This window comes from Gasterosteus aculeatus, chromosome 12, assembly GCF_964276395.1.
Source record: "Gasterosteus aculeatus chromosome 12, fGasAcu3.hap1.1, whole genome shotgun sequence".
NCBI classification, from domain to species: Eukaryota; Metazoa; Chordata; class Actinopteri; order Perciformes; family Gasterosteidae; genus Gasterosteus; species Gasterosteus aculeatus.
The window spans coordinates 9,681,013-9,750,211 of record NC_135700.1 but is presented as its reverse complement, the minus strand read 5'-3'; the positions used below and the strand labels follow the sequence as shown (position 1 = coordinate 9,750,211).

General features: G+C 42.3%; 6 protein-coding genes and 1 long non-coding RNA gene across 12 annotated transcripts; 4 read left to right on the top strand and 3 right to left on the bottom strand.

Moving 5' to 3' along the window:
• Positions 1 to 4,093: 4,093 nt before the first annotated feature.
• On the bottom strand, positions 4,094 to 10,146 carry nae1 (nedd8 activating enzyme E1 subunit 1). Its single transcript, XM_040164918.2, has 20 exons — positions 9,979 to 10,146; positions 8,705 to 8,808; positions 8,567 to 8,627; positions 8,449 to 8,479; positions 8,283 to 8,354; positions 7,956 to 8,035; positions 7,622 to 7,731; positions 7,042 to 7,151; positions 6,879 to 6,941; positions 6,736 to 6,799; positions 6,557 to 6,648; positions 6,382 to 6,441; positions 6,158 to 6,291; positions 5,923 to 5,998; positions 5,685 to 5,724; positions 5,478 to 5,564; positions 5,288 to 5,380; positions 5,082 to 5,196; positions 4,951 to 5,000; positions 4,094 to 4,841 (listed from the first exon to the last, which is right to left on the bottom strand). Exons 1-20 carry the CDS (start codon positions 10,026 to 10,028, stop codon positions 4,732 to 4,734), a joined length of 1,602 nt encoding a protein of 533 aa, XP_040020852.1. The 5' UTR covers positions 10,029 to 10,146; the 3' UTR covers positions 4,094 to 4,731.
• Positions 10,147 to 10,802: 656 nt separating this feature from the next.
• ca7 (carbonic anhydrase VII) lies at positions 10,803 to 16,679 on the top strand. Its single transcript, XM_040164931.2, has 7 exons — positions 10,803 to 11,005; positions 11,484 to 11,681; positions 13,176 to 13,294; positions 13,518 to 13,613; positions 13,824 to 13,886; positions 13,979 to 14,134; positions 15,478 to 16,679. Exons 1-7 carry the CDS (start codon positions 10,966 to 10,968, stop codon positions 15,595 to 15,597), a joined length of 792 nt encoding a protein of 263 aa, XP_040020865.1. The 5' UTR covers positions 10,803 to 10,965; the 3' UTR covers positions 15,598 to 16,679.
• A 10,990-nt stretch (positions 16,680 to 27,669) lies between these two features.
• cdh16 (cadherin 16, KSP-cadherin) lies at positions 27,670 to 48,475 on the bottom strand. 3 transcript variants are annotated; one of them, XM_078085118.1, is made up of 18 exons: positions 48,363 to 48,475; positions 47,806 to 47,847; positions 47,588 to 47,686; positions 46,666 to 46,800; positions 46,284 to 46,413; positions 45,508 to 45,666; positions 44,378 to 44,574; positions 40,515 to 40,640; positions 39,525 to 39,675; positions 38,637 to 38,849; positions 38,140 to 38,216; positions 36,136 to 36,327; positions 32,803 to 33,044; positions 32,589 to 32,719; positions 32,166 to 32,405; positions 29,212 to 29,328; positions 28,021 to 28,137; positions 27,670 to 27,907 (listed from the first exon to the last, which is right to left on the bottom strand). In XM_078085118.1, exons 2-18 carry the CDS (start codon positions 47,839 to 47,841, stop codon positions 27,807 to 27,809), a joined length of 2,463 nt encoding a protein of 820 aa, XP_077941244.1. In that variant the 5' UTR covers positions 47,842 to 47,847; positions 48,363 to 48,475; the 3' UTR covers positions 27,670 to 27,806. The 3 variants fall into 3 exon arrangements, with proteins under 3 accessions (XP_077941244.1, XP_077941243.1, XP_040060737.1); XM_078085117.1 differs by having other exon boundaries at positions 47,806 to 47,874; positions 48,363 to 48,448; XM_040204803.2 differs by having other exon boundaries at positions 47,806 to 47,870; positions 48,363 to 48,398.
• A 176-nt stretch (positions 48,476 to 48,651) lies between these two features.
• On the bottom strand, positions 48,652 to 52,738 carry rrad (Ras-related associated with diabetes). The gene is made up of 5 exons (XM_040204817.2): positions 51,639 to 52,738; positions 50,995 to 51,378; positions 50,369 to 50,442; positions 50,043 to 50,247; positions 48,652 to 49,644 (listed from the first exon to the last, which is right to left on the bottom strand). Exons 2-5 carry the CDS (start codon positions 51,365 to 51,367, stop codon positions 49,367 to 49,369), a joined length of 930 nt encoding a protein of 309 aa, XP_040060751.1. The 5' UTR covers positions 51,368 to 51,378; positions 51,639 to 52,738; the 3' UTR covers positions 48,652 to 49,366.
• Positions 52,684 to 55,376, top strand: LOC120835683 (ATP synthase F(0) complex subunit C3, mitochondrial). The gene is made up of 5 exons (XM_040204831.2): positions 52,684 to 52,731; positions 53,017 to 53,107; positions 53,851 to 53,922; positions 54,470 to 54,669; positions 54,987 to 55,376. Exons 2-5 carry the CDS (start codon positions 53,069 to 53,071, stop codon positions 55,099 to 55,101), a joined length of 426 nt encoding a protein of 141 aa, XP_040060765.1. The 5' UTR covers positions 52,684 to 52,731; positions 53,017 to 53,068; the 3' UTR covers positions 55,102 to 55,376.
• A 2,304-nt stretch (positions 55,377 to 57,680) lies between these two features.
• nsun3 (NOP2/Sun RNA methyltransferase 3) lies at positions 57,681 to 61,844 on the top strand. Of its 4 annotated transcripts, none has more exons than XM_040167099.2 (6): positions 57,681 to 57,998; positions 58,495 to 58,592; positions 58,679 to 59,199; positions 59,577 to 59,731; positions 60,257 to 60,375; positions 60,998 to 61,844. In XM_040167099.2, the coding sequence occupies exons 1-6, from the start codon at positions 57,876 to 57,878 to the stop codon at positions 61,332 to 61,334; spliced, it is 1,353 nt and encodes a 450-aa protein (XP_040023033.2). In that variant the 5' UTR covers positions 57,681 to 57,875; the 3' UTR covers positions 61,335 to 61,844. The 4 variants fall into 4 exon arrangements, with proteins under 4 accessions (XP_040023033.2, XP_077941232.1, XP_040023046.2 ...); XM_078085106.1 differs by having other exon boundaries at positions 57,732 to 57,998; positions 58,684 to 59,199; XM_040167112.2 differs by having other exon boundaries at positions 57,741 to 57,998; positions 59,577 to 59,741.
• Positions 61,845 to 62,667: 823 nt separating this feature from the next.
• LOC144385305 (uncharacterized) lies at positions 62,668 to 64,000 on the top strand. The gene is made up of 2 exons (XR_013451530.1): positions 62,668 to 63,487; positions 63,687 to 64,000. It is a non-coding gene; the product is annotated as an uncharacterized LOC144385305 (long non-coding RNA).
• The last annotated feature ends 5,199 nt before the right edge of the window (positions 64,001 to 69,199 follow it).

Sequence of the window (69,199 nt, the reverse complement as noted above, 5' to 3'; positions counted from 1 at the left end):
AAACAATATCCATCCCACACGGCCACAGACAAGCTTCAATAAACTGCCCACATTGCTGACACTCTGCAGTTCTCTGTCTTCGTGCTCTCCGTGTTGTGGCTTCGCCAAAAACAGGTGGTCCTTGTTAATTCCTGACTTGAAAAATGAGTCGAGACAAAGCGTAGCAGGCGTCTCTCCCGATGGTGTTTGCGTGGTTCGTGCTGTAGTTTTACTTAAAGAAGCAGAAACCTCCTTAACACACCCGATCGAACCTCACACACGTCTCTAGAAGAACGCCAGTAGTTTGTTGAGGTGATGAACGGGGATCCAACAAAAGTATCATACACATGGAGACACAGAGGAATATTGTATTTTTCTCCAGAATGGAATTCCAGGTGCCTCGTACCCGACTGAACTCAGCGATGAGATTGTCACACGACAGAGATAAGAACGGCACCTGCGGGACGCACTCTAGAGCCCGTCTGCGTACCACAGCGCGAGCAAACATGCTAATGCTTACAATGCCGCCAACATAGGAAGATATGAACAGGGCTGAATGTTTAAAATGTACAAAATGGTGTGTTACTAACTAACACCAGGAAATTGTGCAGACTGCAGATTCAAATATTCTGCCTACTATATATCAGGGTGGCCGTCTGTATCTGGTTCTCCCATGTGTGTGTGCGCCTGTGTGCGTGTGTGTCTGCCTCTAAGTGTGCGTCGGAGGAGTGTAACGTGACACCCGGGTCTCGCAGGAGGGACTGAATCTCTGACCCCATCTGGAGACGCTGACTTCCAGACTGTCTGAAGGCCGGCCTGCTAATGGAACACGAATCCAGATGAATGGGGGGCAAATGTGTACAGACAATAAGCCAATTAACCCCCTGCTGCACATCCGCCTGTGTTGACCCAAATAGAATGAAAAAAAAACAAAATGAGAGAAAATAGCTAATCTATGACAGCGACAGATATTCCAGTGTACGGTTTAGGGAGCAGTGTGCTTAAGGGTTGATGTAATTACACCTTCCTCACAGCTGACATTCTGACATATAATTCCAGGAAACGGGTGATACTAAAAACTCGAATCCCACAATGCTTTGGTTGGACAAATGCTGACAGGAGCATTACGATTACTTTGTGTTCTGCCTCGGTCCTGTTCTGACTCATTCATAATGGGCTACTTCGATACCTTTTGCACCAAAAACATTGCAGTGGCTCGCGTGTCAGATGTCTATCTTACGTGCACAGCTGGATGCACAAAGCTCAAACACACACAACAGGTTTGGGTCAGTTATGTGGAAGGGTTGTTGTGGTTGTTGTTTGTTAACAGTATACAAAAGGTTTAGCATACATTGACACATATATATTATGTAAAAAAACAATTCTGTTTCCACACTGTTTACCATACGTTTTTCAGGGTCTAATAAAAGCAAAGTACATATTTGTATGAATTCATTATAAAGGTCACTGATTTACAACCGTCTGTGTTGTTGTTGTTGATAACAAGCTACAGCTCCAATGTAAGCTAGGAGCTTGTTTTACCACACTGGGAAAGAAGCAGACTCTCTTCCTGCTTGCTTGCTTTTATGTGCATGTGTACTGGATACATTCTGTATTTAGTATTATTGTAACAAAAATAGAGATGGATTGATCTTCAAATATCTTTCAGTTTTGGCAGAGGTCATAATATCACCACTCCTCCTCAATCAGAGGATTGGATACCGACTGTATCCTGTGTTACATGAACGATGCATCTGGAGAGCATGTACCCATTAAGGTCTGGCAGCGTGGTGCAGCTCCACCCTCACAGACTCTGGCTGGCTTTTAAGTGCTGGACAAGTCTACATGCCAGTGAACACATGTACAGTTGTAATTTATTATTTACAAATACTACCTAAAGTCTTACTCACTCAGGAAAATCATTTGCATTCATCAGGTTCTATTGTAGATGTTTTCCACTCCTTGCAAATTTATTTGTGTCTTTCCTTTGTTTTGAAAAAGCTCTGTGTGTAGGGTGCATATACATTCCTCAGTCACAGCTCCATCTGTTTGTAGGAAGAATGGAGAGGCCCTCGGCAGACCCCTGAGAGGTCTAAAGTATGCCGGCCTCCTGCAGTCTCCAAGCAAACACACTTGAATAGTCCACTCGGCTTCGGCGGGCCGCTTTTTAATTCAGCCTGGGCCTCATGAGAAGGTGAACTGCTTGGACCCCGTCCAGGTAAACGGCTCAAACTAACAGCTACGAGGCCTCAGGAGACAGAACCCTCCTCCCCCCTTTCACTTCCTTCAGCCCGCTCTTTGTTTGTGAAAGCAGCCTTTGATCCGGGGACAGGGTGTCACCAGGGGACATAACAGCACTTGTCCTTGTGAGAAATATGACCACCAGTCTGCCGCCTTTACAATATCCTTAATTTCCCCACGATGACTCATGCAGCTCCCTCCCCGCCTCTCTCTCCCAGTACCGCTTGAAGCTCTCGCGGTGAGGAGAGCCGTCGGCCACGGGGCCCTTCTGCCGGCTTCTGATTTACTGATTGATTTTAGCATTAACGACCAGTCCTCCTCCCCACTAACCCCAAACACACACGGACGCGCACGCTGCGAGTGGGGGCGCACACATGATCTATTCTCAGACCTCTCCTGTGGCTTCTAGATAAAGCAGTTACAAGCTGAGCCACAAGCTGATGTCTTGATAATGAATGGATGCAACAGAGGAACTAGAGAGAATGGCGTTTCTATTTGAGACTTTTTCCATCAAACAGAAAAGGATACCGGGAGTAGCTCTTCAAATCAAATGTAGAGTTAGTTGTAAGCTGTTTCTTACAAAGATTGTCACTATGAATTAGCACCAACCCTGCGAGTTCATTGTGGATTGCGTTGCTTGTTCAGGAGAAACGCGCCCGTACTGACGGTTCTGTGTCTGAGGCAAACTATGAGGCGAAGAAACTATGAAGAGAGACGTGTTCCACAAGCCTTGTTATCTCTTGTCAGAAGCCATCCTAACAAGTGGAGGTAACAATGGACAATAACTGGAGCCGTCCTGGTGTTATTAAAGTGGTTCGCGCTCAAAGTCAGATGTTGACACAGCTGTATGCAAAACTGTCTGGACCCAGTAATCAGAATTTGACCTTGTGCCCCTTCGGCAGAGTCTTGAAGTCACGTAACAAGGAAGAACCACAGAGGGAGTAGATGTTGAACAGCTTAAAAGTTAATTAAATGCTGTTGAGGAGTTTGTAGGGGCTTAGGTCATGTGATCAGCAAAACACAAGACAAAACAGATTCAACTTTAGAGACGTCGATGTTTTGTAACAAAAGGGATAAAATGACCAAGAATACACATTAATCAAACAATGTAATATGTTGTATTAGGAGGAAACCTTATTCCCTTTGTGTTTTCTTTAAGAGTGGAATGAATACAGAACTAAGAACGAGAAGACGACCTTGCAGGGTTCAACCGAGCTTAGTTTAGCATTATTATACTGTGGATGATGTTATTCCCACTATTTTACAGAGCGTGAACCTTTTTTTCGATCTAACAAAAAGGTAAACAGTCTGGTTTGGCCTAATGAACCTGGCACTGCAACTCCACGACCATTTGAAGAGAGAGCGAGTGGACGGACACGTGATCATCTATTGAGGCAGTGCACGAAATCCTCATTCAAGAAACGGCCACAAGCTCCCTCCTCTCCTCGAATTCCATTCTGCCACAGCCCAGCGCTACAAAACAAAATGATCTAGCAGGACTTTATGTTGCCTCTTATATCATTTTCATTACAATGACAGGCGCCTTTTGCACTAAACAAATATTGCTCGGTAACGTTTTTTGTTAACATCTCACGGCCGATAAGGTCAACTGCAGTCTGTCTAAAAGGTCAGGAATTGGTCACTTAAGGTATGTGAAATAAACTTGGGATCACATGTTCAACAGTTAAAGATGGAGGGCGCCCTCTGGTGAAAGGAGGTTGCATGTGCAGCCTGCATGGGGGCAGGTCTCATGATGGGCTTGTCCTCTATTGAGGCTAAATGACGGTAATCTGTGAATAAGACACTCAAAGTCTTTACCCCACTATCTGAATAGGAGGTGCACATAGAAAAGTTGTCTAATGAGCAAGCAACACACTGTACCACATGCATGTTTATTAAGGGTCAACTTCACTTTTGTATTAAAAATAATCAATTTCAGGTTAAATATCCAATGTTTTACAGCAATGCTTGAGTTTAACACTACATACAGCATATTCATTTTAGCCAAAAAAACGCTCTAGTAAGTAAACAAAGTGCTGCTACATGTGATATATCATCCATTTCACAAAAACACTACATGACGGTTTTGAGCCTGTAAGTCCGCCACTACAAACGCAGGAGGAGAAAATGTTCCGTGGTTACTATCTTGATTGGTCTCTTCAAGAATTTAGGATTCAGAAGAAGATCGAGTCGTCGCAGACTTGTGACCTCCGTCATTGAGCATGAAAAGCGTTTTTAGGTTTTCGTGCACACATTGTCGGTTATCCCATCTGAAACATGATGAAAAAGCGTTCTTTTAGTACTGATATATCAACCCAACCCGGTCTTTTGTACGTGGCCCAGGAGAGACAAGGTAGTCCTTTTCCTCTCAAAGTTACATTCCATGAATGTATAATATTTTATCTTCTTTTTTTTTTCTACCGCAAATCTTTTGCAAGTCTTCCTGGGCGCAGTCCTTCTGATCCTGCGCCTTCTTCTCTGGCGATTTCGCTAAGCAAACTGGTGAAGTATTCACAACTGTAAGGTGGCAGAGGTCTGTGACATTGCGTTGTAAATGAAAGTGTTGTTGAAGGGCACAAACTGGTGGCTGATGATCTTGATGGCCTCTTGAGCCGCAGAACCTACAGAAACACCATTAAACAACAACACAGAGAAACATGTTTAGTTCATCGGCACTGTGAAGCTGAGACGTGCTTTGGTTCTTCAATTTCTGCAGAGAGGAAACATTACCTCCCAAAAATGCTGCAACGGTGTGTGGCTCCGCTGCACCGTATCGACAGCTACCGAAGGGTAATAAAAGTAGTTATTTGCCATAGTCTTAATCCCTCTGACCAGTAAATCAAACCGTGGCCGTGACTCACAACTCATGGATGTAATCGTCTTTGATGTTGACGTTGAGGCTGTACTCCTGCAGGAGGCTGTTCACACAGAGCTTCAGTTTGCTGATGTCGTCCTCCACCTGGTAGTTATACACTCCTGAAAAAGAGAGTAATGGCAATGTGGTAAAAGATGGGGGAGACTCTTTGTTTCTGTATAGCGGCATTGGGAGGAATGCTCTTGGCGGTACCCGGGTAGCGAGAGTGCAGCTGGTAGAAGCGATCAACGGCGCGAAGCATGAGGTAGAAGACCATCTCGCTGTCTGGGTTGTCCATGCTTGAAGCTGAGGGCACACAGCTGTTGTTAATGGGCAAATCATTTAGGAAATGACTTTTGAATTTGAATCGGGGAAGTAAATTTAAAAAAAATCGCCAACTTACTGATTTCATCTTTATTTACTGAATCCACACTATATTCTTCAGCCAGAGATCTGCAGCACACCACTCTTAGAAAGGAGGAGTTCTTACCTAGACACCAACAGTGTAATTAAAAGCTGCTGTATTTTAAGTAGGATTGTTTTCCCCAAAGTATTTATGTACTGTGTGCATGTTTATATACCAATGGATTATAGAATCTATAACACTTACAGAACAGTTTGATGTCCTTGTCAGAGATGCTTTCTGGAGGCTAGTGGAGAATGAAAGTAACTCCATTTTAGTCAAAAACTATTTTAGGGCCCAGTGTATTCTTTTTTTCTGTTCCACTATTTGTTGGATAGCTGTACATCTATTAACCGCCTAAGCAGCCAAGTGCACAATAGCAACAACAGTAATATGGTGACATTAGTTATTGAAATTTTGAGGTTAACTAAGGTTAACCACCTACCTTTCCAATGGACTGTAATAGACATTCTACATGCTTAGAAACAGCCAATGCATCCTGCATGGCCTTTTCCCTGTAACTGAAATCAAAACACACAAAACAACAACAGATTTATTATCTAATCATGACCCGTTAGAAAGAAAGACATAGAACCACATCAGAGTATTTGTCTGGGAAACTTTTCTGTTGCACAAAAGAATCCACCTCGTCGGTTGGCACGCGTGTGTCTCACACTTACACATTCTGAAGGTTGATGAACTTCTGAGAGTCTGCGATCATGTCTGGGATGGTTCCCCGTACAGGTAGACTTCCATTACCTTCCCTGAAAGCAAACTCCTTGACAGCTCGCAGCATCACCCAGAAGGACGGGGTCTGGTAAACAAACAACACAATAAAACAAATGTCTCAAAAACATCGCCAATATAAAAACAGGAGTATTATTTTTAAATGGCAAGTAAAAACCTGTGATGTGATGTTGTTACACGCCTCACTATTGAAGAGGTCTTCGACAGCACTAGGAATCTGAGGAAAACCAGCAAAGTTACCAGAGGAGTTTCCCATAACTGGACTGTTAAACTGTAGAAAACTGTTTGGGTTTGGAAAAGGTGACATGCGTTGAATATTTGAGATCAGGCACCTTGGTGGGATTCAAAGCAGTATTGACATTCTTGATGGCTTCTTCAAAGTTCTCTTCGTCTTCTGGGACACCGTGGTCGTTCTTCAGGATCCCTGAAGGAACAGACGTCCCATATAAATCCACGTCACACAGTTAAGTCACTGAACTTAAAGGCAAATGCAATCCAGCGTTTCAGATACCTTCCCGAATAAACTGTCTGAAGGCCTCCTTCTCCTTGTAATTTTTCGGTGGCTGACTGTTGTGCTACAAAGACAAAATACATTTTTTTTATTAGGCATACATATCAGTTATTGAGTATGTTTCAGGAATCCTGGCGCTGTACCTCACTGAGCCATTGCTCCAGGTGCTTGGCAACGATGATGACCCATGGCGTGTGACTGTGATCCTGCAGAGTAAATAAAGCATGAAATAATATCAAGTTGTGGGATGTGCAGTTTAAACTGACTAATGTCAATAAACAAATGACCTGAATGTAAAGCCCTCACCTTTCTGTCCATGCTGTCAAGATTGTAGGACTCAATGTGGTTGTTCAATTCGGAAAAGGGCTGGAGTAACCTCAGGTCCTCCAAAGCGTTGTCCGGATGGGATTCGATCACTGAAGAGAAAAGCATGGTCACAACACCACAGCTTGTTTGCGCTCAGGCAAGCTGCTGCAAGTAAGAGCGTAGCCTGGACCTCATATTTACTTGTTATTCATCACAGTAATGCATTTGCAATAGCTTGAGTTCTTTCCCAACTGCACACTGAAGCAATATCCCTGTACGAATTATACCAGTTAAACATTCAGATTAAAAGGTTGTCATTGAATGAGTCACAGTGTCATGATTTTATTTATGATGTATTTAGAGACAATGCACACTAATCAACAGGTGTAGTGTAACTATGTCAAAAATGTGAAAAAGCCATGGGTTTAAAGTGTAATGTAAGTCGCTTTCGATAAAAGCGTCTGCTGAATGACCTGTAATGTAATGTAAGTGAGCCAGAAAGTCTCATTTGCATCTGCTGTCCCCGGCCAGATGTTTTAATAATACGAGATGGATTCTAAGTGAATTGTGTTGGACTCACCTGTATGCTCCTCCACCGCCAGTCTCATGTAGCCAATCAGGCCGTAGCATTTACAGACCAGGAAAGGTACAGAGGCACTCCACAGAACCGATGCGAGCCTCAAACATGTGCTGTTGGATATGAGAGAAAATATGACAAATACATTCAACAAAAAAATAAAGCAATATTGAATTAAGCAAATTCAGCAGTATGTGGCAGGAAAACATGGCGCACTATGAAGACGATCCGCCCACATGTAGAATGCTCATAGCTCAATCTATGACAGACGTTTCTTTGAAATTATACTAAAACAATTTAGCATACTATATGTATGAAAATGAACCATATCTCATACCTTTCTGGCAAATGGACCCCAATAACTATGGTAAACCGGTTGAAAAACTCTGGGTTGTTGTCCAGAAGCTTGTTTGGACTCTGCATATGGAACAGAAAACACAGAGGGATCTCTGTCACTATCAGAGAAGTGACACGGACCGGAGGACATGCAGCTTCAGTTGATTGATTACTCTAAATAGCCTGCAGGAGGGACTGAGAGTGAGAATGGATGTAGGTCTCTCTGTGTCCAGCCAGAGATGTATCCTCCCTTTGCCCAATGTCTGCTGGGATCAACTCCAACTTACATTCATACTGAAACAATATTACTTAAAACTTAGATACCAACCTCCTCGACAAAGTTCCCAGAGACATCGCTGTTAAGTTCTTGCAGCAGCTCAGAGGCAGCCTGTGCTCTGTTCTGCAAAATAAAACCTGAGGTAAAACAAAACATGGAGGGATGCGGGTGGCAGGAATGGAAATTGTGCACATTTTTATAAAACAGCATAACATACCTTCCCAATGCTGTTGTTGCTAAGGAAAAAACTGAAGACAAGATCAAGTGAGTGAAGATAGAAAACAGCAAGAATATCTAAGCTTAGATAAAAAGAAATTTAAAAAATACAGTCTTACTTGTTTCCAACATCTTCCCCAGAAACTGTGTGTCCATCAACTATGGTGAATGCTCCAATACCTGACGAGGAGATCAAATGATGTAATCACAAAGATGCTTTCAGCAGCACCATTGGCGAGGAGCCAGATCCGTTTTACCTGGAAGTACCAGATTCTTCAGTATTTCTGTTCCAGTTGCTGTGGCGTTGATGAGACACACGTGTGCGTTCTCCAGTGCTTCTTGGCCATGGTCGCCCCACAGTCTGAAATATTCCACGCACATTTGTTGCCACCTAACGTTAGTGATACAGTTCATCCTGAACCGCTGTAAAACAAAACAGCAAAACCACCAAGCGAGAAAACTGCGGTCAAGCCAGACGGCGCGTTATTTCGCGGTACGTGTGCACACGATTGATTACGGTAGTGGGGTGTAAAAAATGACTTCAAAATAAGAGTAGTTCCACTGAACGTGTCAAACTCACTTAAGTCTCATATATCCATGTGGTAATACATTAAAAAATAGTGAAAAAGATACAGTATATGTGATATACAGTCTATAAATGATAACGTTAAACTCAATATAATTATTACTGCATGCAAACTTGAAAAGGAAAAATCAATTGTGTTATTACTTATTCAAATATATTTATAAATAATTAATTTACATAGATCAGAGAATATCATTCTTATGTAGCATTTCAAACTTAAGGCCCTTCAAAATATCTTTTATGAGCCAACTTCTGTTCAATTTCAGATTAGATGTTAAAGGAAATAATCAATAGTTACATAATAATTTCACTTCAGGCTGATATTACACCACATCAAGGTGTGACTGAATGTCATAGGGTTAGAAGATATTTTGTATAATATATAGGATTGTATATACAATATATTGCATCTATTTCACTGTCTATTTCATTAATTTTTAATGCATTATAACAATTGTATATGATTTACAGACAGAATGAGTTTGACACGTTCTATCACGTTCAGTCGAAGTGATCTTTTGAAGTCGGTCACTACCGTAATCTCCAGTATACACGAGTACCGCGAAACAGCGTTTATCCAAGTGGAGGCGCGCTGGACCGCAGTGCGAGAACGACTAAATCCACCTTGTATCGCGCTGCTACAGCATCAGACCACCGCACACCATTACAACCACAGTGAATAAAGGGTTACGTGAGGTCAGTGACGGTTGTCATTAGACAGGCCGTCACTTCTGAAGGAAGGGCAAACACCGAACATAAAAACAACACATCCTATTAGCATTGTAGCTAACGCTTTAGCTCACCGATGTGGTATTTATAATAACGCGAATAGTGAGCTATTGCTGGCTAACGTTAGCATTGATGCCTCTGCTGGGAACTCTCAAATGAAACCTGCAGGGTATTTAACTAAAGGAACACGACACCTACGGCAAAGTTTAAAATTACCTGAGTTGCCTGTCGTATTTCTGTTCTTTGGAGGCTTTGGTGGCTGCCATGGTATCTTTTCAATGAAGGAAGTCTGAGGACGCATTTAAACTTCCTCCTAAAAAGGCAGATTCGACACAAACATACCCGTGCTTAAATCCGACAACGCAGTTTCGACACAAATTTTCACCCATATTTGGAGAATTTTCCTGGCACAAAAGATACAATTATAACATTTATTTCCGTAATAAAATGATTTTGAAGTTTTTGATTTTAATAGTGAAAGATTTTCTAAAGACTGAGGCAATTTCATGGAATGGCTCATTTTACCTTCAGGACAATGATAAATATATTTCAATTTGAGAAAAGCAACGTATTTGAAAGGTTAGAACCAGAGACATTTAGAACATTTTTGATAGAAGGTGGTTTAAAGATGTAATACTTAACCGAATAAAAATATTTGCCGAATATCTTTCTTAATTAACTTTATTTTTGGAATAAAAACAACAGATAATACATGTTGGAGAAGTACAGAGGACGCAATCACACATTTAAAACAGCAACAATAAAAACACGACAGAAAAAATAATTCAATGTATTAAAGCAGATGGAAATTCTGTGTGACCATTCAATACATATTTGTACTAGTATTTATTTCTAATCCATCCAGTCTAATGGTTTATGATAATTAGTAGATTTATCTCATTATTAAATTCTGAAATAGTTCATTTGTAGTATAATACACTATATATTGTATACACTATTTATGTCATCATCCATGAACTCAATGGCGCTAAACTCTAAAACCTCAGACAGGTGTGCGATGTACGCGCGTGTGCGCGTGTGTGTGGGCGTGAAGGGGCGTGTCATAAAGGGGGTAATTGCCATTCCCCTTCGGCTCTTAAATGCCCCTCATCAATAGCCGCATGTACTGATATCCGCGTCCGTCTTCCACCTGCGCACCGGAGCGCCGACAAAGTTTGGTCAGAGGTGAATCCGCTAAGAGGGATGATGACGGGGAACCACTGGGGATATGGAAAAGAGGACGGTAAGATCGCTCAGCACGCAGGGTTCTTTACCGCGTTTCCCGCAGATCCACAGTGGAGGCAATTAACCGCTCATCCGACAATACCACGCATGATTGCTGCTGTTTGTTTTTTCTTTGGGTGGAAGGATATGCGAGATTAATGCGAGATTAGCCGCTTGCTTACAGGGACGCCTGCTGTCACTTTACACCGACTCTCACTGGGCTGTTGAATGCGAGACATTGCATCGCATCAGTGTCACGGACAATTCAAGACGAGTTGCTCCACTTACAGTGGAGCCTTGTTTGGGATGGAAGAGACCGTTACGAGTCAAGGGATCCCCGATTCATGGCTAATTAAGTGGTCTGGATTTTTTTAGTTAATGGTTTACGGTAGCTTTAAATTAGCTGTGTTGAATTAGAAACACAAATGTTCTATTATTATATGATAATATATCTATTATCTTTTGATTTCTCATGTTTTTCTTTCTTTTATAATAAGGTCCTTCTGTCTGGCACAAAAACTACCCGGTTGCCCAGGGGGACCGGCAGTCTCCCATTGACATTGTCCCTCACCAGGCTTCACATGACCCAAGTCTGGATCCGGTTGTCCTGAACTACGATCAGTGTACCTCCACCAAAATCAGCAACAGCGGAACCTCTGTTGTTGTGGAGTTTGACGACTCGGATGACCGCTCAGGTGAGAATAATCTGCTCTTTACATGCATTTAATTAATTTACAGTTTACACTCTCTATTTTTTCTTGTGGTTGAAGAAAGTGGGAAATCTTCCTTCCTAACTAACTAATCAGTTAAATCTGCACAATCCAAAGGTCCCTCTGGTCTCGATGTGGTGAAAAACTTGAACCACACTAAAAACAGAAATGATTATATTGATGTAGCAGGATTTAAGACTAAATTAGAAAATCCTCGACCGTAATCATTAACAGAGATGACAGTTAAGGGTTAAGCTGTTGTCAGCCACATACAATGGGAATTGTATGTGCAGGTTTGCTTTAAAAAAAACAAAAAAACATAAGCTTGAAAGTTGGGATTACCTTGATTTGCAAACCTTGTGCATAACTGACCATAATCGAAGGTTGCAAATAAACCCCTGATTATGCTGCAGGGAAATGCAGCCAGCAGTTAACTGTATGAGCATCTGTCTGCTGGACAAGAGATAATAACCTCAGGTGATCTCAATGGTTATTATGACCCCATTTGCTTTTATCCCTGGGTGGATCCGTGTTAACCACCCCGTCATTAACATGAATAATAAACTCCGAAATGTTGGTCTGTTTGGCTCAGACAGTTTCCTCAGAGCAGGCGAGTCGCATCACCAAAGGGGATTAATGAAGGTGCAGACCTAATGCACTTCCTCAGCACTTCTCCGCTGTTCTAAATTAACCGCACAAATCCCCTAAATCTGCTGATGTCTGTTCGCCTCATTTTGCTTGTTTTCATATATTTACACATGGCGCTCTGTTATTCTCTTGGTAGGAAAATGAGAATGGAATAAAATATCTGAAGATATTAATATAGAATTATGCAATGAGCTCAAATATCTGTCATTGTTCGATGCAGTTGATTATAATTGATGGATTTCTCTCAGCTATTGTTATTAATCACACCGTTCTTATTTATTTGAATATGGACCAAATCAGCATTTTGCTCCTTGTTTCATTCATGCCTCACTAATCTGACCCGGACCGGTGTGGCCTATTTGTCAGAAAGATGTCAGCAGCATCACGATGAATAACCGTCAGATTAGACTGGTGCTCGTACCCGGCAGCGTGAGCCATAGGCTCTCATAACATTCTGTGCTATTCTGATGATGGGCTGAACGTCACCGCGACATAAATTCAATGTAACCGCTTATCCTTGCCAATTCTTGGAATTCAAAGCTAAAACCAAGCTAACTGGGTTTTAACATTGCTTTAGTTGGCATTGGATAGTGTCTGCAGCTAAAGCTTGTGCAATAGAGCTCTTCTGATAGGCCGTAAAGCATCCCGTCTCTCTGCCGGTGCTCACGTCTCCGCTTGGAGTTTGAATGGAGTATGCTGGGCTGCAGTGGTGCAAAGCTCACAGGACGATCTGCATAGCGTTCTGCTGGAAAGCAATTTGTCTATCACAGACAGACGGACATCTATCTTTTTTTTTTCATTTTGTTTCTCTTTACGTCTCATCTTCTTCAGTGATCCGGGGAGGCCCCCTTGACAACCCCTACAGGCTAAAACAGTTTCACTTCCACTGGGGCGGAAAGGGCTGCCATGGCTCTGAGCACACTGTCGGAGGAAATAGCTACGCTTCTGAGGTCAGTGTCTCAATACTTCACTGTGTCAGCATCCAATCACCAAATCCCAGAATTATCCATTTAGACTCTAGTGTAATAAGATAAATGTGAGAACATATTTTGGCATGAAATAAAACCCATCATCTTTCTTCAGATTAACGTCTTTTTCATCTCAATGACTTGAGTTAATATAGTTCACTTTAAAAGCCAGTTCTGTTTGTTCTATCTCTATTTGCCCTTCTAGCTTCATTTAGTACACTGGAATGCTGTCAAGTACAAGACGTTTGGGGAGGCCGCAACTGCTCCCGATGGCCTCGCTGTCCTCGGCATCTTTTTAGAAGTAAAATGTTTCTCTTAAATTCATTTCCATTTTTCATCCCTCCACATTGTCAGTTTTACAGTTGGTTTTTTTTCCCCAGAGTCAAAGGTGGAGTTGCGTGTTGTCTACTCATTCCTTTTTACTTTTGCATTATTGGCACTTTTTTATTTGCAAACAGAATGGTAGTTCAGTAATCACAACTACCACTTCTTCTTTACCACATCACGTAAGACAGGTGACGACCACAGATGGCTCCACGTGATTACCGACGCTCTGTACACGGTGAAGTACAAGGTGAGCCCTAGACAGGATTTTACTCTTTTTAGTTGCTCTCAGCATTGTTACTGCTTTATAAAAGCGGTTTCCTTTTTTAATTTCTGTTTCAGGGTAGTGTCGCCGATTTCAAAGGTTTCAACCCCAAGTGCCTGCTGCCCAGCAGCCTCCACTACTGGACCTACCTGGGATCCCTGACCACACCCCCCCTGCATGAGAGCGTCATCTGGGTTGTCTTGAAGGAGCCAATCACAGTGTCGGAAAAGCAGGTGTTTGTTTTAATAAATGCACTGCAGTAACTGTTTAATATTGCAGGTTACGTGGCAGTGACTGATTCACTGTATAAATCTAAAATCCTGTAGTGGGGAAAACCTCCTCTCCGCAGGTTCTATTTCCTTGACTAAAACTGGATCTACCACCACTGCTGGAAAAAAAGACCGGTCCAAAAGGCTCCTACAGTTTTACAAAAGTTTCAAACATCTCTCATTTCCAGAAAGGTTATAGATCTGTTGTTATATAGGTATATATCTGATTAATAGCCATTAATCTGTACCCATATTTCTATGAATCTTTCAACATGTAAATGTCAGATTGTGATCTAATGACGAGTTTGTACCTTGAGACACGCTTTAGCTGTAAGTCAGTGGCGCTCCGTTGAGGCTGCAGTGGATCATTTGGCTGTAACATCAATGTTTCCTGGCCTGCATAATGTTTTGCTATGCGCCGATCCAATGCTGCTTGTGTGCTCAATACAAAATTGAGCGTCCGTCTATCTCTACGCTGTAGCATGTGCAGATATTCACTCAGCAGGTACTGAGGGACCAGTACATGAGCAAGCATCATACGGGGGGGCAGGCTGACTTGTTTTACTCACCCACTTTTGCGCTGACTTTAATCACAAAGTTTAGGTCTAGTAACTCCCATGTTGAAGACTAGTTAAGCTGTCTAACCTGAATGTCTGTGCCGCAGACATCCAGGTCCCTCTGCGAGCGGCTCCTGTGGAACTGCTGCCAGCTTCTGGATTGTACTCCCTCACATTTGTAACTCTCTGAACGTACACAAGGAATCCGGAGTCTTAATGGCGGTGGCACCTCGGGTGTAGTCGTCTGTAAACCCATGTTCGTAGCATCGCTGGGGGGGGTGAGGCTGAAGCTAGGCGACTGGCCTCTCGACCTATGACTCCGGTCTCAAGCCTTTGATCCCCTCCAGCTGATTATCCTGATGGACAGATGGCTGGATATGTGCAGGGCTTTAATTGAGAAATGCTCGTATGGAGACACAGCAGGGCGAAGCCCTTACATAACAGGGTATTACTTCGTTTTTTTAATTTTTTTTATTTCCCCTCATAATGGCAAACCTAGAGGTGGAAGGGAAATGGCATAAAGAGGGTCGTGTGTGTGGCTGGTTTTCAGTTTTGAAAGTGGCATAGAGAATATATATGCTAAAATTCAGCAGTTTGTAGGGAAAAATTAACTGATTGTTGGTGTTCGTTTAAATAGGAATTTTCTTTTTGACAGTATCACCAGTGTCCGGTATCAAGCTGATGCTGAACAGAAATGTAATTGATAAACTATAATTTACGGATAACGTTCTTTCTGTCTCTCCAATGTAGCTGGGCAAGCTGAGAACGCTTCTGTTCTCCGGAGAGGAGGAGAATGAGAGGACGCGCATGGAAAACAACTTCAGACCTCCCCAGCTTCTCAAAGGCAGGAAAGTGCGTTCCTCCAACTAATGTGACCCCCACAGGTCTGAAGTCCTAGATTACAGCGGCTCTATAAAATGCATTGATATGATTGTACCTACCTTTATGGGTATTTTTGTCTGAATTGACTTTGCACAGAAGAGTAATTCTCATCACTGCCAGCTCATTGACATGCGTGTGTCCTCTTCTGGTCAGAAGCTTCAATGGCAGAGCGACGCATCATTTTTAAAAATGTTTTAGGGACAACTGAAAGTGATACAATGAAGCAATATAACAATATTAACGTTGCAAGTTTGTTATTTGACTAAACAGTGTTAATATCTGACATTATTATAACAAGCTACATGTAATGAAAATTCAAAAGATGAATGTGTTGCAAAAGCGAGCGCTTGTAAGGTGCTGTCATATGAAACCAATACATGCAGACTGGTATGATGCCATTCTGCAGATACACAGCCTTGGCCTCCTTACTGATCTCGATTGATCCCTCGTTCATCCAGCCCTTTGCTGTGGGATTCCCAGTCCCCGTGAGCATAGATCCCTTCCAGTCCAGCAATCCCAACTGAGAGGGGGTCCCTTCGGCCATGACGTAAGGCATGGAAATCTCTGGTCCTTTAGAGCTCGAGCGACTTGAAATATCCGTCAGCCAGCAGGGTGATAGATTTTCTTTAAATCTGGAGGCCTTGCTAAATATAATGGCTTCAGATATTTCTCATGTGGAATTCCTTATTTATAGGTACTGCGGCTCCAACAAAGCTGCCGATTGAATTCAATATTTCAAACAGTGAATCTTTGGCTTTAAATTGCAGTGCTGCTGTTTCTACCATGCAGGAAGTGACGCCTGGAGCCGCACTCGTAAACATGCAGTCCAACATGTAAATGCTGGGTGTCTCACTTGGGAGAGTTATGGTGACTTTGTCTAATGCAGGTCCTTATTCAGAGGGACCCAAATATTTTTAAGGTACAGCAGTAATGGACTTATTTTGTTTCGATACAATAAACACTGGCAGTTATTTGTTTCTTTATGTGAAAGAACATTACAATTGTAGTTTGAGTGGTTTATGTATTTAAGGTTTTAAAACCTATGAATTAAATAAATGAACTTAGGGTCAGTCTGTTTTCCCAGCGTAATATGTGAAAATATACAAACACACACACACGTCTTTTTGTATTGTCATATTGATCATTTGGGATATTCTAACAGTTTCTTCTCTTAACCAAACGCAGCAGATTTTATTTTTATTCTCTGTCAAAACAAGACGTTTCTGCCAGCAGAGTACAAGCATTGTTTGCCTTCTTCGTTTAAGGTGCGATCCCTGGACCTTGAACCTGGTATCTACGATAAGAAAGGAATTGAACCAAGGAGTCCTCCGCTCGGGGTAATTAGTAGCCAGGCTGTAGCCCAGAGGGATGAGGGTTGAACAAGTGGGACATGGACTGTGATCAGTCAATTATTTACCAACTGCTTCAAGTTAGCCATTTTTATTTAGTTCTTACATTCACCCTTTTGGACCTTTTTTATAGTTTATAATATCGATAGAACATTGTAGTACAGCCACGTGCATGTACAACGTGGAGGGAGGCTGTTAGAAACACACGTACAGGAGCAAACAGGTCTGTCTTGGTTTTCTCAACAGGACAAATGGAGAACGAATGTCCTTGTATCCATTAAGTGCCTCATCTGTTGGCACAAATGAGATGCGTTGATTATTATACAACAATCCCAATAATATCATATACATACAGGTAGACTCTCGACTCAGATACACAACCTGGTATTTAATCCGAATTGTAAAAATTATTTGAACTGAAATGGAGATTAGTTTAAACATATAAACAGATCTTTGTTTTTCTATGGTTGGTTATGATGAGAATATAGCTAATAGTATTCTTTTTTTTTTTTTTTTTCTTAACTAGCGAGAGTTTTTGAATAATGGAGCCAGAGGTAAGGAAACCACGTCATATAGACTCGTTTAAATGATGTTTCTGTGTTTGCCAATGGATTGTACTTGTGTCGGTCGTCCTGTAGGTGGCAGCATCTACTCTCCAGTACCACATGCAGCGAGAACTGTGGTTTGCTTTGTTCCGGACAATGGTTTAATTTCAATAAAGCAAAAATAAACCACAGGCATCTTGGATGCACAGAAATGGCTTCAGGTGAAAGTGATGTATTTAACAGAAAATGACTATAGAAGTCACTCATTTCTTGCATCCAAGGAGTCAGCTATCAAATGTGCTATCAGTAACACTCGACCTTGCCTTTGTCCGGCCTTCGTGCCACTAAGTAGCGTTGGTTTGATTCAAGAGGTCGCATTACCCTGTCTGGTTTCATGTCCATCTTATTGCTGATGGCTGTGGAAATAAACAGTTGCAGGTTAATGAATAAAGAATGAAAGTGGGTATGAGGGAAGTATATTTAAGACACATTGTCAAATAATCCTTCCAAAATAGCATTAGGGAGCTTTATTGAGACTGAGAATACCTGAGCAGGCACATCATCCGCAGCCACAATCGATGTGCCATGTAATATAATATCACAGTCAGATCTCAGAAATAGAGTCAGTCACACGTATTTTTAGCATCAGGATATCTACTTGCTTGCTATAGGGATTTTTCCCAGACACAGCAACATCTGAGCCACTATGAAACACAAACCTACAGGACAAATTAAAAAAAAGAGGTTGCTGGTCAGGCAGAATCCAGACACACTACATTTTTTTAAGAAGGTCTGCATAACCAATGTGTTTAAATAATGATATAAATAGAAATTCAGAGTGACCCTTTTTGCTGTACGTTTCAGTGCAAATTTACCAACCACTCGTCCAACAGACATCGCCCACCAGCCCTGACACACAGTTCCTCCACCTCGGAAGGAGAATTTGAATTATAGCGCCAACAACACTCCAATCCTATTTCAATATTGTATTTAACCACAACCGAGAGCATGAAGTTTGGAAGATGAAGGCATTTACAGGACAGAAAGAGATTATCTTAAAATAATGCTGATTTCATTATGGAAAGTGTACAATGCAGTGTTTTGATCCCGCAGTAGGTAAGTAAGTAAAATATTTCCCCTTTGTTTCTTTGTGTTGATCCCTAACTGTATGGTGGGGAAATACAAAAATGCGGCAGACACTTTTAATTAAGGTAAATTCAAATTGGAATTTTTTGCTGTTGAACTGAAAAGGCTCAAACCACATGTTCCACCAATATCACAGTCACTACTTCATTAAACCCGACTGCTTTATCAAATCTTCTAATCTCACCATTTAAATATCAAGCCACAGTCTTCGCAGACTCAGTTACGTCTACTCTTAAATTAAGCTGTGAACGGGACCCATTATTCCTAAATCCTTTCAAAGTTTTCCAGTGTTGTCAAGGACAGGGACTCTATCTGACAATCAGGGGACAAGACCAACGATGCTGTTGCCATGGATACAAACAGCACATTAAGCACAACACAATTGTTGGCCAGCTCATATCTCCCCCACTTGTCTATGAGCCGGTGATCCATCGGCATCACCCTCTCAGAAAATAAAACATACTACAAAAATATCTGACCCCTTTTCCCCCCTAAACACCTCTCTGGTGACACCCGTGTTTCTGTATTCATTATGGAGCTTTATTTAGCAGCAGGTTATCTATTTCTCAGTGAACAGGCCTGTGATGTGCAACTTATTCTATCCACGCTCACACACACGCACACACACACACACACACACACACACACACACACACACACACACACACACACAAACACCACCTGCCTATCCGGGATGCTGATGTTTTGCCTTCACCCCGGTTCATGGTTGGGGTTTTAAGGTTCAATTGTAACAACTATATACACCTTTCATGGGTTGTGTATATACACTAAATACCAATAAGGTTGTCAGGCAGTGGCCTTGGTTCCCAGAGTGGATTATAAATCACAGTAGAGGAGATGAGGTGAGGTTCCTTCTCTCGGGCACTCCGTTGGTGGTCCGTTATCATAATTAAAGAAGACACAGCCGCTCTGCGATGGGAGAGAGGTCGTAATCTGTAAGTCTATACTTGGCTGTCAACTCATGTAGAATAAAGGCTCTGATCTATGGATCATGTTTCAGACAGGTTGTGTTATCTCCCCCCGGCCTTGGTGTTTATTTTTTGGCCTTATCTGTGCCTATACTGTAAATGTTGACTGAGAGGCTGACATTCAGTTTCGCACCCTGACCCCCGACACCTGATCTTCACAGTGTGCGCTTACCCAGCATTGAGTCATGACATTTTCTGGGTCGGCAATAGGCACCTACATGGTCTTCGGGGAACTTGTCTGACTCCACACGGTGACCCTTACAGTCAGTCCAAGATCTCAGTGTTTGCAAAGGGTGTCCATGGCAACACACACAGCCAGCGCTGCATCACGGCTCAGTGGACCCTGTTTATTTCATCCACCGCTGTTTAAAATCAGTGGCTGACACATTTGGCTTGCTGAATAGATTCATCAGCCTTTCTGTAACAGGCGTAATAGTCGGATATTTAAATCCAGGTTGATGAGAGTTGATGTAACCCAATAGTCACAGACACACACGAGTTCAAATTTGCTGGCAAGTCTGTTTTTCGCCAAACCGCTTCCCGGACTCAATGTTAACACGATATATTTAAAGGCGTCGTTTTTGGCTCCACTTCCGATTGTTTTAATGGTGTACCATCGAGCTTACCACCATATACATTTAACTAAATTACCTCTGCTGACCATTTATTTTGAATGAATAAATGCTGATTATTAGACAGCATAAGTCTGACCTCTTAGAGGCTTTAGAAAAACTGTAAGCTTGTGAGACTGACTTACACACAGTGAAGCTTTGAGCTAAATGTCTGCATGTTCATAGTGACAACAATAACATGTTGATGTGTTGCAAGTAAAATTGACCAGATTCCTCATATTAGTTTTACATTTCAGCATGCCAAAATGTCTTATTAATTAGCGCTGGACACGTACCAAAGCTGAGGCTGATCTAATTGTCATTATTTTTTGCCTGTATTTTATACCAACAAATTTGGCAAATTGACATTTTGATTTTTTTTGTGGTGCTAGAGAAAAAGGTTAAGGGATCAATTATCTGCAATCTATCCAATGATTTAGTTCACTTGACTCAAAACGACAAGTGTTAACACACTTGTGGCACTAGAGGAAGAGTCGTTGGATTACCAAAACCAGTAAGATGAAGTTCTGACGAGCACGGATGTCTGTTTTTGAGGCATTGCAATCGGAAACAAAAGTGACAGTACATCTCTGGTGAAATATAACAGAGGGTAAAGACGAATGAAGTCAGGTGTATTTATTTGGTCCACGAACAAATCCTTTATTTCATTTCAATTCAATTGAAGCCATTTAAGCAGATATTCCCAAAGCTGATTACATTTCCTCCCCATATAGACTAACTGAGTGACCTGACAAATGAATGTGTCTGACTGGGACAGACCCGTACGATCATCTGTACTGTGTGTCTCTCTGGGTTGCCTCCAAAAACCTCACCGGCTTTTGGCAGGTTTGATCCATCCTCCATCTGCTATCTGCCACGACTCCCACAACCAACCACCGCCAACACATTCGAGTCAAAGGGGTCATCCATGCAACCAGAAGCGTCACAAGTTTCCAAGATCTCTGCCCCCAAGTCCACTGGGTCAGAAATAGTTCCCGTCAGGCTTTTTTAAATCAGAGTGTTTCTATAAAAAGGCTCCGGCTGACCAGAAACCTGGGCCGAAGCCACATCACCCTATCTTTAGCTTTATTTATGTCCTGGTGTTGACAGCGCCACTTGCAAAGCTTTCCAGTCACCGCTCAATAGATCACATGTGTGCCGAACCCTCGGCCCGATGTTGGAAAGCACCACGGAGTAGAAGCGGTAATCAGTGGGCCCACAGTGCCGGCCAGCCCGCGTCCCAGAAACAAGCCGCCTAACAGCTGCCGAGTTAACGGCTTGATGGTTCTTGCCCTCAGATTCTTTCCATCCACTTAGTGTTTATGGAGCTCTCATCTGATGACAGATAAGCATGTCCACTATTGTGAAATGGCGATTAGCTTTATGTCACGTGACTACAACTATTGTTACAGGAAGGCGGCAAAATTGGAAGCACCCATAACTGTGGCTTTCTTTGACTAATGTCACCGTCTGGCTGCCAGTCAGTCATTGGGAAAACGCCTTATTCAAGGGTTCAAAAAAAAGACAGTGTTATGAGAAAATAATATTTTCAATTTTAATATTATTTTTTAAAATGAATAAGACATGAAATGGACCTCAAGATTGATACAGACAAAGATGAATCTAGAGTGAAAACCAAGAACCTGAGGAAGATTATTATGTTCGGCTCTTTAGCTTAAGTAAATGAAACAAATATATATTGTTTAACAAGGTAGTTAGATGAGCCATTGATTGTCTTCAGCACTTAAGCGTGTGGAGATTTAAGATTGGGTGTATTTACAGGAAATACGACTATGATCTGGCTCACAGGTAGAATTTACTTTTGTTTTTCTTATCAATTAATTGTTGATAATAAAAGAATGAGACGTTTTCAGTCTGTTGCAGCTAAAACTAAGTTCATTAATTTCAGAGCAGTTGTATATTATCTTTTGGCAATGAATGAGGTATTCGCAGTTTATTTTTGGTTTTATCTCCCCTTTCACCCAATGCATGCTGGGAAAACTATGAAACATCACCCCCTAAACGTGCTGGACAAACACATCATCAGGGTGCGCCTTTAAACACACCGTATACAGAGACGCAGCATGAAGTTACCGATCAAACAGCAATCCTTAAAACTGCTGAAACTCTTTTGGCAGCCTGGTATCCATCAGCTCCGGGCGCCTCACAATAGGTGCTCACTTCTCCTCCTCGACCCTTCCTCTTCCATCTCCCTCTCCTTCTAATCCCTCACTCATGCATTTTGGTGAGAACATTTTGGAGCAAAATCTCATCCCACCCAAGCTACAGTTCATGGCTGATGGCGTTCAGAGTGAACACAGACAGTGTAGGTGGACTCTGTGTGTGTGCGTCTGCGTGTCTTAATGTGTGAGGGCCTGTTGTTTTTTCAGCATCTCGCTGTAATGATTTCTTTAAACCATGTGGTGAAACGGCGGCCATTGTTTCTATTTATAATCCCCCATTCAACATTACATTGTATATGTCCTGAGTGTAACAAACTGTATGTCAGAGCTGGTGGATGATGTTTGTTGGAGAGTGATTGGAAAATGTTTAGATGTAGTGGTTCTGCTGTTAATTAGCCTTTTCTGCCACTATCAGGAGATGGAGGTCTGTGGTTGATCTGTAGTGGCTTTCGCTTCATTACAAGACTGCTGATATAATGTGGACTATTTCCATGGAAATGTTAAGCAATTACAAAAACAATGTACTTAATCTACAAAATCACAATTCTATGTAGGTTGGGAGAAAGTGGACGGAGTGTTCATCATGCACGTAGTTGAACATTCAGCAACAAGTGACATTGCAATTTTATAAAGTGGAATCTTACCCAAGTGAAAAGACACACAAAGGGTTCTATGTTTCCATAGAAACTGGTGGCTGGGTAATAAAAGCAAAGGGGTGGAGGGAATAGAGGATGATGATAAGAAAGCTAATTTCTATCTTCTTTGTTACCTTTTCATGTCCAATTCCTTAACTGTTCTTCCAGAAGAATAACACACGGTGTCTTTATCCAACCAGTGTCACCTGAGTAACTGACGTTTGCAGCGATGAAGAGTTTCATGCGATGCAATGACAAATGAATAATAATTCAGCAAACCTTCAGAAAACGACTGACTGCACTGCTGATCTTCCACTGAGCACTTTTGAAACCCCACGTACTAGAGGGCGAGAGCAGCGTTTTCACAGTGCATCGTGAATGACTGGTTGGCTTTCATATATTCCAGCTGCTTCTGCAAATTGTTGATTTCCAGCTTCCTGTCTTGCTGGCCTGAAAAGTAGGAGTGATCACAGTCTCTCAAATGCTATAAATAGAAGAAATGACGCAAACGCTCTGTCAAATGTCCATTTCACATGACAAGCAGTTTATATTGTTTTACTGTCCAGGATATACAATTACTGCATTGAATGAATAATAGAAAATAAGAAAACGGTGGCCCTTTGTTATTTTGGGCTTTATCTCTATTTCAATTGTCAAGTGTCCCAGCAAGCAATTCTGCTGCAAAACAAAACTTCTCTTTATTTGTAGTTGTTGATAAATGAATATAATTTTTCGAAAGGAACACTATGATAGTAGAGCCTGTATAAAGAAAACTTTCATTTGAGTAGATTTTTAAATAAAATGTCAAGTACAATCACCGCAACAGCTGTACTTAAGTAGAGTACTTGAGTAAACCTACATACTCATATAGCAAACAGGAATAAAAGCTCCTTGTGATGCCTGTGAAAAAGTTTAAAGTTGACCGAAGACCGGATTGTATTTTATATTTTGATTCATGATTCCTTTCGCAATGACACGCCTGTTGATTGATACTCCGCCATATTGACTGTTTGAATAATGTTACCCTGATAGTGCACAGCCGGAGCACATCCAACACAAACGTAACGCATCCCTGACTTGCGTCGCTGTTTTGCAGCTGCTGCCTTTCATTGAATCTGTGCATTGCACAAATGGAAAGCCTCCTGCCAGTAGTTGCAGGTGTTTTATGTTAGTCAAACATGATTTACTGAAATTCAACTGTGGAACGACTAAGAGCTAAGTTCTAACACACTCATTTGCAGCATTGCAGCATTTTTGGTCAAGGGGGATGATTTCTTTTAACCTTTTTAGATGTTAGTTGAAGATTTACAAAAAACAGACATCCTGAGTGCTCCTCTCCCTTTCCGGTTTTCATTCCACAATTATTAAAATGAAAATGCCAATAATGAATAATTGGTACTAGATGATAAAAAGAAATTTGTGATCAAAGAAAAAAAAATTAAATTCCACATCAGCACTGTATATGGATCTATGTCTACTCTCTGTACGTCTGTGGAAATGAACATGAACAACAGCAATTCACTTTCTGATTTATCCTTCAGTTGGACTGATGAACATGAGAAAAACAACTATGAGGGGTAAAATGTTGCAGTTTTTACAGATTGATGATGGACGTCCAGGTGACTACGGAATTACATCTTCTGTTTGTTCTGTTTACTCGGTTAATTGTATTTATGGTTGTTAGTTGCTTGGGTTTGGTTTTGCTTTGCAGGTTTTATGCCAGTTCATTTGGTTATCATTTTTTAATAGAAACTTATGGTGAAATACTATATACATACTTTTTACGGGTTTAATGTATTTGATGGGCATCCTGTCTTTTAATATCTTGTTAATGCCTTCTTCAAAATAAATACTGTAATCTTTGGGAATCCTTGGTCTCAATCTATCCGTCACTGCCAGACTGCCGACCCGGCCTGGTCGTGTCCCGTGCTCACATTAAGAAAGTCCATCTGATCGCATTTACTGGTCAAGAGGTAAAAAACATTTTCTTCCGGCTGTGAAGCAAATCCACATCTTCAAAATGTTCTGAACCCCACAGGCGACATTTGTACTGAAAGTTCACCAAATTAGTGAGCGTCTCAAAGTGTCACATTATAATAAAATGTCCTGGAGCAGCCCGGATACACAGAACGCCTCTGACAGCGACAAATGGGAAAATTGTCGAGTTTGGAGTGAAAGTGAAAGCCGTTTATATTAAAACAAACTAAAAATAGCCAAAGCGGTGGGGAAAAACCGAAAAGGGTGAGGAGGGATTAGGAAAAATACTTCTGTGTGCCTGTAATCGCGCAATGGAAAACTGGCCAGTCGCTTGGGGGAAACGGTTCTGTCCCTGAGCGTCCATCCATATCAAACATCTGGTGAATCATCTCATTTCCATGAAGTGATCGGAACGCTTGCCCCTGTGTCTCTGGGTCACTATCTAACTATCTCTGTCCTTGGAGGATACGTTGGAACCCATTTAAGCAAAATGTGGACGCTCACTAGGTACCAAACATAACATGTAACCTCATGTCATAAACGAATCCCTTGCTGTCGGCTCCCTCATCTCCCTCTGGGTCCTCCTCAGTGTGCTTTTCTGTGTCTTGGAGCTGTGTTGCTTCTATTGGAACAGCTAGCCGGAGATATAAATAGCCTAATATAAATCGGCAGTGTGTGCGTAGGCATCAGCATTGTCTGTATATTTGGTGAGTCATTGCACATTGAAATGTCCGGTTGAGTGAGCATCTAGCCTTGACACATGTGTTTGTAAGAGTGAATAATGTCAATGTGGTTATTTTTATTAATTTCCACGTCATTTATTGCAAGCAGCCGAAAAAACATGTTTGTTTGCTGATTTACTCCACAACAGTGTGCAACCCTGAAAAAAAGAGATACTGCTGCTAACCTTCACAAAGATGAGTGCTGCTCCTGTGTACGTCATCCATGATTTGAGATGATATAAGGTGCTTCTTGACTAAATGAAAAATAGAAAAACATAACGTGTATGTTTGGGTAATCTATTGCTCACGCTAAAGTAAATTGTGTACATATAAATTAAACTTTTATAGATGATGAAAAATGTCACAACATTAATATAGCCGTTTCTAAACATTGAATTTGGTTTAATGAACATTTGAAAAGCTCATAAAACATAACAAAATGAATGATGGCTGAGTTTGATTAAGCTTCTTCAGGTTCAGGGTGCTGATATTGTTCATCGGTCACATCCCTTAGAGGTGCCCTTCAATATTACAAAGCAGTCGTTGCTATGTCACCTATTCGGATATGAAAATGTCTGTATTTATTTTACGGGTTATTAGGATTTAACTAATTGCAGTTGCAATAGCAAAACTGCAGTTCAGCCATTTGTCGTAGTGGGTAAACGACAGCGACAGAAACTGGACCAAATGAGGGCAGAAGGCAGCAAATCATTTTTATCAAGTCAAGCAAGAAAACAAGGATATCCAAAAGAGTGGCAGCAGGACATACAGTACAAAGCACTGGTAAAAAGAGCCACTGGGTCAGACTCCCGCCTGCCGGCACAGAAACTAGCAAAACACACACTGAATACACAAGGAACTAATAAACAGGTGTGGAGGAACAAAGAAAGGTAACAAAGACAGTTGGGAAGTAAAACAAGAACAGAGACAATAAGAGAGGACTTTCCAACTAAAACTGGGAACAAACTATAATACAAAAAAGTTGTGCCGTGTCGGTTTTTGGTTTATGTTAAAGTCACTGTTTAAACGCTGTCATATTGCCTTTGATTAATATTATGATATTATATATATTTTGGGGGCTACGGACATAATCATCTTGTTAACAGACATCTAGCAGCGTCATGGATGGATGAGTTTTTATGATTTTATGATGATTGTTTTGGCTCATCTATTACTGATGACCCAGAACACTGTGTACATGTATATTCTTGTTCCTTTCACAGTGGGAACAATTTATTGAAACTGGCGTTTGAACAAAAATGACATGCAGAAGGTAATTGCAGAATTGGGCAGCTTTTGATTCATTTGACTGAAATATGGTGTCTGTAAGAGGAACATTTTGTGACTGTACCTCTTTTCTGCAAAAAGTAAACGCATGAGCAACGATTTGCCTGAAAAACTATGTTTTGACTCAAATAATCTGTATTACCTTTAACTTTTGAATAGAAGTGTGTGGTTGTGTTTACATCAGCAGTGAACCCGCCCTCTTTTTATTGTCATATTTTGCTTCAACCTTTCTAACATTTTAGAAAACTAGGTGCTGGATTTGCATCAAACAGAAAGCAATAACAATGATGGACACAGTGCCAATTTTTTATGCAAAATTATGCATATATAGCGAAGAGTAAATCTGGAGTTGGCTTTCCCCCGTTGGAGAGCACTTGTAACACCGTTGAGGAGGTGGGGAGGAAACTTTTTTTTTTTTGTGCATGCTTCGGAAATATCTTTTTTTTTTTCTCACTATCAATTGTTTTAAATCGCTATCTTTCTACTCGGTTGTGGAAAATATGCACATTCTGGATAACAGATCATCAAAAGAAAAAATGACAATTTCCTTTCCCTAAGCACTAGAATTAGTCTAAAATAGACTTCTACATTTTGCTCTTAGGTGACTGCACAACTGAACGTTTCAATAACTGAAATTTACATTCATTTTCAGACACAGTGAGTTCATGAATGCGCCGCCCTGTAAGCCACATTGTTACACGGGCCCACCTGGCTGAGACGTTGAGCGGGACAGACAACACACCAGCCTTCTAGTTAGACTGAAATCTTCAGGGGAACTCGCTCCTGGTGAGTTTTGCTCGGCTGTTTGGGGTTCTGGTAGGAGATTCTCACAAACACAACAATGAGAATAGTCCCTGGAAAAAAAGAAAACAAAAAAGCACAACGGCTCCCATCAGATACAACTGCACACACATTTATGATATGACGTCGTGGTAATAAAACCGTCTCTGTCATTCTCTCTGCTTACCGATGACTGTGAAGGTGCCAAGAAGAATCCCCACTGCTGACTGAATAGTTGGCATACCCTCCAACTGCTTGGCAGCCATTTTGCAGTTCCCTCTAATGTTGCAGGGACACACTGTCACTAACAGGTGAGGGACAAGGACACACAAAAAAATACTTAGCTGGGATTGGAAAAGGAAACAGGAAAAGAAGATATTTTCAGGGTTGATGTTCTGTTCTGTTCCATTGAATATTATCCCAACATTATTTATTCTCATTTTTCAAATTGAACTGGATTAATTATTAATAATACATACTCTAATAATAACTAAGCTTTCGTCTCTCTCTTTCTTCTCTCTTTTCAAGTACAATACTGGTGACATTTCCTTGTTTTACTTTTCTCTGGAGAACGCCATGGGAAATGCCTTCTCTGACTCTTCGGTCTGTCGGCTTGTCTCTCCCGTTAAGCCGCTACACTTAACGGAATAGAGGTATTTAAAAGACTGAGTGTGTGTGTGTGATTTACGACGCATTCAATGGGTTGTTGTCTTTACTGGACCGCTGAACAAGTGATGTAACGGCACGCGTTCAAGGTGGTAATAATGACGCAATGCTGAATTCGTCTAATCAAAATTGGTCTGTTTTAGGTCCGGGTTCTGATAAAACCCTTGTCATAGAACCTGTGACAATGATCTATCTTATGCACTTCTACACGGCCATCATTGAGTCCGACCTCTGCTCATCCAATCTGCCGTCCCTCCAGGACGTGTTTGCATCCAGAACCCTGAAGCGAGCAATGAGGATTGTAGCCGACTTTTTTCAACCTGGTCAAAAACTGTATTTGTCCCTTTCGTCGGGCAGGAGGCTGAAGTCCATCAGGAACAAGACCTCAAACAGTTTCTTGGATTACACTACCCTGAAAATATTCCACCAGCCGCCACTGCTCACAGCCATTATCCTCTTATATCGGTACTATATTATTCTAACCTGTGAATAAGTTATACGTTGCTTTTTGCTCTGTGTATAATGTTTCAGGAGCTATCTTAAGAGAGCTGTGTAATCACAAGTCTGGAAAAATCATTTGTAAAGCTCCATTGCATCATTATTAAACAGGCAGGGCAAGGACAAGCTGGCACACACAGAGGTTGATTAGTATTGATTGTCCCATAACCTCACTGTATTTGCTTTAGCTTATCAGCAGGAGAGTCGACATTACCTGGCAAGTTTATGAAGGTGCTCCGGGGAGGAGAACTGCTGTCAGAGATGGTGAAGGGCACAGTGTAGACCTCAGGGGCCAAGTACGGGATGTTTAAGGAAAGGTTGGTGTGAGTATCTAAAAGACAACACACCAAAATCACACATAATAATGGGATGTCAATTGCAAATACAATCTCACACATAAAACGTTGTCTCCTTTTTTTAACGATGAGGTGAAGGTGGTCAAATATTCCCTATTATTATTTTTTCAATTACATTTACTCATCATCAAGTTTACTTATCATCTAATAATCTCTAATCATCTCAATCTAATGATAATGAAATATGGGAGAACCCTAAGCAAAGGTCCGAAGTCATAACTGCAATCTTAAGGTGTTGGTGAAATTAATAGGTGCATGCATTGGTATTTCTGTTTGGAAGATTGATAAACACATGCACTATGATAAGAATATTTTCTTAATATGAGGAGAAAATGGGTGACGGTGGCACGTGGAGTAAGGGAACCGCAAGGTTGGCGGTTCAAATCCTGGCTGCTCCATGTCCCATGTCGAAGTGTCCTTGAGCAAGACACCTAACCCCTAATTGCTCCCCGGGCAAATATAAAAACCATGGGTTAAAAAAGCAAAAATGTAAGTCGCTTTTGATTAAAGCGTCAGCTGAATGACATGTAATGTAATAAAGAAAACATCCCCTCCTATACCGCAATTCAATTTATTACCAGTCCTGCACTCTGAAAAGTAAATTCTTTTCGTTTTTATACAAGCTAAATGTTTAGTTTTGTGAGATATCTGTCTAATATTATTAAACCAATTCTTTGAGCAAAGGTTAAAATCCAAGCTAAGAAGCATGCACACAGCTGTACAACTACACAATACACTGAATGTCTCTGAATAAGAGATACTAAAGGAACTGAGTGGTCTGGAGTGTGTGACGCTTTATCTAATCTCTGTAAATCAGCCTCAAATACACCTCTGGCTGCATGACGTAAAAGCCCTGTCCCTTCAAGAGACATGTTTTTTCAAGTTGTTTGAACCTTATCTGAGGTTTAAAACCACACGTTGACACCTAACCATTGTCCCCCTTCATGTTCCATTTGTCAGTTAAGGAACATCGAGTCATGCAGGCTGTAAATTGATCCTCTACTGGGTAAAGTCTCCCCGCCTCTCCTGCTTCTCCTCTCATCTGACATTTTCACGGTTTGGATTTTTGAACTCTTTTGGGTGACAGTTTTACTTTACGGTGCTATCAAACGCAGAGAAGACCGGATCTCTCACATTTCTCTCCTCAAGACTTTACAGCTAAGAGTGGATGTAAGAGGAATAAAAGCCGGCTGCCTCATCAGCTGAATTGAAAAGAACTGCCAGTTATTAGTGAAGTAAACGACGGATGGGTGCACCTTCTGGAAAATGTTTTCATTTACATGCATATTGAAAAACCTATCCGTGCCCAAATATTTCTGAATATCTAAATACTTGTGTGTTTCTTCTGATCAGATTTGTGGGATTTTCCTTTTGGTTTGGATCCCAGCAAAGCTTTAGAAGTTTGTTTGTATTTGTACACCAAACTGAGCTGACCCTAAACAGGCAACATGCTGTGTGGCTGTGTGATAAAAACTCCCATTAAGAAGCATATTCTGGAGTACTGTCCTATCCCACCTTTGGGATGGGCCTATTTTAGAATATACATACGGAAAATGGAAATGAACCATATCACATTTATAATCCTGTCATATTTGGAATGAAAGTGTAATATTGATTTTAATGTAATGTCACCCATACAGTGCTTCACAAATCCTTTAGAGTCCTAAAGTTCTGGTTCTTCATATATAAGAAAACATTTTGTTTTATGTGTTTTTGGTTTGATGGCTGCCCTCAAAACAGACCAAAGTGCGGACTGGCAAAGTGTCTTTCCAAAATATCGTCACTCTGAAGGGCTAAAACTCAAATTGGTCCTCACAAAGAGGCACACAGGTGTACTTCTCTGCACAAGACATGTGTCAGGAAAACTGTTCAATTCAACAGCAGATTTGACTTCATGCCTGCATTAGCTGGAAGGAACCCAGCAATGATGGCAAAGAAATTACACAAAACATACGATGACAGCTGGGCTCAATCAATACCGAGAGTGAAAGAGGGAGAAAAAAGAAAAACCTGAGAGGAAAGTGGCTGAGCACTTTGAAGGATTTAATGAAAGACGTCATTGCAATAAATAGTTGGCATTAAATGAGTATAACAATAGCAGTTTACAACGGTGTAAAAAGGGTGGTTACATCACGCCTTCTTTCGCAGACTGAGGAAATTATGCAGGAAGAAAATAGAACAGACCAATTTCCACATCTCGAGGGCCGGATCACTCTGTTTCTTTGACTATCCGCCATAATAGACGCTTGACTTGAAATGCTACTTTCCAGTCAAAGAAAATCAAAACATTTATCCAACATTTATCCAGGTCCAGAGGCCTTAAGGCTGGATGACGTCAATTCCAAATGTCCTTTCCAAAACAAAAAAAGACCTATTATTAGCAAACTGGTTATGGCAGTTTACTTTGACCATTCCAGAAAAAACGAGTTTAACATATACTCCTTAAAACATCTCAAACTACAGCACATTTGTCATATTGTATTTTTTATGGAATGATTTGATGTAAAATTGCTAAAGTTTAGGATCTAAGGATTGGTGCTAATACTAGCATCAATTAGCCAGTAAGCTTAAAGCTGCCTGCCAACAAGACCATGGTGGCACCCAGAGTTCTTTGGCATAACTGATACGGAACCTCCCCCCCATTGAACCACCACCATGATTGAATGGGCACACTTCAAATAATAGCTACAAATACATCTCATCTTGCATAGCCTAGCAAATCAATGTAGACATTTAGCTTAGAATTGTCTGTCTTCTCTTCTCCCAGTAAATCAAAAGACAAACGAGGCATGTTTTTGGTTTTTGGACTCACCATTAATAGGTGTGAGCTTCCAGTTACGCCGGACTGTGGCATCGCTTCGCAGGGAGAAGTTCAGGCGTCCTCCATGCTGTGGCCCATCACTGTCCCGTGAGGCTAGCACCAGAGCTTGGTCCTCCCAGCGAGGCGTACACAGGTACTTCCAGGAATAGTCTCCAACCAGCACCGGGCTGTTGTCGTTGACATCCAGGATTTGGACCGTCACCAGAGTGGATGCAGATAAGGAAGAGTTTCCTAAGAGGAACACGAGAAATGTGGAAAAAACCTGAGCCCAAACACAAAAGCTGCAGCTTTCACTGAATTAAATATTATTATTAATATATGTACACCTTAAATAACGTTTAGGTGAATTTACTGGAAGTGATGGATTCATCAAATGCTTGTGTGTGTCATTTATAATGATGACAATAAACTCACGGCCATCGACTGCAATGACCTCCATGGTGTACGTGCTGTTCTCCTCTCTGTCCAAGGCCTGCACAGTCTTTAGTTCACCGGAATACTTCCCTATTGAAAAATATTTCTTGGTGTCCCCTTGAAGAGAATATCTGCAAAAAACGTGTTTAACTCTGTAAAATGAGAACTTTGAAAGTGATAATTGTTCCGAAAGCGTTCATTAGGTAGGACTCACCTGATTGGGTGAGAATCGGGGTCGTAACCTCTGATGGTGGCGATAACCCGTCCCGGTTCCTCGCCCTCTCTGACTGTCACCTCATAATGGCTTTGAGACAAGATAGGACCTTCATTCACATCGTCCACGTAGATGGAGACTGTTGCCGTGGATGCGGGTCCATATCGGCCACGGACCAGAGCCACTGGGTTCTGAGCACTGATCACGAGGATATACTCACTCTCCCGCTCAAAGTCCAACACCTGTGAAACCATGTACATGCACACACAGAATTACAAAAGCACGCACACACACACACACACAGACAGGTCAACAATTGAATATAAATTATGTATAATTTACAAAACTAATGCAGTGAATGGCAAGCTCAAACTACCAAGAAAATTAAACAAAAAATACAGGTTTCCTTATTTTACTGAAACTGGTTTCACTGTATTTTGCTGTATTTGCAATAAGGCATTAACGCATTCTAAGAAGATTTTAATGAACATTGAACATGAATGAAATTCTGATCGCACTGCATGTTATTCAATGAATAAGTAATTGATTACAAAATAGTAAAAAGCACATACAAACAAATAAATCCCAATTAAAACACCTCAACTACTCAACAATGTTGGAAAGATGAACCTCAGTAATGTTGGTGTTTACATTGCAATCCTTACTATTCCCTTTAAATCGGTCGTATATTTAATGATTTCACTGATTTTAGAAGCAAACAAACAAAAAGAAAGGCGAGTCATTAATCTCTAATTTATCCTTAATGCAACCTTTATAGTACTGCGGCTTGTATCGGTTAAATGTATTCTGTCTCCTCAAGCAACGCTATTAAATCCAGCGCTGCCTGACATCGTGCCGATCAGGCAGGAGTGCGTCTCTGTTGCTAGGGTGTAGAAACACAGACCTTAGATGGTGCATGAGTACTGCCGTAGACTGGAAGTAATGCGTCAAACTACTCAGTGCACCAGAACATGTGCGTGGACTCACTCAAGGCCAGAGTCATCAGAGCCACTGTGTTACTCAATGTGATGCTTCTATTGATTTGTTCATATTTTAACCTGAGACACAGCAGCCTCCTATTATTAACCTTCCCTCACCTGCACAACATACTTTCAGAATTAATCCCAATTTGCAGGTATTGATCTGATTCTTATTTAGAGGATTTCTTTTTCAGGCTGCTTGTTTTGGCTGGCAGGTGGGAAACAAAACAGATTTATCATCACTTTTAAAGTTCATAACAGCAAGCAGTTCATTTACGCATCTATGTATGGGGCGTTACTGACTAACATGTCATGTTACATTACATGTCATTTAGCTGACGCTTTCATCCAAATAGGCCTTAAATTGCATTTTTAACCCATGGATTTTAGATTTTTTTCAACCCATCCCACACGGTGTGAGTAGTGTGCAGCTGTCAGTCAGGGGTCGAGTGTCCTGCTCAGACACGTTTTTTTTGTACTTTTCCTCCTTTAAACAACTACCTGCTGCTGCCGGTATTGTCACCTATTGACCGAAACAAAACAACAGAATTATGGGTTTTACAAATCAATTCTCTAAAAGACTCTTTTTCCAGCCTTTCAACAGTTTCTTCCCGTCGGCAGTCGGGCTCATCAACAACCCGGTCCCCCACTGCCTGACTAACACTCCACCGGTCACTCCCCTTCACACTGCACATGCCACTTTAACTGCAATTCATCACTTTGTTACTTGTCACTTTGTCTCTTGTCTGTTACTTGTTCGTTAGTGCACTTTATGCTCAATATTTTTCTTTTTAACTTTTTAATATTTACATTTTTTTTACTTTATTCCCTTGTTTTATACTAACCCATAGCCTTAGCCTTATTCTACTAACCCATTGCATTAGCATTTCATTCCACTTTATTTTGTTACTTGTGCACTGTTGTCTTGTCTGTCTACTGTCGCGCACTAACCGCCAAGACAAATTCCTTGTATGTTTGACATATTTTGGCTAATAAATGTTTCCTGATTCCTGATTCCTGATCCTGAACAAAAAGCGCCTGAAAATCGGATGAAAAAAAAAAACATTTGGGGAATTGTTGCTTCGTGTGATCTTTCACAACATGTGCTGTGCTACTTGCTCACCCGTTATAATCGCAAATGAAGCACACAAAAAATGTCTTTGTAATGAGTTATTTCTCCCGCTAACATCAATCCCACACGTTTCAGTTTTCTCATGTTAGAGTTAAAGATCTCACTTTAAACTGATGACTCGCACCTGTAGTTAGTAATGGATGAATATGTATTGGGATAACTTTGAATTGATTAATGAATGCGTAATAGAGCAGGCGTTGATCTGTTACAACAAGCTCCAATCAATTCTTATTTCATCTTTTCCTTTAAAAAATGGTCTTATATTTGACGTAAGGTCCCGTTCTCCCAATCCTTGTCCTAATTAGATTCCCTTCTCTTCCACTGGTTCATTAGCTCCCCTGGCCTATGTGATAAACAGTCATTAGTGACTGCTGATACAGTCCAATTACTTACTTGGTGTGTGAACAGTGTGTAATTTGTGATAATGAAATGCGTCTGCCTGCTGGCGCCGACTTTACGGTGTAACACGATGATTTAAGAGATTCACTCGACTTTATGTTATTCTACCGGGGATTTATTTGTAAAAGATGTACGCTTTGTTGCCTCGAAGTTAAGCAAAATAAACAACAGTATACCCTTGATACAAAGTTAGTTAGGACGGCTCACAAGGCCAATACAAGAGCTTCAAACGCGGCTGCTTAAAGAAGAAAAGTTAATCTCCCCAATATCATTTCCTAGAAATAGAAGTTCTGACGTGTTAATCTGAAAGAAAACAAGATCCATTTTTAGCTCTTAGATACGTCCCGCTTTGTGTCAGTGGAGCGTGTGAAACTCACAGTTCAATCATCTTGGTCAATTCCCACCGAGAGGTTTGAAATAATAGACTCCTGCCCGGCCTACTTACAGAAAGCAGATCATACGTTTATACACACACACACACACACACACACACACACACACACACACACACACACACACACACACACACACACACACACACACACACACACAGTCACAAACGCTCCACTGGATTATGCGGCGCAGATGGAGGGGGATCCACCCCGAGGACATTATTTTTGGGCTAAAACCTTTGTCATCTGGACTCATTCCTATTGACTGAAGTTTAAATGCTTTATAATATTATTTCCCAACCTTATGTCGGTACTAAAATATATAAAAAATGTTTCCTGGTAGGAATAAGTGGAGTCAAACCCTGCTACTGGATGATCTTTTAGGAGTGTGTGTGTGTCTAGAGGTCGCCGTGTAGTTTATCTTGTTTACCTTTGATAGGACGAGGGAGACCTCATTGGTCTGCTTGTCCGTCACCAATGTAAAGACTTCTTCCTCGTTTCCAGACTCCAAACGGTAGTCCACCTTCCAGCTGTCTCCTCCCCGAACATCTGCATCGCCTGCCAGCACAGCTGTTACCGTGGTGCCCACCGAGGCGTCCTCTGGGATGTGAAATGGCCCATACTGATGGGAAGGAGACAGGCTACATATGCATACAGCAGAAACAGCATTCATCTGTGACCCTGTTAAAATGCACTTAAACTCAAATCAAACTTGAATCGAACATCCCTGAATGGGAGAAAAAATGTAAACAGGACTATTTCATTATCACTCTAATGGAAAAAGAAAATCACAAACTTGCATTGTATTCACCACTCGTTCTACCTCAGTATTATAACCGACTGTCTGCTTATGAAAACACAGTTGTGTCCTGAGAGCGTAGGTGACCCCCCCCCGGTGTTAGCTAACCTTTATTCACACACCTACGTGTGTTTGGACAGCCGTTTAATCTGCCACTCACGGATGTCCTCTAGTGAAGCAGCCATTCCTCTGATCTGTCTGCCCCATCCACAAGGTCGCTGAACCCGGCCCTGTCACCACTCGCCTCCCACATCCCTACAGCGCCGCCTTCACGTTGCCGTGGAAAAAGCTGCACTTCTCAGGCGTGACCTTCTCAAGAGCATTTTCCACCTCAAGTGTGTGTGTGTGTGTTTGTGTGTGTGTGGTGGCCATTATCTGACCAAGTGCACACATTTGTTTGTAACAGCTTAAAAAGAGCTTTGAGCCATGCTCGAACAATATGTAGTTAAATCCTAAAGTGTAAGTATATATATATAAACGGTACATTCACGCTGCCCAGCCATTTTCCACTTTTAAATTTAAAGGCGCTAACTTCTTCCCCGGCTCAAAATACAATGTTCCTTTACAGTGCACAATGTCCACGCAGCCTTTCATGTCAACGTGGTCTGACAGAGAGAACAGCCGGAGACGGGTTCCCCATTAACACAGCATGACGGCTCTCCCACGTACCCTCATGACTTCTCTCTCTATTATGTGGGGGGGGGTTCTGTAACTGCCTATCTTTAGAGCATTTCTCTTTGTTTCCAGCAGCTACGTGAAAATGAAGGAAACCACTGGGGCATTCCTTGCTGGGTTTGCAGCACAGATATTGGTGGAATTCCCCAAGTTGATATTTCATTGATTATATACAAATGAAACAGAAATACATGCAATACAAATAATTGCGGTCATCATTAATTGTGATAAATTGATCACAATAATTTGAGAGAGAGAGAGAAAGAAGAAGAAATGAATGTGTGTATTTGCACCATTAGACATCTGAGTTTAGAGAGGAATAGGAGAGGAGGGCGGAAGAGAAGGAAAGGCATGAAGTCAACGAGGTATGTTGGGCCTTTGCTTATATTTAACACCCAAAGTCAATGTAGGTGGGGGTATAGACTCAACTCATAAAAGCTTGGAGAAGTAGATTATCCTGCGAATGGTCGGAGAAATCTGCGGATGTCAATTTTAATATTTTACTTTCTTCAGCAAAAACATCCTCGCAAAAAAGCTCACGAGAAATACTGTGTCCATTCCAAGCACTGAGCAGCTGAAACAGCATCATCATTTCCATCACGTAATGGCACCATTGTATTATTTTGTTGTCATGATGTTGATTTGACTATATAATAAACAAATGAATGGAAACTACTCCCCTAAATAAAGCTTAATCAAATTAAACTAAGAACGCGGTCCACTTTGAGTACAAAGAACTGCATAAAACTCCTATAATAACACGATGGTGCTGTCCCTATAAGCCTAAGATTAGGGGCCATATCTAGTTTCCCGCCAGGAAAATTAGATCAGTGACCTGCAGAGCAGATTCACAGCCCAATAGCCACTTAACGACGGCCGGTGACGTTTCAAAAAGTATTGTTCAATCATGAGATCCTGAGCAGACCAGAATAGTTTGTGTCTGAACATGTGCTGTCGTACCTCGTGTTGGGAGAAGACCGGTGGGTTGTTGTTCTCATCCTGCACCGTGACAACCACTGTGCACGAACTGTTTAGACCTGCCAGGGACACCATCACAGCTTCTGTTAGTGACTCAGGGTCGGCAACGTCGCACAAATGAATGAAAAAAATGCTGGAGGGACAGCAAGTACCTCATCCTGCCTCCGTCACAACCTGACGCGTGAGTCACGCGGACCACATCTATCGGCCCTGAAGGCTGCAGACGTCTCTGGACGTCGGAGTTACACATAATATTTGAGCGTTGTACCGAGTACCAAGAGGGATTTAAATGAAACCTTTGGCCTTTGATTGCACAACTAAAAAAAATGGCCAAATTTGAATAAACGGCTCCACACGTAACTCCCTCAACACTACAAGTAGAAGATTGCTTGAAGAGTTAAAGTCAAATCTATGCCTTTTAGTGAGAATCACAACATGAGGAAGGCATTTTATTTTTTGTTGCATTGATCTAAAGTCACCTTTGGCATCCTCAGCAGTGATTGTGAGGGTGTATTGAGATGCTGTTCCCTCCATGCTGTCCGCTTGCACGGAGATGACCCCTGAGTCACGGTCCACCCGGAAGAGGGCACGAGGACTCTCTGGAATTTGACCGACTAAACGGTAGAATATCCGCACATTGTCCGTTTTAGGATCGTCGTTATCTGCTGCCTGTACGGTTAGAATTTCAGTACCTGAGGAAACATACAGTAGAAGAAAACAGTCCTGAGAGACAAATATTTCCAAACATTTTACAACAAAAAAAGTTTCATGTTTACCTTATAAGGATCGAAGGATGAAACAACAGCGTTCTTATTTAATCCTCACTCAGTAATTCCATTAAGATTTAACAGATTGTTCTGACTAATTTGTTTCCCAGAATCAAGTCTTTTAAAGTATCAACAAAAAAGCTTTTATGCCTGATGTGTCACAACACACCGTGGGCCTTTTATGAGTGAGTGTGCTTTCCCTTCCGTCCGGGCAAAAATCCCAATCCGCTTTCATAAAAGGTATCTGGCACTCTCAGCTCTTTCATCACTGCAAAGTCCCTTCCAGACAGCGTTTCCTCCACATGTTGTAAAACGAGATTCCCCTCATGGAGTAAAGGTGACAAAGGATGATTCAGAGGTCTCAAGGTGTTGTTTGATGCTGATGCCTCACTTCATTTGGGCGTAAAAGAGTGTGATACTTGGTTGAGTAGTATTATATACTGAGAATGTAGAGTTGACCAACGTACGTCTACAAAGAACCATTTTAGTTTGACACAGGGTTGTTCTTTGGGCTTAAGCTCGAACCCCTCTGTTGTTCTATAAATAACCACATGTGGTCTGGAGAAATGAGACATTTAAAAAGGTGTACCAGTCTGATACCTCGAGAGGCCAGTTCCTTGACCACGGTATGGTACTGCGCTTGCGGAAAGGTGGGTCTGTTGTCATTGGCGTCGCCCACCATCACCCTCAGCTCCACAGGCTTGGCAATCTCTCTGCCGTCTGGACGCTCAACCACAATGCTGATCTGGAACTGACAAGGCAAAAAGAAACGTAATGTCTGGCTCTAGTGTGACGAAGAAACAGAGCGCCTAGACATTTCTGGTCAGCGGACGTGGCGGGTGTTAACTCGACTCCCCCACTTCATTAATGGGATAGGATCCTGCGAATGGGGAATGCCCAATGAATGAGGAATGAACAATATATATATATATATAAAATATCAGTCATCTTTTGCAGTCATGATAAATTCTTCCATCCCTACGGGTAAAGAAATCGCAAAAAAATAAAAAAGCTGATGTCTTTCAAGTGATTGTTCATTCTATAAGAAATATGATGCATGTGCTTTGAGCACCAATCATGTCTGCTTATGCACCTCAGGCTCTCTTGTAATTTTCTTTGGCCACATGGGCAAGAGTGGCAAACTATACTGTACAGCAAGCCATTCAAAGCCCCCCGGGGCTCAAACTCAAGAAAAATGTAAAAAATGTGTCTTTTTTAATTTTCTATTCAACAACAAATAATTATCCTTCACTTAGCTTAACGTGAAGAATACAGTATAGAAGGATATACATATACATATATATATATATATATATATATATATATATATATATATATATATATGTATATATATATATATATATTATACTCTTAATAATGACAATAATGATTTTTTAATGTAGAGCAAACTTTCTATGAAGATAAAACATACATGTATTTTCACAGTCCAGACATTGAATTAAACCTGCTTCTGTCTCTCTTAAGCAACAGTGTAGCCCAAGCAGCCCTGATGTTTTGACACTTTAACCAGTAATCACAAAATTAAATGTATTATTGTGCTGGATATGTTTAGCTTGCAGTGATGCAGACCTGATCCTGTGTCTCTCTGTCCAGAGGGGCGTTGAGATAAATGACTCCTTCTCTGCTGATGGTGAAGAGCATTTCTGGGAACTCCCCCTCCAGACTGTACTCCGCCTGGCTTCCACTCCATTTGACCTACATAAACACACAATCCAAAACAAAATCCTCAGCACAATATTTTACCAATTGGTCGGGCACATTTTGAGTCATTACATATAAATCTGAAAAATGTATCGACCGTAACTTAACCTTAAGCCATCTGTGTAACTTTTAATTAGTTGTTGTAAAAAAGACGAGGTTAGAATGTCATTGCAAGTAAAAATGCAAAGAAATAATTTCTTTTTCTTAGAGAGGACACACTGTTTCTGGCTCGTATTAATACATATATTTATGTATTACGTAATACATTCCGTGACGTATTATTCATGTCCGTACATTCCATTCTCAAAAACGTCTTTTTCAGAAACATCCACTTGCACTCAAGGATGATAAAGTTTTGGCATTTTGGGCCGACGAGGCTGTAAACTGCTTCTTGTTTGTTGGAGACACACAAACGTAAGAGAGCGATTTTACAATAACGACTAATAAAATGTATCATGCCGTATAAACCTACATGTGCAGAGCTGAGCTGCCTTTGTTTACGTGATAAGGAGCCAACCGAATGCACTGACAATGATGTGGAACAGAGAGCACAGCCAAAACTAACTATGCGGGCTGAAGGGGATTTTCCACTGTGCTTTACGGCCCTTGACAGAGTGCTGTGCAGTGGGGCAGAAAGGGCCCAAGTAGCCATCAAACAGCACCCAAGAAGGAGAGGAGCCCGTTCGCAGCACAGTTGACTGACACCCAGGGAACGTGTATCACACTCTCCTCCCTTGTTTTGGAGATGGTTTCCCAAACACTGCTTTTGTATACACCAAGCGGTTCTCACACAGCTGGCCGCTTCTCAGCGTCGCGGCGGGTTTCTGGGCCTCAGAACTCTAAAGAGATGTTTTTAAAGAGCTGATTGATGATCACCAACAGCTCGATATGAAGTTCTACGCAAAACATCTGTGATGTCATCTGTTTTTCCCCCCCGTCAGTGCTTGAGTTTGCAGAGCACGCTCTGTCCTGTTAGCTTGTGTTTGAGCTGCGTCAAGAGCGCCTGTAGCCTGCGAGCGCTTCCACCCGAGACACTGTGGACAGGAGAGTGATCAGCTGCTGAAATACTGAAACTAACCACAATGCAAGAAATATCAAAATATCCCAGCCGATATGATTTGTCATTAGTTTGTTAATCTACACCACAGAAAAATACTATGCTATAACTATTTTGATCATGGTTTCAATCCATTTTCAAGTAGAAATGCTTGTCAAATAGTGAGGATTTGCTGCTATCCTTTAACATTATTCACAGTTCACTAAACAGACCGACAATTCAAATAATTCACCTTGTTTCCTGGGAAACTATGATGGAAATCAAAAAAAGTGTTGGTTGGATAAAATATTGATATGATATCTGCCCCCTCCATGATAAATAGTGTATTTCTTTGAAGGGGCAGAGAAGCTTTTATTGCCAGTGAGATCACCAAATCTAGAATAGCTGATGTTGACTTTAGCTGGTGACAGATACAGAACTTCATTTTGAGTGTTAAGGCACAACAGAAATAAGAGGTAGAGTTGTCTTGTTTTGGGGGTTTGAAACATTAACACGTTATTAACAAAATTGTCTTTTTCCAGCAGCATGAAACAAGTTGTACGCAGAACACTGACATATTTTGACCTCATTTAGTTGAGACACGGGCAAACAGTTTCTAAGTTACAGCAGATACATTGATATTTCAATCAATCAATAATTATATTTTGCACAGCTTTGCTGTTATTCAAACCGACATGAGATTGTTTTTAATGACTAACTTTCACCTTCATACCACTATCGCTTGTAAGAGTGATTCAGGGGCCACGACAAAGGTCTAGTGTGGCTCCCACTATTTCTGCAAAAAAAACATCAGATTTCATTTGAGTGTGAAAACTGACAAGAGCCTTGACTCATTCATGCAGAGGCTCCGAGGCCCGTCGTCCACTCAGAAGTCTCAACAGATTGCATTACAAATCAAGTAGTTCCACACTGATTGCATTGTGTAATCAAAGTTTTAGGCAAGCAATCAGGAACATGGAGTGTGCACCAGATTGAAATGAACCTCCCTCTTTTGAAGCAAGAGTACAGATTACAAATGGCTGGATTTCATATTTAAAATTCAGTGCAGAGTCAGTCACACGGCTCCAGGCTTGGTCTCATAACGCCGTTTTAGACAGAGAAATATGAAGGCAGAAATGCATAAAGTAGCACAGTAGACAAACATTTGTTACAGATGAGTGGCTGCGAATATCAGTGCTCCATTTATCTGAGACTGTAGGAGGTGAGATTCATGTGTATGTGTCATAACAGCGGTTAGTCCCAACACCTACTGGGCACAGCAGCACGATCACTCAGCGTGGGCACAATGAGGCTTCCCCCAAGTAAGCGTCCATGTCGAGCTAATACGGTTTTAGTGCTTTCGATTCTGGGTGTAATTGAAGAGTTTTCAAGCAGACGGCGATTCAGTGACATGGTTTTTTATTTCAAATTAAAGCAGATACAGCGAGGGAATCTGCCCAGAGAAACATTTTCATATAGTCTAAGAGGCACGGGTGCCATTTGTGGAAATGGATTGTTTTAATAAATTAGCATTTAAAATTTACCAAGCTGTCTGTAACAGCATTGACAATTATGCATTTTACACATTAGAAACAAAAAGATTATTAAAGTAGATTTGAAGTGGCATTTTGAAAGAATAAAACAAATCAAATGTGCCTACGCTTGTGAATCCACACGTTTTCTGTGGGTGGAAGGGCCTGTTCCAACAGGAGAGATGAGAGGCTGAGGGCGAGTGTGGGGGAGGTGGGAGAAACAGGAGGAGGGGGAGGTACTGTGATGTACCTACTGGCCACGGCTACTCTCACAACCTGCACATTGCATCTGATTCAGCACCAGAATCCGCTCTAAGAGCCTCTGTTGTCTCAGTTGTCCGTGGTGAGTAAAAAGAGGGTTTCTTTTACAGTGCAAGTGAACATTTGTAAAATTTTCTTAGCGACACTTCTGGCTGTTTTTGTTTCCATGTATTTGAAAACCTCTTAGGGCTCTTGAGTTATTTATCGACAAATGACAAATATTGTAAAAACCAAGGGGACAGATAAGACACAGCTATGGAGAACCTGAGAAAACTTCTAAATAAAAAATGACATTTCAGCACCGCATTGATGTGGAGCAGTGCTTTAAACTAGAACAGTCACTATTAACCGGAACCCATTCTTTATACATTTATACATCTTATTTCATATTTTATTCATATATCTTATTTCATCCAACAAACTGCCCAAAACTCAGGAAGCCAGAGAATATTTGAAAAATGATTTAATTTAATATATGCTGGTCAAAATCGTTGATGACTTTGCCGGATTCTGAGGTTACATAAACATAGTTCAGATATGTAGATATGTATGTATGTAGTAGAGGTAGTTGGTCTTGTTTTTTCCTATATTTCATGAAATAGTCAAATATGAGTACTGGTCTTAGTGTGGATTCTGCCTTTATTCGGTCACGTTTGTATAATACCTCTCAGCGTTTAGTGGGTGGAAGAGTGAGTGATTATGAGAGTTAAAGTGACTCAGTCAGGAGGTAGCTTGAAAGGATTCATGGCATTTGAACGGCATCAATAATTCAGCATTTGGTCACTTAGGAGCACACAAGAGCCAGTAAAACCAGCAGCTGGTTATATGATGCCACTATAACTGGCCCAGGCCCTTTGGCAGAGTTTGTTTTGTCGTAACAAACTGTTGGTCTGCTGTCTCACCTGTGAGATGGGGATGGGATAAGGGCCCGGGAGGTTCTCCTGGAGTCGTACGGGGTCGGGCGACGCCCACGTGTTTCCCGTCACCTCGACGGTGACGATGCCGCTGGAGAAGAAAGCGTTTGACTTCCCCGCCATGTCATTGACCATCACCGAGAGCTTGTAACGGCCGCACATCTCCGGGTCAAGAGTAGAGGCCCCTGGGGGTCACAGCGGGAACGATGACATTAGGCCGTACTTTTTTTCTCCTACAGAATACAACGTGCATTGATGCTGCGATGTGTGCAAAGTGTACAAGGAACCAACGGACAATAACATTTTTTAAAGAGACACAAAAAAGTAAAAAAAAAAAAAATGGGGCAATCATTTGATAATAATAATAACAACCCGCAGCGAAGGCAATCATAGCCATCAGTTACAGCTAACCCGAAATTGAAGAATGTGATTTTCACTGGTGAAGCTCTGTGGAAACCAGCCGCCCAGTGTGGGCCGGAAAGGACCAGCAGGCCTTAAAAGTCATCCATATGTGTAATAACAACATGTACAGCCAACATAAGTGCGTCCTGGTTTTGTGTGATTTTTGCTTAAATATCTCTGTTTGGCTTTTAAAGGATGTATATATGAACCCAGTTATATTTTTCATTCATTCGAGCATTTTCTCTCATATTGGTCATATTTCATCAACTGTAGTAAGTATAACTAACACAAATAGCTCTTGTTGGCCCCGGGTCAATACTGTGTTTTTGAGGCTGACGACACGTGACCACCATTGGTATTTTAAACTTAAAAACTAGTACTGACTGTTACTAAACATGCACACACATTTTGTGAACAATTACCTGCAGCTCTTTCTTGGTATTGTCTGCAAAATGTTAATGTTCCGGGTTCATTACTGCTGTAAATGTTGTTTAAAACCAATAACAAAACAAGACTAATGTTCCCATTAGCAACAGCCTGGTTCAAATTGCAATAAAAAGTATTCTTGCGTATGAAGAAAAGAGGCCTCTGAAGTTGCAGGAAGTTAACTGTAAACTGGAGCACACGGTGAGCTCAATGAACATGTATAAATCTTATCTTTCGGAACAAACAAAGTGTCACTGGAGACTTTTCCTACAAGCCCTAGTTTGACTGACCTTCCTCTGTGAGGGAAACTTCTCCGGTGACGGAGTTGATGGAGAACATTTGGCTGGAGGGAATCCTGGGGGTCTGTTCCATGAGGCGGAACCGCAGCTCTGCGTGGGCGGTGTTGCGATCATCACGATCCACTGCATCCACCTGCATGAATGGGATTCCTGAGGGACAGGTGGTGCCCGGTCAACAATATGACCGTACACGTCCCTCTGCACAACAGATCCAAAGCACATTCGCTCTCTCAGGATAGAGCCAAGGTGGTTCCCAATCTGCAGTCATTGTTTTGTTTTTTTAATACGCAAAAGTATCTTGGTACCCAAATGAGATTTCATGTGTGGGTTTTTTGTAGGTGCATGAGCCCTCTTTTACCATATGTCCAAAGTGATAAGTTGCACATAAGAAGAAGAACAATGGTTAGCTGCAAATAAGATGAATAAGATCATTTTTGGCGTGTTTATTCTCCATTTTTTAAAAGGCACAGATTAGGAGATTTTTAAGTGATTGAGATAAAATACATCTGCGGTGTTGTATTTGAGCGTATATCATTGTGAGTCATGTGACAGTTCTTTTTTTAGGGTTGTCCAGCGTGCAACGTCACTGATTCTATTAATAGAGACGGTTGAGGAGTAAATTGTATTTCTCAGGGACACATTCAACACAATACCCATTGTCGGGAGGGAATGAGTTATGGTGTTCCGTGTAGCCGGACTGACCAATGGGAGCCCGATTGGAAAAAGGTGGAGCAACGCGGTGACCTTGGAGCTCAAGGTGCTCGTACCTTTGAGCAGCCCGAGCTGCACGCTGCCCCTCATGCTCTCCTCTATGAAAGACGGTACGTTGTCGTTCTTGTCGATGACGCACACTTCGACAGTGAAGCTCTGGCGGTGCGCTGACGTTCTGAAGGAGACCTGCAACAATCACACACGCGGACAGTCTGTAGATATTTTGGAACAACGCACTCTGGTGAGAGTATATTGACCTCGGAGTTGCTCATTCTTCATTATTGAACACGAGTCACATGATGAACAAGGTTATGAAGAAACCTAATTCTATTTGAGAGGCGAATTTGACACATCCTGAGTTTTTTGTAACAGCTGTTTAACATCCATGTATAGAACATTTCCGTAACGGGCCATATGAGCATGAAACAATCGTGCTACCTGCAGGGAGTAAGACGGCTGCTTCTCTCTGTCCAGTGGTTTTAGAGCGTAGAGAAACTGAGCGTCAACTCCAAATATCCCCTCATCGTCCCCGGTTACCACCAGGTCGCTGTAATTACCTGGAAGGCTATGGAGCTTTTTACCACAGAACAAATTGAGGAGGGAAAGAAAAAAAGAAGAAAAAAACATTAGTTAGTGCTTATTTAAAAGCAAGCCATATGCACGGCTAATGAAGTGGAAGAGCAGCAAGGGAGTAACTGCAGCTCATAAAACGAGGAGCTTTACATTGCGCTTTACCCAGAAAAAGCATTAAGAGACACAATAACACAGCTTCCATTCAGATGATCTCAGGGGATCATTTCTATATTTCTTACCGCCAATACATCCGTTAAAAGACCAAAATCAAACTGAAAATAATTCACAAAAAATGCTGCTGTTTGAATAATGTTTGTCCAGATGTTATCGACAGAATTGTTGAGCTCTTTGAGAATTAAACCGTATAGTTTAAACAGTTATCAAAGCTAAATGGGCTCGGTAATGACAGTCATTGTGTTTAGAGATGGACGAACACATCTTTTTTCATCTTTTTATGGGATTTGTTGACCATACTACAAACATCAAATCATGCCCACTTTATCCTTCACATTATATTTTCTGCCAGCATCCTGCCATTAATCCAATATAATGACCAAAATATTGTTATACGTAAAGACAAGATGATGTTATATGAGGCGGCGTTACAACACAACCAATCAAAAAGCATCAGATGCTCGTGTGGCTGCACAATTGTAAAGGACATGTATGAAGTCGCGCAGCTGGACTGAATGCAGATGCTGGTGCTTAAACACAACTGTGAACACTCTAATTGTAGTCTGGTCATGCCACCCTCTTCATCTTCATCAAGTGAAGTGAAATGCCTTACCTTGGACAGATACCATGGGAAAATACCGTTGTAGTTCTCAGGGACACCAATTTTAACATTTGCCCCAGAGCATAGTGCGAACGTGTAAAGTACCACCAACTGCAAAAACAAGATAACAGGTGAAGCAATAGCAAGTGACATATTTCATGCAGTAATTTAGGCGTGGAAATGTACAAAGTATTCACGTTAAGAGCATTTAAAATAAAACAAGATCTTACCAGGATGAGCATTGTCGTAGCTCCTGCGTCAGCCATGGGTCCCTGTAAATGAGGACATCCACAGCCTTTCTAACCACATGGCCCCGGCCCAACAATCAATACAATTTACATGTTGTTACTGATTCACCACCTTGGTTCACTCTCATACACACCGATTTAACTGTTTTTTTAAGACAGAAGACCTGCATTTAAGAGTATAACAAGCTAAAAAGCCAATAACAGCCGCCGCTATTACATGGCACAGAAGACCATTCGGTTTGGATGTAAATGAATTGTCTGTAAGAAAACTGTAGTTGGTTGTATGTATTTTTTTTCTAACTTTAATGTTTGACAAATATATTTTTTTAGCCAATAATAATTATGCCACAGGTTGCAGGTGACAGCAAAGCCCGATCCTCTCCATTATCTTAAAGTAAGACTCTAAAGTACAACAACAGACTTTGGAAATGATGACGCTCCACAACCAAAGCTAATGAAAAATGATCAAGGCTGAAACAGTAAGAAGCTGAAAGTATTAAATTCTCTTCCAACTTCAAACAAAACGTACTGAATCTTACCTTGTCCAATTGATATGTGTGTTCCCACTGAGAGGTGTGAGAGGAGTTTAAATTGAGTGGAAAATCGTGGCTTGTGTTCCTTTGGTGGATTAATGGTTAACACCTTCAGAAGGATACTTAACTACCTTTTTGTTTTTCCTTCCTGTAAAACCAATGGCCAGTGAGCTTCCATTCCACCGATACGATCAAATTAATATTCATGAGGATGTAAATCACCTGAACAAACATCTACCTCTTTTCTCTCTGATTCTGCAGAACATTTGAATTAAGAAATAACAAGACAGAAGAATTTTTAGGATTTGTTTTTATTTCATTGAAAAAGGAAATCAACGTAAACAAAGAATTTCTAAACAATGTTGAGGTTCACAAGACTTATATAACTTATTGCTTTACTCATACATTCACATTCTGAATTCAATGTTATAGAACAACATAGAAAAACAGTTCTCTCGCGTCTTTAGTCCGCAATAACTTGGCCGGGGCACGAACCTGCGTACCGCGTTTCAAGTAAATATGACTCCAGATGACCAAGTATTGGGATTCTTTTTAACACGTCTTAATAGGATAATGAGATGTATTCGCAGGTTGCATTGCACGTTATTTATGTTCTAGTATTTACATCACTCTCCTCCAATAAAGGAGTACAACAATAACCCAACAGCAAGGCAATCTGTGCAACTCTTTACAAATAACAAGCCTTTGTGGATTATTCATACATACGCCATATTATGACAGCAACATGTTTAATGCAAACAGAAATTATAAAAAAAATGAAAATAACCGTTTGTAAAGCTTCATGCAGGTTATCACCATTGTCATGATATGACTTGAATAGTGTCATTGTTAATAACTCTGTCTGCTCTTTGCATTTGGTTGGTGCCTAGAAAATAAAAATATATTCCTGTACAGCTCTTTTTTGTCCTTTTAGGGGTTAGTGTTAAAACACACACAGCAGCCGGTCTTCAAAGGTTAAAGAAAAAATGTCCGTTTGTCCCGTCTGCTCCTCAGAGAACTGTTAGGTCATGGCAGGACTTTGACTTCTGCCTAAAAGCCATCTTCTTGTTCTTGCGTGCAACCATGCGGCCCAGAAAGCGCTTGGCCTTCTTGCCGATGCTCTCTCTGCGCCTGCAGTTGGCCATGCGTCGGGCGTTCTCCTCCTTGCTGTCTTTCCTCAAGCGGATCTGCCTGACGATGCCCTCGAACAGTTCATGGACATTGTGGTGAAGGGACGCAGACGTCTCGATGAACTTGCAGTCGAATACCACCGCGCAGGCGCTTCCCTCTGCGATAAAGCACATATGGAGAAACAACTTTGAGTGGCGGCACATTAGGGTGGGAGCTGAAGTAGATCACCGTTTAAAGAGGGAACGAGTAACCCTATGTAGGGATAACAGTTTTCCAAAATTGTGCTTTTATAGGTACTTGAAAGTAGGTGTAGGCCTGTAAGTGAAACATGGCCGGCTGTACCGAAGCTATAAAGCCTGACCAGTAGGCTTACTGTAAGATTTGATAACAAAAAGCCTCAAAAACAGCATTTTAGCTTCAAATGATACATTTTAAATCTGAATTCAAGCAACCAAACGTCCTAAACCCCGTCCCCTGAGCTTAAAGGTTATATCATCTCAACACATCATCTGTGGTACGTTTTGGGTTCAAAATGACTGAATCATTGTGACCTACCATCTGCAGACACCTCTCTGGACCGCACCAGGTCACTCTTGTTGCCCACGAGGATTATGGGAATGTTCTCGGACTGCCTGGCCCGGCGCAGCTGAATACGCAGTTCTGAGGCCTTCTCAAAGCTTGATTTGTCTGTCACTGAATACACGATGATGTAGGCGTCACCCATCCTCATGCACTGGTCCTGCAGCCACTGGCTGTTGTCCTTCAAGAGAGAAACAAAAACCAGGTTCAGCATCAAATGTGGCTGATGCATCTTTCCATAATGTGATATTGATGAAATAACGTAAATGGAGCAAACGTTTGATGAATAATGTATAACTCACCTGTTCCCAGATGTCATACAACACAATGGATGACTCTTCTTCATCCACCACGATAGATCTGTCATAAGTGTTACCTGAAGAACGAAACAAGGTAATATTACACACACTGACAGAGAGGAGGAGCATCTTTTATGTAAAAGGATAAGTCTTTTGCTACATCTCACTGAAGCGAGTTGCTTACAGCCTGTGACCAAGCCATCGTTAGTGTTTGATCATTTCCCTTCACATTATGCTATTGGGTGAGATTCTGACAGCTGCTGCCTCGCTGTAGATGGAAATAGCAATAATCCATATTTGTGCACTCAAGCTAAAACTTGCAATGTTTCCCTAATCCATCATGTAAACCGTTTTCATAGATAATTCTGAAATAGTTTATAATCAAACAAACCCACGTCTTCATTGATGAGTGTTTTTTTTTGGTTAAAATACTAAATAAGTGGCCTCCAAAGCTTTTGTGCTTTGTGTCTCATTCTTTAAACATTGTATCCCAAAAGCAGTAAGTAATGGCATCTCGAGCCATTCAGTATTCTGTTGACTACATGAAACGTTGACAGTCCTGATCGTCACACTGTATCTTCACAGACAACAGGCGGTGTGGATCGCTGTGAGCCGTCATCACCATTTACCTGCTTCGTCCCAGTCGTGACAGGCGTCCTCCGCCCCTCCGAAGACGCGCGCCAGGCTGGACTTGCCGACGCCGTGCTCCCCGAGGAGAACCACCTTGTGCACCGGGGGCTCCGGCTCGCTGCTGGTGGAGATGACGGAGTCGGAGGAGTCCGACGCGTAGCTGCCTCGGTGCTGCTCGTTCGGGGAGTAGGACGTGCAGCGCAGGAGGTTGGACAGGTCTTCGGTCTGCCCGGTCTCTGGCGTCGTGGCGCGCAGGTCCCGGTCGTCCACAGGCATGCTTCTCCTGTGCAGGTTGGGCAGAGTCATGGGGAACGGCATGCTTCCTCTTCTCCGGTCCATGATCCGCAGTTTGTCGCCCTTGTTCAAAGTCATTGACGGAGGATCTGTGGATACGTGGGACGTGCGTTAAGTCGGTGCTCTTATGTTCACTCACATGCAGATCTAATGGTGGGATTAGTCAAAATATAGTCAAAGATGATACCACACGTTTAAGTCATGTTGTATGATTAAAACATATATTTCGCTAAGTAGCCTATAATAAGGAAAATACAGTATTGTGTTTCTGAAATATCGATTTGACCACGTTAATCAATTTATCTCAAAATAAAACGCCTCAAACTATTAGGTAATAAAAGATACTTACTGCAAATTCGAGCCAAACAAGGGAATCCAATAATCCTTGGGTTTGAGGAGTTGTAGTTCGAAAAAGCGGTTTCGTTTGATCAGATCAGAGGCGCTGCTGGGGATATTTATATGGGTCTGGGAGTGACGTCAGCAGGGATTCGCCCCAGAAAGTCACGTCTCCGTTTATTATAGTAGTGCGTAACGGCACCATCATACTGAGGAGGGGGTGTATGATTGGTACAGCAGAGGAATCTCCCTTCCGCTTCACCAAATGGAGAGTCTACCTCTGTGTGGGCGACAGGGATGAATCCTCGAAGAGGAAAAGCCCACTTAAAGCCAAAGTGAAATGAATGATTAATGCGAGTTTGGGAGATCAATTTAGAGATGCGAGATGATAATGTTTAGAGCGTATTTAGGCTGTTATGGCCGTATTAAAATAATATATATTTGCATATACTCTCCATCTGTTTCGAAGCATCGTGGTCGCTGCAAGGAGGAGATCAATGCTACAATTATAAAAAAAAAGCATGCAATTTCATTTAAATGTGGGGTAGTTGCACATGTAATATGTGCAATGTTCCCTTAGTCTGTGGGAGCTCGGTGCTGACATCACACATTAATTCATTATTATTATTTTGTTATTATACAGTTTGGTATCCAAATGCAATGAGCACATACGAATTCTACACACGGCACGTATGTATTATTCATGCTTATGTTTCCAACTGTAATGTCTGAAATCAAGTCCGCTTATATTTCCTTGCAAAAAGAAATGAGCGTGTTTTCTCCAGGTATCAGACTCCTCGTGGTGTATTGCTGCCATCTTGTGGCCTTAGTTGTTAGACTAGAGTTTGGATATCTGAAACGGTATTTTCTGCTTCGTCCCTTTGTGAAACATAAATCGACAAGTCCTGGTTTACTTCATTGAAAAGCCATTTACACATCATAATGTGTAAACGTGTACTATCACAACGATCCACCTCACTTACGCGTCCAATGGTATAAGATCGGGAAACCGGAAGTCTACCCTATAAAATGACACCGCGCATGCGCAGTCATCTCGTGTCTTCGACCTCTACAAACCGGTGAGAGCTAGCCGCCTGTCACGACCCGTGCGTGAGCTACACATTTAACGCTAAACGTGACGCTTGTGTTTGACTCGGTGCCTTTTTTGTTTAGCTCTTCCAACCAAAGCAGCACTCTGCTCCTCAGATTTCGAAACCAATCTAGCTTTTGGCGACATTGTTCGGTTTGCAGCTAATCTTGACCTTACGTGTGTCCGTCCGTGTGTGTGTGCGCGCGTAACGTGTCACATTTTTCCCGTTTAACGTCCGCACACCGTCCACAGGTGCGTCCCGCTGCGTCATTTGTAACGCGTGTCTTTCTCTCGCCTGCAGACTGAATCGTCGCCGGCTCCTTAGGTTGACCTGACCACCTCGTCCCGTCGTCATGTACGCCTGTGCTAAGTTCGTCTCCACGCCCTCTCTGGTGAGTAAAGCTGCGCGGATGAACGGAGGGGAAACCGCTTCATTTACTGCGGAGTCGTGACAGCGTGCAGCACGACGGCCGAGCTCCCGGCGGCGTCGTTTGGGCTAGCTGACGCTAGCATCAAGCTACGTAGCTCGCACGCTAACGTTAGCGTTAAGCTAGCCGTCTTTGACCTGCTAAAGTCCGCTAGCGTTAGCAGTCCGCCTGCAAGGACGTCCTTGTTGTGAGCACCGCCCGGGAGCTCAGCCCCACGGAGCCCCCCGTGGCCCCCTTCTGAAGCCAACATCATTCAGTACAAAAGAGATTTGTCTCGTTCATTGAGAAGCTCCCACAGATGGTCGAAACCTGACCCCGATCAGAGGTGTTAATAATATATATATCATTATTTAATGCATGCAAGTGCACACTGCGCGCCCCCCCTACCATTATAACAGGGGGCGTGCGCCCCCCCAACCCCACCCCCATATGAAAGAGTGCACAAAGAAGTTTATATTTTTATAATTTCTTTGTTATATTTCCACACACGGCTGTTCCAAAGTGACATCAAAATGTTGCAAATGTCTCTTTTATCGGGGATTAAACACTTCCAGTATTGCACTTGTCTAGTTTCACAAGAGGGAAACTCTGCAGGCTGCTCGTCTACGTTAACCTCAGAACTTATTCACCTGCTTGAACACAAATATTATGTCTCTTTATCGGGGAGCGACTGTCAACTATATTTGTTCTTAATCTTCTTCATGCAGGTCCGTGCTGGATCCCGGGCACTGTACAGACCACTGGCAGCAGCGGTAGGCTCTGATGCTAGGAAAGCTGAGGTAGGGAGCGATTTGCGCTTTGACTTAGAACAGATTTATTGCCTTACAGTGTTCACAGAGGAAGGGCACCCTGTAGCAATCGCAGCTCCATCTGTCTCCTTTGCTAATCCCATTTCTTTGTTTCTCGCACACATGGAAACAAAAGAGGAATCGTGCAGGTGTGTGTTTGACAAGCTCCATTACATATCGTATGAATTTGAAAATTGGTATGACTCAATGACAGATGGAGCTGTGATTGCTTTAGATTTTGCGTTGTCAGCAAAAGCAGAACTTGTGTCCATCTGAATTTTTTGAGGAATTTAAATAAAGTATAATAGCGACAGATTGGCTGAGAATGTTTGGTATTCCAGATAAATGAAGCAGCTCCGACCTGCAATTTTCAGATCTGAGGTAACAAAAGCAAAGGACATTGAGCGGCAACACTTGCAAGCCCTTGGTGACATTTTGGTTATATATTCATCAATGGGCTTTCACATGTTTCAGAAAGTTGTTTAATACTGCTCTGACCCTGTACTGTTTTGTAACTTTATTTTTGTCCATTTTTCAGTGTGCTTCGCTTCTGGAACCACAGGGCGTTTTAGCCTCCCAGCAGCAGTTGGCAGTGCGGGGCTTCCAGACTAGTGCTGTGAGCCGCGACATCGACACTGCCGCAAAGTTCATTGGAGCAGGAGCTGCCACAGTGGGAGTGGCTGGATCTGGAGCTGGCATTGGAACAGTGTTCGGTAGCCTTATTATCGGATATGCCAGGTAAATTAATGTTATCTTAGGACATTGGCACTGACTTGCAGTAGGTTTTGTTCGTATAAATATTTATGGGATTTTCAGAGGTATACCTAATTGCACATGTTTGTCATAGAAGAATGTAATTCCAATGTTGAGTGTAAAGAAATGCATTCAATATATTCATTGATAGACTCACGTATAGGGTCTCCATGGACAACCTTGGAAGACCCCGGGATTGTCTGCACACTCAATATTTTGTTGCAGATGTATTTTTAACAATTGTGTACCTCCAATGTGTCTCAGCTGCTTCTCTCTCTCTCTCTCTCTCTCTCTCTCAACAGGAACCCCTCTCTGAAGCAGCAGCTGTTCTCTTACGCCATCTTGGGCTTTGCTCTCTCTGAAGCTATGGGTCTTTTCTGTCTGATGGTTGCATTCCTTATTCTGTTTGCCATGTAAACCAGTTTGGCATTTGCCGCAAAGGAATACATCACAATGTTAATAAGAATTAGTTGTTTGAGATGCCCTTGAAAGGCACGATAATGTCAGCTTATCATGTTGCCCATGCTTGTTCATTGGTGTTTCTTAAAGCTAAAGATTGTGGACCCACTGATGTAAGAAACTCTGGCAGACCCGAATCATTTCAAATGATAGTTTTGCCATTATATTGTATATTCAATCCACTGTTTGTGTTAAATAGGCAACCACTAACGGAAGTAAAATGTTTGACTTATCATGTTTGTTTTTGTGGTGGGATTCTTTGTATTTTCTAGCTTCATTTATGGCCATGGTGCCGCTCATCTCACAACATTGCGTTTAACAGCACTCTGGCGCTGACTGGAGGTCTCTCTCACGAAGTGGAAAGCCTTCCAAATCTCTCCTGTAGTTTTCCTTCCTCTCAGCTAATGCTGAGACTGTCTTGTCCTGTTACATTATGAACCCCTGTGGATCTGAAGCTGAAGCATTTTTTAGTTTATAGCAGACCATCTCAAAGGTGCCTTTAAGGCCTAATTACAGGGGGGGGGGGGGGGGGGGGGGCTAGAGTCCAGGCTTGCTTAACCACAGTAAATGAAAGCACTTATTTTTCAAATGAGGTGCAAGAAATGACAGTCATGTCTAATGTACTGCAGAAGTTAACTGGTTTTCTGTCTTTATGCATTTACATTTAGTCACTCAAGCCTTTCTGTGTCGAGGCTGCATGGGTTCTCTCCGGGTTCTCCGGCTTCCTCCCACAGTCAAAAGACATGCTCTGGGGATCAGGTTAATTGGACTTTTAAATTGCCCGTAGATGTGTGAATGGTTGTGTAGCCCTGCGATTGGCTGTACCCTGTCTGACGCCCGAAGATGACTGGGATGGACTCCAGCCCCCCCGCGCCCCTGTGTGCAGGATAAGCGGTTTGACGATGGATGGATGGATGGATGGAAGCCTACCCGACCAGGCAGAATTTTGGTGGCAGCTGGCAGAGGAATGTCATATTTATTTGTGCAACAATGCAGTTCAGGAAGCTAAACATATAAATAGTGACTGAAATAAAAGCTCCCCTTTGGTCAGATGAAGTTAACACCTATTTTCATAATCAATGGGATTATAACCTGACCTCTGTAGTCATGAAGTCCTTTGAACGGCTACAAGTCCCTCCTGGACCCCCTGCAGTTCGCTTACAGAGCCAACAGGTCTGTGGACGATGCTGTCAACATGGCCCTCCACTACATCCTCCAGCATCTGGACTCCCCAGGAACCTACGCCAGGATCCTATTTGTGGACTTCAGCTCTGCCTTCAACACCATCATCCGGTCTCTGCTGCAGGACAAACTCTCTCAGCTGCACGTGCCCGACTCCACCTGCAAGTGGATCACAGACTTCCTGTCTGACAGGAAGCAGCACGTGAAGCTGGGGAAACATGTCTCAGCAACTCGGACCATCAGCACCGGTTCCCCCCAAGGCTGCGTTCTCTCCCCTCTGCTCTTCTCCCTGTACACCAACAGCTGCACCTCCAATCACCAGTCCGTCAAGCTCCTGAAGTTTGCGGATGACACCACCCTTATTGGTCTAATCTCTGGTGGGGACGAGTCCGCCTACAGGTGGGAGTCTGACCATCTGGTGTCGTGGTGCAGTCAGAACAACCTGGAGCTCAGCGCTCTAAAGACAGTGGAGATGGTTGTGGATTTCCGGAGGAACAGAGCCCCACCCTCCCCCATCACCCTGTGTGACTCCCCCGTCACCACTGTAGATTCCTTCTGTTTCCTGGGCTCCATCATCACCCAGGACCTCAAGTGGGAGCTCAACATCAGTCTGCAGCGTGTCATCCGCTCTGCAGAGAAGGTGATCGGCTTCAATCTGCCGTCCCTGCAGGACTTGTTCGCTTCCAGGTCTCTGAAGCGAGCTAAAAAGATGGTAGTCGACCCCTCTCACCCCGGACAAAACCTGTTTGTGCCCCTTCCATCTGGCAGGAGGCTGAGGTCCATCAGGACTAAGACCTCCCGCCACACGAACAGTTTCTTCCCATTGGCAGTCGGGCTCATCAACAGAGCCCGGTCCCCCACTGACTGACTATAACATTCCACCGGTCACTGCCCTTCATACTGCACATGACACTTTAACTGTGATTTTTCACTCGTTACTTTGTTGTCACTCGTCACTTTGTCACTTGTTCGATAGTGCACTTTATTTTTTAATATTTTGTAACTTTTTAAATATTTTTGATTTTTAACTTTAACTTTATTCTCTTATTTTATACTAACCCATAGCCTTATTCTACTAACCCATTGCATTAGCATTTTATTTTATTTTATTCTATTACTTGTGCACTGCTGTCTTGTCTATTGTTACACTGTCTACTGCCACGCACCTACCCCCAAGACAAATTCCTGGTATGTTTGACATATTTTGGCAATAAATGTTTCCTGATTCCTGATCAAATCTGCGTCGCTATCTGTCCTGGCGACGGAGTTTTAATAATCCCATTCCCTTGTAAGAACTTCTTGAAATCAGTAATTTAATAAGAGTGCTAATACACTAACCTAAATAACTCGCTCATGGAGAGATGGCCAAACATAATCCACCGCCGTCAGGTGGAACTAAAGACAGACAGTCGTAGTTGAGGTCGGACGGGTTTGACACACGTACTCGTGCCTGAGGTTTACGCACGGAGGTGTTAACAGGGCAACAGCAGTTTGGAAAATAGATTAGGACTAGTCAATTCGGCCGCAATAAAAATAATAAATGTCTGAATATGTTTTTAACCCCCCGTACATCCAGCACGTGGAGGCTCGCGCCGTCCCCGCGCTGGTGGCCTGTTAACTGTCACTCGGGTCACGCGCTGGTTTCACAGCCGAACGGAGCAGCTCGTGACCAGGTAAACATCCGCGGTGATCCTCAGCCTGGTCCGGTCGACTGAAGGGTTAAACCGGTCCGCTAATCCTGCCCTCTGGACCGGATATGTCAGATAATCTCGTGCGGATTATGGAGCATTCACCTTTAGCCAATCACATTTAACCCAATATATCTGATAACAGATGTTACACTTTGAATCCACCAGGGGTAGTGGGAGAGTAAGAAAACGTACAGCAGCTTTTACAGCCTCCAGGAACGTGAAGGGAAAGTCCATCTGAAACTAGAAGGCACATTTCGCTCTTCCTGTGTCCTGAAACAGTAAGACCAGTAAAATGGACATTCGAATAGAATAAGACTTGGTGGATTTGATTACTCCAAAAGAAGCCTTGACTCAGAAGGTGTGACGCATTGATTCTGATGCAACGGGCTGGCAAGAGTTTACTGTAATGGAACTGCCTCATTATTTGCCTTTCCTGGATGCACCTCAAGGTAACATTTTCACTGCTGCCTGTTTGCAGGAAACAAAAAGAAAAGCAAGACCTTCATGTCAGGCAGTACTGGACCGCTTTGACGAGCAGTACAGTCAGGAGCTTGGAGACTTGTGGGAATCTGCAAGGTAGATTTTTCAGAAACAATTGCTTCAGTTTACACAAAGACTGGGCTTGCACCAATAATGAATCTGGATTGCTTTTTTTCCGGCAGAGCAGTGCTCCTGGACCCTGGCTCTTGGCAGTATGGGGTCATGCTCAACCGCTTCAGCACCGTGACCGGCATTTCACAGATCCTCCAATCACAGGGCTTTTCCACACTGCTACCGCAAACGCGCGGCCCCGCGGTGCTTCCTAGCGGCCCCGCAGCGGTGTCACGTTCAAAATGCCGAGCGGGAAAAGGCTCTCTGTTGCCACCTGGCCACATCTCCAAGTGGCCTCCCAATGACTCCTATCTCCAACCTGACATCAAGTCTCCCGCTCGCGATCAAGACCTTGAATCGGAGCCCTCGCCCGGCTTGTCCCGTCCCTCACTACAGTGTTACATCCATCCACGTCCACTGCGGTTTCCCTCTCAGGCTCACAGGCTTGGCCAGCTGAAGCAGTACTTCCTCCTGAATGCCGCCTCTTTGCTTCCAGTGCTGGCTTTGAAAGTGCAAGATGGGGAGAAGGTGTTGGATCTTTGCTCGGCCCCTGGGGGCAAAGCCGTAGCCATATTGCAATGTGCCACTCCAGGTAAAACAAGCACTTTTCAACAACTTTACAAACTACTGTTTGATTAGTATTTTTTTGTGTCACGCAAAAAAAAAAAGGGTACGGTTGATATCTAGTTAAAACTGTTATGTTTTTAGATATTGATATTTTTTATTTATACATTTTTTATCCTCTCATACACATGTGAATTGCTAGTCTAAAGGTTCAAATAGCCCAATACTTTTACATTGTAAAAGGAATCCAAATAAACACCAAATTCCTTTTTTCTAGGAAACGTTTTTGAAGTTCCTCAAGCTTTTGCTCTTTATTCTACTTTGTACATTGTATATTCATTTGTCCGCCGTAAATAGCCTATTTGTGTGGGATTCCGTCAACAAGTACCACTGCTCGTGTTCCAGCACTTCTCTGCTGCAATGAACCTGATCCTCAGAGACGGGACTGGCTGGCCAAAACCTTGGAGTCTTTCTTGTCCCAGTCGCTCACCAGCAGAGTGATCGTATCTGCACAGGACGGACGATCTTTTGGGCAAAGCGAGGCGGGAACATATGACAAGGTGGGGGCCGGTGAGCGTCATGTTTATGTCAGCATGTGACTGGATTTTGCTTCAGTGTGTGACGGATACAGTTCTTTCGAGGGCCGTGGTTTAAAATCTATGAGAACAGCACAACGCCAATGAGCTACGTGAAAGAGAAGAAATCTGTTTATTCAAATTAGGAGCCATGACAAATGAACAAGTAGATTTCAAAGGACTCAACGTGGCTGATGATGGACCTAAATATAGAAAAAAAAAGGAAAGTGCAGAATGAAGCGGTTAGCAACACACAGTGTGACCAAAGACTGAAAGGCGTTAGCGGGGAACACACCGACTGCACGCAGATTCAAGCTCTACTGGGACGAAGGTTCTCAGCTGTGGTGTGAAGTTTTAACAGCTGGTGAGAATGTATCAAACTTCAATTATATTTCAGACCCTTTTGCGTTTCTCCCGCGATCCTTCCTGTGGCTCACTGCCGTCACGCTCTCTCTCTCTCTCTCTCCGGCTGTGCGCTGCTCACATCTCTCTCTCGCTCCTGTGTTGCAGGTTTTGGTCGATTCTCCGTGTTCCAACGACAGGAGCTGGTTGTATTGTGGCGGTCAGCAGGGGGAACAGAGGCTGAAGGAGAGAGCCGGGCTGCCTGCGCTCCAGGCTCAACTGCTCAGGTGAGTCCAGTCCCCAACAAAGAAGAGTGTCTGCTGTGTGTTACCCCCGGTGTACCCTTCTGTCGCCCGACACGTTATTGCTCTTAATGTGGGACACGTGACCGTTAATGTCTGACGGCGGGCTGAAAAACAATTTTTCTGTTTGTACGGGCCGTCGTGAATCATTTTACTCCATACCTTTGCACGCAGAGCAATTGCAACACTATAATATAGAACTAGAGTTTTTTTCTTTTTTTGTTTGTTTCACGCATTCTTTGCCTTTTCTTACTTTGCCTTCCTTTTCAAACCCCCGACACCGACTTTACCCACAATGCAGCTCTAGAGTTAAGTCAGCGATTTTGGATGTGCAAAACCATTAGCAGTTCATGTTGCCTCAAGCAGACACCACAGAGCTCTGAAGACTTCGCTTCTCCCTTAAAAAGACGTCACCATGTTGATCCTTTTTCGTACTTAAACTTAAAGTCTTCACACCCAAACAGCAGTGACTCAAGAGACTTCACTATAAGTCATTTATCACACTTGGCTCCCGCAAAAGTCCTCAAGTCCTGTAAGAAGTCTTTGATGGGCGAAATAGTTTTGTCTTTTGAAGTCCCTTGTCATTAAGTGCAGTATTTGTTCGCAGGTCCGCGCTGTCAGCCGTGCGTCCAGGGGGTGTTGTGGTCTATTCCACCTGCACTCTGTCCAGCTTTGAGAACTTTGCCGTGGTCGAGACAGTGCTGAATGACTGTCCTGAGGCTGAACCCGAAGACCTGTGGGAGGAGATTGGCATTCCTTTATCGGAACACTTTACATTTAGGACTACTCACCCTGGTGGTAGTCAGACGCCTCACAATGCATCCCTGCAACCGCACAACGCTCCCTCGTCCTCTTATCGCCACAGACTCGGCCTTTTAGTGGTTCCTCAGCCGGGCAAGACCTGGGGACCCATGTTTTTGTCTCGGATTAGACGAAGGAAATAGCGTGCATCCTCCTGTGCACAAAAGATACGTGGAATCAAATGGCTTAGCGGGCACATTTCCTTCCTGCAACCTTTGCAACCTGTGGGATAGAATTACCGCCTGGAACTCAATCACATAAACTGACAAACACGCTGATTCGTTTTTGTGTTGCAAAACAAAACAATCAGTAATTTCAGGGTTAATGGTTTTCTTGTAGATGTTGCAGTCCACCCTCTTCTTATTTATTATTGCTATTTATTGTTCTGATTGATTTTTGAAGGTCTCTATGAAAACAAATGGCTCAACACATCAGAACAAGTAGAATTAGATGAAATCGACCAAACGTGTTTTTTATGAAGTGCTTCACATTAATAACAGTTTCCACGTTGAGTGATACAATTGATCATACTTTAAGTCAATGTTAAAAATGAATCCACAGTGGAGGATTGCATTAGGGGTGAGTGCCTATTCTGTGAGCATTATTTCTATTTGGAGAAAAGAAGGTCACATTAAATAACTTAAGTCTCTAAATCAAGTTGCAGTCATGAATTAGTATTGCATCTGGATTTAAGTCACCATCACATATTTTAAAAGTTTCTCTCTAAACACCTATGATTAATAATTATTAACTTATGTTTGTTTCTAAACATCCGTGTGCCGCAGCACTAATCCAAATCTCAACACATTGACATTGCATGACACATAATACTAGGAAGGCCAGTAATATATATATATATAATTAATACTTTCTGTTTTCTTGTCCTACTCTGAATTAACTCGTGCTTCGAGTCCCACTCGCAGAAATCTTTCATCTGTCCTCACACCTCCCCGCGGAGTGATTTCATCTCTTACAGCGGCTCATTACGTGGGCGGACGGTTCTCGTGTGGCGTGACTGAAAACTAGACTGTTTCATTGCAGGGCTGAAGCCTTTCATCCGGCTGTGATTGCTCAGACCAGAAGGCGAAGGTTGTTTTGAAAACAGCTGTTTCATACAACACACAAGGACACATTTTGACCCTTTTGAGAATAACAGACGGACTAAAGCTCACTGTTGAAAGGCAGTTGTTTCAGGTGAACGCCTTTATTTTCTTCCTAGATACATAAAGCCGGTGGTTGGGAAGCAAGAAAGCCTTTGAGACTGGATGTCTAGGATACGATTTCTGAAATAGGAACGGCCACTTGCACCGGTTTCAACCGACTACGCCGTGGTCACACGACACGATCATTTTTGGGGGGGATTTATAGAGCTGCCTTGATTGACTGTCCCACTTTCCCTCCACTTTGAAAAGAAGCTTTTGTTTCTGATTTCCTACAACACCGAGACTTCAACGCAGCTGTAAGGTGTCCAGATGTGGACATGAAGTGGGGCTTGGTTGAGGTTAATCGTGTGACCTTTGTGTGAACTCCGGTTTGTTGATGTTCCCCCCACATCGCAGTGTTTCCTCAGGGGGAGAATCTCTGAGCAGCTTCTCCTGCACTTCAAAGGGGCAGAATGTAGGCCTGCTTTGCATAATCAGGTGGAGAACAGCTTTTTGCCAGAGAGGCAGGAATTAATTTGTGGCACCGCCAGATGTAATCATTAAAACCCGAGTCATTGACAATAACGGGAGCCCGAGCAGGAGGAACTGTAGGGAAGGAGATGTGGGGTCCATAATGCCAGAGGACAATGTTATACATATTATTGGCATACGTGGCCAAAAAAGACAATTCTGGTTCAGATCAATTCGGACACAGGACACTCTAGAACATCTCCGATGTGCTACATTGATTATTCGCAGCATCAAACCTCGCAATAATCAACCCGTCAATCTGACACATCCTTCCCTGTGACAAATGTTTGACTTGAAGCGTTTGACACCAGACAGTCAACATTTGGGTGTATAGATTTAGTGCCGTTTGGGGTTTCCATCACTCATTTCAAACGTCATCATTTGTCAATATTCCATTAGTGGAAGTGAGAGGCTCTTGATTGATTGTCACACTACCACTCGTCTCTGGAGGGGGTAAAGTCAGCAAACGAATACTTACTGAGGTCAAGTCAAAGTGTTTGTCATCGGCACACAAAAGCTCAGGAGTTTTGTTAATTAGGCTTTTACCAGAATAAGCACATCGTGCTACCGAGCAAGAGGACACGCCGCTGCAAAGAGAAGATCCGTGGAAACCCTTTTCACAGGTAAATATGGACACATCAGGCAGTGCAAAGAAGAACTGTATCAAATTCATTGTGGCGCCAATTAAAATGCCCTTATAAGGAAAACGTTTGTTTACATCACTTGGATCCAGCCTTTGTGGTTGTACTGTAGATAATATTGTATATTATTAGAAGCCACACAAGGTGGTTCATTTTTGTTTGGTATATACTTTTATTCAAGAGGGATTCATGAGCAGAAGAAAAAGCACTCAAGCATCAAGGGCCCCTCAGGACCGCAGAGTGGCCCCCGATGAGCTTCACCAAGAGCCGTTCCTCCAGTGAGCCTCGGCAGCTGCGAGGACAGAGACGTCCGTAAAAAGCCGCATGAGAAGACAAAGCAGGGGCTCCACCGACTGAGGCCAGCGCGGATTAGCCGACACAGGACATCCATTCATCCTTGATTTGAGAGAAAAGCTACAATGTCTTTTTTTCCGTTTTTGAGTAAATCATTACACAAAATGTATAACTGGGAGTAATTAAAGACATTTAAAACAGTTAGTTCAGACCTCTGACTGTTAAACCGGTAACTATTCTCACAGTGCTTTGCAATCTTTTGCACTTGTGAACACTGCAAAAGGCACTTAAGACCACCCGATATCACAGAAGGAAAGCAGCAGGGAGCCCTCCTGATTGGAATGCATGTAGAGCAGAGTATAGTTTTCTACATCATAAAGTAACTTCATGTTCAGCCCAAAACAGTCTTGTTTAGACCTGGTGTTCTTTACAGAATGACAACGTTGCTAACATGTTCCATTTATTAAACAAGATAACACGAGAGACTTTAATTAAAGAAAATTAGGCCGTGAGACATGAAAACCTTTATCTGCCGCTCACGATAAAATGTAAATTTCGATGTAATTTAAAAAAAGGTAATAAAATGTGTTTTAATCACTTTTCACACAAGATTATGCTTTTTAACAACAAGCCCATCAGCCACTGTCTGAGCCTGGAGTCCTGCTTCGTTATCGGTTCAGCATTGTTTCATAAAGTACCTCTTTAATTCTAGTACTTCTCACGCGAACCCGCCTCATGGCTGCAGTTTAGCTGCATTTGATCCTCACAGGAACGTTCACTGAAGCCCAGCGTTAACACTTCTTTGACCTTTGCATGGATCCCAGCGGTACGTGATCGCCAAGAATGAAATGTTCATCCAGTCGGTGCACCCAGATTGAGTTGCCTCATCTCAATTTTTTCCTTCACTTCTGTTAAAGTTCCAAACTTCAGACCTTGTTGAAGTGGACACTCCGAGTGAAGGAGATGCATGAATAATAGATTCTTCACCCAAAGGGGATAAAAAAAGGGGAGGGGGAGAGGTAAGAAGAGGCTGATTAAAAGTGATAGATTTCACACCAATGCTTTCATATCAGTGGGGGATGTTAGTCAAGCGAATTCTCTCTAAATAAGAACATGTTCTCAGCACAGTACTACAGAAATAAGGAGGTAATTCAGAAATAATGGATCTCCCTCTGAGCCTACCTTTTAAATGCTATTCATCACATTTTCTGGAAATACTTAGGCACTTAAATAATGCATGTATTATTTCTTTTCAGCAGGTGGTTGTGTAATTTAGGAGATGCAGGGGGCCTCTTATTTCTACTTTGATAGAAACTGGGGCAGTGCGCTTTGAGACACACTAGGTTTATCATACGGTTTTGCTCGCTAACAGAACAATATAAATTGCTTCAGATTGGCCAAAAAGTGGTAATATTCACCATGTTCCTGATTCCGATGCTGAAATGTTCTAATTAGACCGAGGGGAATGGTTTCAGTTTCGGGACCATTGGACAGATTGAATCGTTGACCTCTTGGTGTCAGAGGATCACCTATAGGTGTCCCTCCTAAAGAGGGACGCGAATTACAATTTATCTCATAGTCGTTGAGATATTTCCTGTCCAGGCCGAAGTGGTGCTAATTGGACCGCCACCCAAACCGACCACCCGACTGGCACAGCCGCTGGTACGGAGGCACGCTGTGGTCGTTGGTGTGGGGGGGTCACTCTGCAGGCTTATTTCCAATTATAATGAGTCAGTAGTCGGTGTGCTGACCAGACAGGTTGAATGCCTGCCTCGTTGCGGAGGTTTCACAAGGCATACGGGAGGTGACGCCGAGGCCAATGTGGCGCATAATCTGAAGTCAGCAATGTGTCCTGTTTATCCTGGCTGTTGATTCTCTCTTCACCTGGCTTCCTGTCTCCTCAATGCCTTCACACTTGCTATTCTCTCGGTCTCCTCGTCGCTGGATGACATTTTCCTCTGCCGTCCCCTGTGTCTATCTGGCTGTCTGTTTCTCACCCCCTCTCCTCTCTCTCTCTCTCTCTGTCTCTCTCTCTGGAAGCCTTTGATCTTGCCTGCCCTGGCACACAGGTAGACAGTGGTGCTGTAGAGCTTTTCTCTGCCTATTAATGTCTTAACTATTGCTCTTCTTTTTGCAGGAGGCCTACAGAGACATCATTTCCCCTTACCACACGGCTTGGACACCCTTAATCTTAATCACACTGCGCGTGTGAGTGTGTGTGTATTTCAGAAGAATAAGGTAAGTTCAGACACATGAGAAAGTGAGGAGCAGGTTTAAAATCTGTGTAAGCTGAAATAAACGTGGTGACAGAACAGAACCTCCGTCTCCTTCTGGCAACAACACAGACCGGTCTGCTCCACTGGTCCACACAATAAGATCCTCACCTTAGACATCGTGTTGCTGCATTGAATAAATTCATATATGAAGGTATTGTGATTCCTCCTATATTTTGCAAAATCAGGTTGTAATTATGTGGTTCTAAATGCTGAAATCATTAATCATTCCAAATGTCTTTGGCAATAAAGTAAACTGTTATATCAAGATAAATATCTCTTGTGCCGGGTGCCCAAATTGCTTTTCCCGTGTCACAGATAATGACATCAAGAGAGCACAATCCTCACAGTTGGAGCTTCACTGAAACAGACGTGAAATGGTATTCAGCCACACTGAACTTTGAATATAGTTTGGACGCTTTGGACGAGGAGACATTATTACTGATCCCACAGTCTTCATTGGCAGAGATTGGTCAGCTCTGTTGTGTTTATTCACAACGAAACTGGTGAAAGACTTTTCAGTCGAACTATTTTCAGTCAACATGACCCATCGCCAGCATTTGAATTATTTAATCATCATTGCACTTTGCACTACTCTTTTTTTTGCCTCCACTTCTCTGTCTCTTCATCTTTCTCCTTGACCCCGGTAACTCTTTGATCATTCCTCAGAGTCGGGGTTCAAGAACCAGCAAACATGGAGCATGATTTCTTATTGTGGAAAAAAAGAAAATCTTTTAATTTCCTCTCTCCGGCTGCGCTCAGTATTGAGTTGTGACACCTGTAACATGAAAGGTTTCAGGACTGCAGCTGAGCTTTGGAACGATTCAGTGATCCTGGTACTTAACAACACAGGAGGGTAACTACCGAATGAAAGTAAGAGGGAATCAATTCACCATGGACCGTACTTGCTAAAAAAAAACGGCTGTGAACAATGCAGCATCTTGCCATCTAAGTTTCGTATTGAAATAGCTGAAGAAATGATGTTACGTCAGTTTTCATGCATCTGCTTTGCAGCTGCACATCCTTCCTCTGTGTCTGCCCCCCCCCCTCTTAATCCTCTCTTTCCCTAAGTGCTCCCAGCGCAGAGCCTCGGGAATCCACACGACTTGATTGTGTTTTGATGTTTTTGTGAAACTTACAAGTGCACTCAGCACTCAAGACCCACAACAGACATTCTCAAGACCGTTCAGCCAGAGGAGAAGCGAAAAGAAAAACAACAAACATTTACTAATACCGCTTTCGGTACACGCGGCATATTATGAACACAAACCATCCTGTACGTCGACTTGGATCCATTAGTAAATCCACGAATCCTGACCTGGTCAGAACATATGCAGGGTGTTACTGTGTTTTCCTTGTTATTTCTCTTGTTTTCCAATTATTTTAGTGTTTTTTGTTTTCCCTGTTTTTCTTCTTTCGTTCTGTATGTAATGATCAATTATTCTAACAATTTACCTACATGAAATTCCACCTTGTTGGGAGATATCACCAAATTCTAATAATGGCTGAAAAGAAGAGAGGAGGTGTCAATCCTGTGAAGGTGGTACACGCCCACACAGGTCTGAGGCCACATTTACACATAGATTTTATAGCGGCAAGAAAATCCATTAACGGAACGACGCTTATTTTTCTTTTGCCATCCTTCTGAATTTCTACCTAAACTGATGCCAACCATGAGGGATGCATGACTGTCAAAGCCTCGGGGACAACAACGCACTGGAGGTCTAAGTGTGAAAACATAAACAGTCTTTTGCGTTGTTGCTGCTGTGCCACATTCATTATGCAGAGCTAGTTTAAATGAATAATGCAGGCGACTAAATGGTTCAACAGTAGTTAAATTATCATCATGAATTTTAGATGTATTATTAAAAGGTGCTTGGAGGTTTCGACAGTGAGGGGATCACGATCCCGTTGCCAAACTTGTAAGCAAAAACAAAAAAATCTTCAACAACAGAAAAAAAAAAACCCTGACAGTGAAACAATTTCAAACGAAAGATATACAGAAAATAAACTCACTCTTGTTCAAGGCAACTGAGGCATTGTCGGCTGAAGTGAGTTCAGGAAGAGAATGTGACAATACTCGGAAGGAGTCATCAGCATGTCTTAACAAACATCCGCTTTTTATTTTTTTCCCTATTGTTCCTCTCTCAATTAAAAAGTACTCCATACCACTTCAGCTCCCTTCAGCCCGTAACGTTCTGTCCACTTTCCTCTTGAAGAAAATTAGAGGCCATTTCCATTAATAATGACACTTTAATAGATACTCTTTGGCTTTGCACATCTTTTGCATATCATACCTGCTGAGTGTGTTCAGCGTCATGTGGTGAAATGGAGCCTTTCCCAGCATGCATTTGGTAAAAGACAGGTAAAACCATTGTCAGGCCAAGGCCAGCTCAATAGTAACGTTTTATCATCCATCCACACATCCTTTGAGAAACTAGAACCGTTATTAGTTTTTCATTACTATTTCATTACATAATTAGTCAACTATAGTGCGCACGAGTGTTTAATATGAGGCTTCATTTGTTATTTTACATTGACATTTCAGATAATGAACAGATAGAGCAGCCAGGTATAGTTACTGCAAGATGAAAAGGTCAAACCTTCTAATATTAAGAGAGAATGTAAAAGAGAAGAGGTGCAATGAATTTATTTTTTCCTTCACCAAATGAAAATGAATTGCATCCAGTGGTCACCACACCGAATAAACTATTGATTATGATTGAATTTCTCTACAAAAGCGCATTTTTTATACGGTTTCTCATTCCAACATCTATGGCACCTGTTGAAGACAAAGTGAAGTCAAATAAGGTTAATCGTGTTAGCTGAGAGCTAATGAGGTGAAAGATTCAGTGGAGATCTAGTAGCTGGCAGGAAGTAGAAAGACACACTGGGTCAAATGAGCTACCAAACTTTAATGTGATCAATGAGCCATAACTTTGAAGATTAGGTTGAGTTCAAACAGAGATGGAGTGTGATGAAAATGAATAAAGCATGTTTTTAAGGAACACGGCTTACAGTCCAAGAGCCTCCTTGAGAATGTACTTTGGAACGGCAGTGCTTTGAAATATATGCTAATGACATATGCTGCATGTCGAGAATAGCAAAGCTAACTGGCCAATGTTGC

What these genes read in the sequence shown, in the direction of transcription:
- nae1 (XM_040164918.2), bottom strand. Translation starts at nt 10,028, where the DNA reads ATGGCAGCCACCAAAGCCTCCAAAGAACAGAAATACGACAGGCAACTC. An exon ending in AAATACGACAGGCAACTCAG is followed by an intron (nt 8,809 to 9,978) that starts GTAATTTTAAAC and finishes GGAATATTTCAG; the next exon opens with ACTGTGGGGCGACCATGGCC. An exon ending in GCTGCACTCTCGCTACCCGG is followed by an intron (nt 5,197 to 5,287) that starts GTACCGCCAAGA and finishes TCTCTTTTTCAG; the next exon opens with GAGTGTATAACTACCAGGTG.
- ca7 (XM_040164931.2), top strand. Translation starts at nt 10,966, where the DNA reads ATGATGACGGGGAACCACTGGGGATATGGAAAAGAGGACG. An exon ending in GGGATATGGAAAAGAGGACG is followed by an intron (nt 11,006 to 11,483) that starts GTAAGATCGCTC and finishes TTTTATAATAAG; the next exon opens with GTCCTTCTGTCTGGCACAAA. An exon ending in TCCTCGGCATCTTTTTAGAA is followed by an intron (nt 13,614 to 13,823) that starts GTAAAATGTTTC and finishes ACATCACGTAAG; the next exon opens with ACAGGTGACGACCACAGATG.
- cdh16 (XM_078085118.1), bottom strand. Translation starts at nt 47,841, where the DNA reads ATGGCTGACGCAGGAGCTACGACAATGCTCATCCTG. An exon ending in ATCCCATCCCCATCTCACAG is followed by an intron (nt 40,641 to 44,377) that starts GTGAGACAGCAG and finishes GTGTTTATGTAG; the next exon opens with GTCAAATGGAGTGGAAGCCA. An exon ending in CACTGCTGAGGATGCCAAAG is followed by an intron (nt 38,217 to 38,636) that starts GTGACTTTAGAT and finishes TGTCCCTGGCAG; the next exon opens with GTCTAAACAGTTCGTGCACA.
- rrad (XM_040204817.2), bottom strand. Translation starts at nt 51,367, where the DNA reads ATGACTTTGAACAAGGGCGACAAACTGCGGATCATGGACCGGAGAAGA. An exon ending in TCACGACTGGGACGAAGCAG is followed by an intron (nt 50,443 to 50,994) that starts GTAAATGGTGAT and finishes TTCGTTCTTCAG; the next exon opens with GTAACACTTATGACAGATCT. An exon ending in TGTATGACATCTGGGAACAG is followed by an intron (nt 50,248 to 50,368) that starts GTGAGTTATACA and finishes TCTCTCTTGAAG; the next exon opens with GACAACAGCCAGTGGCTGCA.
- LOC120835683 (XM_040204831.2), top strand. Translation starts at nt 53,069, where the DNA reads ATGTACGCCTGTGCTAAGTTCGTCTCCACGCCCTCTCTG. An exon ending in TCGTCTCCACGCCCTCTCTG is followed by an intron (nt 53,108 to 53,850) that starts GTGAGTAAAGCT and finishes TTCTTCATGCAG; the next exon opens with GTCCGTGCTGGATCCCGGGC. An exon ending in CTGATGCTAGGAAAGCTGAG is followed by an intron (nt 53,923 to 54,469) that starts GTAGGGAGCGAT and finishes TCCATTTTTCAG; the next exon opens with TGTGCTTCGCTTCTGGAACC.
- nsun3 (XM_040167099.2), top strand. Translation starts at nt 57,876, where the DNA reads ATGTTTTTAACCCCCCGTACATCCAGCACGTGGAGGCTCGCGCCGTCC. An exon ending in ACGGAGCAGCTCGTGACCAG is followed by an intron (nt 57,999 to 58,494) that starts GTAAACATCCGC and finishes GCCTGTTTGCAG; the next exon opens with GAAACAAAAAGAAAAGCAAG. An exon ending in ATTGCAATGTGCCACTCCAG is followed by an intron (nt 59,200 to 59,576) that starts GTAAAACAAGCA and finishes CTCGTGTTCCAG; the next exon opens with CACTTCTCTGCTGCAATGAA.